The sequence below is a fragment of the Mesocricetus auratus genome, unplaced genomic scaffold (genome assembly GCF_017639785.1).
Source record: "Mesocricetus auratus isolate SY011 unplaced genomic scaffold, BCM_Maur_2.0 Super-Scaffold_15014, whole genome shotgun sequence".
Taxonomy (NCBI): Eukaryota; Metazoa; Chordata; class Mammalia; order Rodentia; family Cricetidae; genus Mesocricetus; species Mesocricetus auratus.
The window spans coordinates 26190602-26254123 of NW_024429186.1; the positions used below are offsets into that span (position 1 = coordinate 26190602).

Genomic DNA, 63522 nt, shown 5'->3' on the forward strand with positions numbered 1-63522 from the left:
TTTGCAAAGTCATTTTATTTGCAATTTTTATTTGATATTTTCACTCATCTCATGTGCGTATGTGCACTGGTGCATGCACACTTGCACTTGTACACAGGTGCCACGTTCTTTGTGGAGGTCAGAGAATAACTGTGTACATTCTTCTACCAAGAATGTCTTAAGATCAAACACGGGCTGTTAGGCTTGGCAGCAAGCCCCTTTACATCTTGAACCATCTTGCTGGCCCAAGGTTATTTTTAATTCTTTAAGATGCACTTGCATTTGTGCTTAAATTCTTAATTTAATTTAAATACTTAATGTAATTATATCTTACTTTAATTAAAATAACTGAAAATTGGACTTAATTTGAAATAAAGATTTAATTTCCTTTCAAATTGAAACTCAATTTAATTTAAATTTAAAATTTAATTTAATTTAAAATTGTGATTATTTCACTGCTTTCTAATGTGATTTAAATTTTAAATGGCTACACATACAAACTAAGAGCTGATATATCATTTGAGATGTTGGCAACAGAATATTAAAAGTGTTTGAAGTTAAAATAAAAAAATGCAAAGTGACATTCAAAGACTTCCAACTCCATATCCAAAAGAAGCAAGTGAAACAAACCTAATATGTGCAGAAAGTCTAAGTGTTGGCTGGGAGATATTCTTATTAACACTGATTATTTTCTAAATTATTTTTTAATAAACTTTATTTTGTATACATTGATGTGAAGATGTCAGATCCCCTGGAACTGAAGTTAAAGACAGCCGTGAACTTCCATGTGGGTGCTCGGAATTGAGCTCGGGTCCTCTGGAAGAGCTGACAGTGCTCTTAACCTCTGAGCCATCTCTCCAACCCCCACTTTCTAGATTCTTTAACCATTTTTCAGCTACCATAACAACCTTAGTAGAATTCATACCTTCATTAAAATCACGAATCCTTTTACTGATATCACAGATAAATTTGCATCCCCAAAGTTACGGGATTGGTTAATGGAGTATCAAGAGAATTCATCCACTTCTTAGGCAATTTTCCTGCATACTGACAGCCAGCATGAGACAAAATCTGCATGAAATGCTGATGATTGTTTCCAGCTACTGTTTCTGAGAATGTGGGCAAAAGGATTTCAAATGGAAATGCCAGTACAGTGTCCTATACGAAGTTTATTTACATGCTTATTATATATCACCACATGCTGAAATAAATGAAAACTTTTTTTGAGTGCATAGATCAGAAAGAGACGAAGCAGTTATGCTTTGCTCCCAGACATCTCATGTTCTAGAACAAAAGCTCCCTTTTACTGACCTCCTTTCTCTCTGCAAGGTATTGTCTTCCAAGCATCCTTTTGATCCTGGCAAACAGGAAGTGTCCGCTTCTGCTTTCTCGGTATCTTAAGGGTTAACCTACTCACATATCCATTCTTTGAAATATGCTACACTGTAGTTTCTCTTACTGTTGAAAGGAATAGGTAAAACTGTCTCTTTTCGAAAAGCAAGGTGATGCACTAAAGAGAAATATATATATGAATAGGTACTTGAGAGAAAGGCCAGCAAAACAAACAATATCTGCCTCTTTTCAACCAAATTTAACAGTTTTGTCTCATTATTTTGAAGCTATGCTTACTGTTTAAAGAACTACTGCCACAAATGTTTGTGAGAAAACATTACTAAAATACGTATTTACACTATCTCATTTCAAGGGTTATATAAATCCCTAATTGTTTACTGAAAAGCAATGTCATCCTTCTCAACAATTACATTCCCATTCTGTAATAGAAAACACTTTTTTAAAAGCCAAGAAAATTTGGAAAGAGCAAGGAATGTCACCACAGATTGTGCGTAGGTGGTCAATGAGGGGGATTTTGTGTTGGGAGAAAAGAGAGAAAATGGAGAGGGAAGCATAGTCCTAAGTACATTCATTTTCTTAATTTATGCCACAAGACAGAATTATTTAGTCACACCTCTGTATTTAATGCAGAATCAGTGATGAGGCAATCACCAAGATGTAAATCAAGCTGCCAAGGGGAAGGAAGGTCTCCAAAACCATCTTTCTGGGTAAGCCAGAACTTAAAAGCTGTTTCCCATCCGATGATGGGTGTGAGTTTGAGATGTAAGCACAGAGGATTTATTTTGAGCATCAGGCCGTTCAGTTACCCACTGTCAAGGGACACTTGCCTGTGAATCCTGTGGCTTTACCACTGATTGCTTCCGATGAACATCAGCAAGCTGGTTTTTTCTAAAACTAACTCATCATCTGCAAAGTGAGTTATCTTGATGACTTGATGGCAGTATATATGTATGGCAATCAAACAAGTCTCTTTCAACTACCATACAGTAAATAATTATGTTGTTGTTAATCCTTGCCCAGGATTATTCACTGCCATTCTTAAAAATAATAGCTCAATTTTCCTTTGGGAAATAATATCTTATGGCATGGGAAGGGAGTTGGATGACTTAATTGCACCCTAAATTCAGACATGTATATGCTGGAAACCTGTTCAGTGTGAACTGTGACTTCCGCTATGGCCTGAATTCATATATGGGAAACATGATCCTCAGGACAACTGTATCAGGAAGTGGAAGCTAATGGGAGGCATCAGAGTCATAGGATCATGTTCTCATGAATGAGTTCAGGTCATTATCCAAGGAAGCTTCCTCAAGTGCTGAAGCTTCTGGCCACACCAGCCATTCCTGGCTCAACCTAGCTTTGAGGGACAAAATTAATCCATGAATGTTGGAGATAAATGAGCTAATGTTAATTTTTTCATAAGTCAGTTTGAGTTGGATCTCAGTAACTTTGTAATTTATTGGATTGTGTGTGACATATATGTGGTGTGAGAATGTGTATGTGTGTCTGTGTCTATGTGTGTCTGTTTGTCTCTCTGTGTGTGTCTCTCTGTCTCTGTGTGTGTGTGTGTGTGTGTGTGTGTGTGTGTGTGTATTTATGGGGGTGGGGTGCTCATGTATATATGGGCATCTGTGAAGGTCAGGGGTTGGTATCAGCTTTCTTCCTCTATTGCTCTCAACATTATTTTTGAGACTAAACCTCAAATTCACTCATCAGCTAGACCAGTCAGCAAGCAAGCCTTTGGGATCACCCTTGCTTCATCTTCTAGTGCTGTAATTGAGAAGGATGCTGCCACTGCGGCATTGGGCTGTATACATGGATGCTGGGGATCTGAACTCACATCTTCATGATCGCATGCTTTCTTTGTTTTGTTTCTTTTGTTGTCATAAAATATGATGGCAAAAGCAACTTCAGGAGATCTTGTCTCTTTCCCCTTCCCCAGGGGACCATGTATGTCTCTCTTAGGGTCCTCCTTGTTTCCTAGTTTCTCTTGTCGTGTGGATTGTAGGTTGGTAATCCTTTGCTCTATATCTAAAATCCGTATACGAGTGAGTACATACCACATTTGTCTTTTTGTGACTGGATTACTTCACTCAGGATGGTTTCTTCTAGTTCTGTCCATTTGCCTGTGCATTTCAAGATTCCATTGCTTTTTTCTGCTGAGTAGTACCCCATTGTGTAAATGTACCACACTTTCTCCATCCATTCTTCATTTGAAAGGTATCTAGGTTGCTTCCAGGTTCTGGCTATTACAGATAATGCTACTATGGCACTCCCGCCAGCAGTGGAGGAGTGTTCCCCTTTCTCCACATCTTCTCCAGCATAAACTGTCCTTAGTGTTTTTGATTTTAGCCATTCTGACAGGAGTAAGATGGTATCTCAGAGTTGTTGTGATTTGCATTTCCCTAATGGTTAAGGATGTTGAGAACTTTAAGTGTCTTTCAGCCATTTTAGTTTCTCTATTGAGAATTCTCTATTTAGTTCTATACCCCACTTTTTTATTGGATTAATTGCTGTTTTGGTGATTAGCTTCTTGAGATCTTTGTATATTTTGGAAATCAGCCTTCTGTCAGATGTGGGGTTGATGAATATATATTTCCCATTCTGTGGACTGCTTGCTGTTTTGTCTTGTTGATTGTGTCCATTGCCTTACAGAAGCTTCTCAGCTTCAGGAGGTTCCATTTATTAATTACCAATCTCAGCGACTGTGTTACTGGTGTTATATTCAGGAAGCAGTCTCCTGTACCAATTCATTTCAGGGTAGCACCTACTTTCTCTTCTAAGAGGTTCAGTGTGACGGGATTTATGTGAGGTCTTTGATCCATTTGGACTTAAGTTTTGTGCATTGCGATAGATATCGATCTATCCGCCAACTTTTACATGTCAGCATCCAGTTATGCCAGCACCATTTGTTGAAGATGCTTTCTTTTTTCCACTGTATGATTTTTAGCTTCTTTGTAAAAAATCAGGTGTTCATGGGGTGTGTGGGTCCATATCAGGGTTTTCAATTCTATTCCATTGGTTTACCTGTCTATGCTTGTGCCAATATCAAGCTGTTTTCAGGACTATGGCTCTATAACAGAGCTTGAAGTCAGGGATAGAGATGCCTCCAGAAGTTCCTTTATTGTACAGATTGTTTTGGCTATCCTGTGTCTTTTGTTTTTCCACACAAAAATTGATAATTATTCTTTTGAGGTCTGTGAAGAATTGTGCTGGGATTTTGATGGGGATTTCATTGAATCTGAAGATTGCTTTTGTCAAGATTGCCATTTTTACTAAGATGGGAGGAGAGGAAAGGGAGTTAGGAGACAGAGGAGGGGAGAGGAGAACATAAATGAGCAGGAAGATCAAGTCAGAGGAAGAATAGAGGAAAGCAAGAAAAGAAATTCCATAACAGAGGTAGCCATTGTAGGTTTGAGGAGAGATGCACTATCAAGATTTCAAGATATCTAACAAGGATGATCCCAACTAACAATCTAAGCAACAGTAGAGAGGTTACCTTAAACGCCCTTCCCCGATAATGAGATTAATGACTACCTTATATGCCACCTAGAACAGAAGCAGACACACACAGCTAAACATTGAACTGAATCCAGTTGCAGAGAGGGAGGAGTGATGAGCAAAGGGGTCAAAACCAGGCTGGAGAAACCCACAGAAACAGCTGCCTTGAACAAGGGAGAGCTCATGGACCCCAGACTGATAGCTGGGAAACCAGCATAGGACTATTCCAGAACCCCTGAATGTGGATGTCAGTTTGAAGTTCTGGTTAATCTATGGGGCCTGTAGTAGTGGATTAATATTTATCCCTAGTACACAAATGGACTTTGGGAGCCCACTCCACATAGAAGGATATTCTCTCAGACTAGACACACGAGGGAGGGCCTAGGCCCTGTTCCAAATGACATGACAGACTTTGAAGATCCCCCATAGAAGGCCTCACCCTCCCTGGGGAGCAGAAATGGATGGGATAGGGGGTTGGTGGGGCCAGGGGAGGAGGGCAGGGAGAGGAAACTGGGATTGACATGTAAGACAAGCTTGTTTCTAATTTAAATTTTCAAAAGGGGGAAGAAGCAACTTCATGGAGAAATAACTTGTTTTAACTCATAGTTCCAGGTGACAAGTCCATCATGGGAAAGTCATGGTGGGAGAAACCCAAGAAAACTGGCTTCATCCATGGTCAAGAAACGGAAATGAATAGATTACTGTATCCACGCCTGTGGTCAGCTCATTCTCTCCACTCTAACACAGCTCAGAATCCCCTTCATAGAAAATGGTACCACCTACAGTGGGTGGGTCTTCCCATTTCAATTATGGTAATCATGACATTCTCTCATAGACATCCCCAGAAACCTTTCTTCCAGGTGAGTCTTCATTGTGTCAAGTTGACAAATTAAAACTGTCACACATGACAAGTACTTTAGCATTGATCTATCTCCCTAGCTCCAATCACAATAACTCAATAATAATCAAAGAAAAAGAGATCATCAATTTGGGAGGGACACAAAGAATGAACATGGGAGGAATTGAAGGGGTGAACCACAGGAGGAGTCGTAGAGGGATAATGATGTAATCACATTTTAATTAAATATAATATTTAAACATGCAGATATTTTATGTGGTTCTTGCTACTTGCCTTCCCAAAATAAATTGGACAAAAATCATAAGCTGTGATTACAGTCTATACATTATTAAAGTAAACCAATTTTTCTATGTTCACACATGTTGTTTTATTTTTAAAAGTTGGGTCAGCATGTAGAGGTACTTGCCACCAAGCCTAAAGACCTTTGTTTGAGCCCCAGGTCCCACACTGAGAGTTGTCTTCTGACTCCCCATACATGTCACATAAAGTATGAAAGATTGTACAAAGTATCCTACACACACACACACTATATATATATATATATACAAATGTATAAAGAAATTTATCTGAAGAGGCTTATCCAAATAGAAATAAGAATAGAAATAAGAAAAGTCTCCTGGATCCTATTTGAATCTGAAAATGAACACATTCATGATACTCTAAAAAAGAAGGAGGAGAAGGAAGGAAAATAACACCACAATAAAGAAGAGGAGGAAGAGGAAGAAGAGACAAGAAAACAGTAATATACTCAAGCATCAAATATCATAATAAAATTCAATGTATCTTTTATTCACATTTTCCTGTCTTGCATCCAGTAGCATGTTGCCATGAAGATGTGACTTCCCTCTTCCTATGATGTATCCATTCAATGAAAGCAGATCATTTGGCACAGAGAAATACATAGCCAGGGAGAAGACACTCACACGGCATTTGGCCTTTATACCTAACCTCTCTGGCTCCACAGACATGAGGCTTCCGCAAGGATAATCTCAAGTTTCACTAGAAGTCCAAAAGTTATGGAAACAAAAATTTACTTTCACTATTATTATTTCTTCTTATTACTAGGTGTAATAAATGCACAATGGACACGACTTCAAGCTGATACCTGTGATACCATTTAATTTCTTAGCATCTTCAACTAGCATGCCCATATATCAGCATCAGTCATAAGAGCACTGGGAAGGAAACAGCACGGGAAAGATGTGTGATAAACTAAGAGCGATAAGAAGACGATTAATAGCTAGAATATTACATTTGCTTGGTAAAAAGCATGGTGCTGGCCATTACATAATTGCCCCTGATTGATTGACATGACAAATGTTAACAATAGCGGGTGATATAGGGCAGAGCAGTGCATCATATACTTCAAAGCACAGAAGTAAACACTCTTTGTTATTTTAATTTTCATTTAATCATTGACTGAACATGTGATTTTTCTTCACTAGAGATTTAAGTTTAGCTTGAGCTATGGGAATTGTGTTTTTCCCCTCCCAATTGTTCTTACAAGGATATATTTTATGTTGAACATACACCCTTTTCCTAGGTACCTTCCCCCCACATGTTAATCTCCTCTGTTCTCCCAGACAATTTCACTTCAATTTTCATTTAATATACACATACATGATTTAATTTCAGTACATAAAATCTAGACACCACCAATGAGAGAACACATGTTAATTGTCTTTCTAGTCTGGCTTAAATTGCTTAATATGATTGCCCCAAGTTGCAACAATGTTCTTGCAAATGATGCAATTTCATTTTTCTTTATGACTTAATGTCTGTAATATACTTTTTCTTTTCTTTACCCATTCATCTGTTGACTGACACCTAGGTTGTTCCATAATGTAGCTATTGTGAATAGTGTTGCAATAAGCATTGATGTTCAAGTATTTATGCAATATACTGACTTGGTCTCCCTTAGGTAAATACCCAGTAGTGGTATAGCTGTATCAAATGTTAAAGCTTTTTCTAGAATTTTGTGGTTGTTTGGATTTTGCTTGTTTGTTTCTTTGTTGGTTGGCTTTTTAAGTGTGTGTGTGTGTGTGTGTGTGTGTGTGTGTGTGTGTGTGTGTGTGTGCTTGCCATGTGTGGAGGCCAAAGGACAGCTTGTGGAATTGTTTTCTCTCCTTCTACCATGTGGATGCCAATAAGTAAACTCAAGTTATTAAGCATGGTCTAGATTTTTTAGTAACTTCCATACCAATTTACACCAATATTAGACTAGCTTTTACTCCCACCTGCAGTGTATAAAAGCTCTCTTTTGTCCTATCTGAGTTAGCATTTGTTGTTTGTTTTATTAATGATTGACATTTGGACTGGAGCAAAATGGAATCTAATTTAGTTTCTGAATTTCATTTCTCTGATGGCTTAATGAGATTTTTAAAAAATTGACATGTATTGTCTATTTATATTTCTTCTTTTATAAACTGTCTACTTTATTAATCTACTTATTGACTGAGTTTTGTTTTCTTTTGCTCTATTTTTGAGTCCTTGATATATTCTAGTTATTAATTCCCTGCTAGATGTATAGCCAGCAAATATTTTCCTCAAATCTGTAGGCTGTCTAAAAGAGAATCTCTTGTCCAGAACACTACATATAATCAAATCAAATACAAAACAGAAAACAAAAGATGATAAACTGGGGTAAAGAACTGTATCCACTAGTTTTCCATCACTATAATGAAACACACAAGGCAATTAACTTATAAACAGAAAAGTTTGGTCGTCTCTCAGGGTTCTAGATGTTACACTCCAAGGTCAAAGGGTCCTATTTCTTTGGCCATCTGGTGAAGTCAGCACAACATGCTGGGAGCTACAACAGAATATATATTTTATCTGTATTCCTGTTTGCACGTATTCTGTGAAATTTTTTTTCACAGAATATATATATTTGCAAGAAAGCAAAGCAAGGTAAGAAAGACCAGGGTCCCACATTCCCTACCTTAAACACATGACCACGGTGACATAACATCCTGATAAAACCCTACTGACTTCAGGTTCTACCACCTCTGCAATGTCTCCTACAGACCAATACCTTTAACACATGACCCTTAGGGGTATAAAAACAAAAACAAAAGCAAAAACAGGTGAGGCAGTGTCTCCACAGCAAATCTGAGGCAACTGAATCTTGAAAGCATAGAATGTGGAGCAGAAGGACCAGGGTGATGACAGACAGGAGTCTTAGACAAGAGTGAACCAAAAAGCCAGAGTGAGAGTTATGTTCAAACAGAAGCTTAAGCCACTATCATCTCAAAGTCCAAAAGCCATCAAAACAAGGCAGTCAGAGTCAGAGGATGCACATTGGAATTAGTTATTTTCCATAATCCCCACACCAACGTATGGCCAGTGCTATGTCTTTCATGAGAGATAAATTCTAAAATAATCACTGAAATTACATTTTTAGTGATGCACTCCTAGAGTATAAAATGACTTCAGAAGCTTTGGACCTGTTAAGTTTGTTTACTTTCTCTCATTGAGTATCATTTATTTCTTATCAATTCAGAAGAAATACATAACAATTGCCCAACTGTTACAAAAGTAGTTCAAAATCCTTTTGTTTTAATTATTTCAAATGAAAGAGGAAATTTGGTCCACATCTTGTTCATCTTGGTCAGTAGCCTGCTACAGTATTGTAAATATATGCACAACCCCACTTATACTGAAACCTTTCGTTGTTAAGTTATTCAAATTTATTTGCCAGTAATTTCACACACAGTCCATAATAAGCCACTAGAAGTGCCTATGTTTAGGTATGTCTATATTTATATTTTTAAACTTACACAGATCTTAGAGAATCTCAAAGCAACTGCTCCAAACTGTCTCCTTATTTTTTAAAGCTGTATATTGCATGTATTAAGTCTACATATATATGGAGTACATCATCAAGCTAATCTTGCTAAGTTAAAAAAGAAAATTCACACATCATATGAGAATAGGACGTATGGTGTGTTGAATTGGTGCAGAAGATGGCTTTGTTCATATTGTACTTTCTCTTTGTCAATCATCTTTTCATAGTGTTCCAGTTTCTAGGACACATATAATTTTGGTGGAATTAAGCATGGATGGCTCAAAATTATATAATTAAATATATTCAGCTTCAATTAGCAAATATAATTGACTCAAAGCTGTTAACATGACACCTGGTAACAGTAACACAGGAGCATAAGCAGCCTAGCCATTGATGTGTGCCAGATAATTAATGAAAAATGGAAGAAAAGAGATAGGCAAAAAATTCACAGAATACATGCAAACAGGAATACATATAGCAGACAGCCTGTATTTAGTGCAATGTCACAAAAACCAAGCTTAAATAACATCCATTGTCAGATGGGGCTACTAAATATGGAAATGAGCCAAAACTTCTTTGTTCTCTCAATATTGCTCATTTTGATTTACTTTTCTCAGAATGCAAATGTCCTTTTCAGTGTGGAATCATTTCCCCATATGAGAATATATGATCCAAAGAAAAGTCGGTATTGCATAATAACTCACCAATTATTTGTGCCATCACATGATGTTTCATTTTTATTACATGTTTTTATTACATGTTGTTTGGGTAATGTGAAATAAATTCATAGTTTGCTCAGTAATTCAATTCATTTGTATGTAATTCATAAGTTGTACAGAAATTTAACTTCATGTACTTTTTATTTCTTGTCAACTCTCCTGCAAAGCAGTTTTCAGATTAGGTCTACCCTTGATAGCCTTGTACCCACAGAACAGGTATTTCATATTTTTTAATAATGTTGGTTTTGTTATTATTATTATTATGATACATGTATTAACATAATATTCTGACCACAGTTTCCCTCTTCTCCTCCCAGGCCCCCCCCATCATGTCCCCTCTGCTCCTCCATCCACTCCTCTATCTCTGTTAAGGAAAGAGTAGGACTTCCATGGATATCAACTAAACCATGGCAGATCAAGTTGCAATAAGACTAGGCACCTCCCCTTGCTGGACAAGGAAACCCAGTATGAGGGGTCGAATCCCAAAAGCTAGCAAAGAGTCAAAGACATCTTGTGTTCCAACTGTTAGGAGTCCTACAAGAAGATCAAGTTACAAAACTGCAACATATATCCAGAGGTTCTAGTTGTCAGCTGTCTAGTTATTGGTTTAATCTCTATGAACTCCTATGAGCTTTTGTTAGTTGATTCTGTGGGTTTTCTCTCTACCTAACAATGTGAGGTGCCTCTCAGAACAATCTGCTAACATTTTTATTTTCCTTTTTTATTTTTATTTTTTATTCTTCTCTTATATATTACTTTCTGACTGAAGTACCCTCTTAATCTCCTCCCAGTCATATCCCCTCATATCCTTTCACCCATAGGTCCACTACTCCCCCTTTTCCCTTCAGAAAAGAGCAGACCTCCAAGGACTATTAACCAAATGTGGCAAAACAAGTTATAATAGACAAAATAGCTTTTGTTAGTTGATTCTGTGGGTTTTCTCTCTACCTAACAATGTGAGGTGCCTCTCAGAACAATCTGCTAACATTTTTATTTTCCTTTTTTATTTTTATTTTTTATTCTTCTCTTATATATTACTTTCTGACTGAAGTACCCTCTTAATCTCCTCCCAGTCATATCCCCTCATATCCTTTCACCCATAGGTCCACTACTCCCCCTTTTCCCTTCAGAAAAGAGCAGACCTCCAAGGACTATTAACCAAATGTGGCAAAACAAGTTATAATAGACTGAAGACCAGGTACATACTCTCATACCAAGACTAGACAAGGCAACCCAGTAGGAGGAAAGGGGTCCCAAAAGCAGGTAAAAGAGTGAGAGAAAGTTCCCACTACCACTGTTAGGAGTCTCACAAGAACACCAAGCTAAGCATCCATAACATACTAGGTCAGACCCATGCAGGCTCCCTGATTGCCACTTCAGTTTCCATAAGCCCTTATAGCCCTGGTTAGTTGATTCTGTGTGCCATGATCTTGTGGTATCCTCGACCTCTTCGGCTCCTATAATCCTTACTCCCTCTATTCCCTGGGATTCCCCAAGCTCCATCTAGTGTTTGGCTATGGGTCTCTACATCTGTTTTTATCAGTTGCTGGATGAAACCTCTCTGATTATGATTATGCTAGGATCTGGTCTACTAGTATAGCAGAATATCATTAAGAATCATTTCACTGACTTTATTTGCCAGTCACGTTTGATTCTATCCTAGGTCTCTGGGCTATGGCAGCCTCTGGTTCCTGGCCCCCCCCTGGCAGTGTCAGACATGGGCTTTCGCTCATGATGTGGATGTCAAGTTGGAGCAGTCATTGGTTGGCCACTGCCACAAGCTCTGAACCACCTTTACCCCAGCACATCTTGTAGGCAAGACAAGTTGTAGGTTGAAGGTTTTGTGACTAGGTTGGTGTCCCAGTCCCTACTCCTCAAATTATTCCACAAAAAATAGAAACAGAAGGAACACTGCCAAATTCATTTTATGAGGCCACAGTCACCCTGACACCCAAACCACACAAAGATGGGACAAAGAAAGAATTACAGACCAATTTTCCTCATAAACACTGATACAAGAATACTCAATAAAATACTTGCAAACCAAATCCAAGAACACTGAAAAACATGACCATTATCAAGCAGGCTTAATCCCAAAGATTCAGGAATGGATCAATAGATGAAAAAAATCTGTCAGTGTAATCTACCATATAAACAAACTGGAAAAAGTAAAACTTCATGATCATCTCATTATTTGCTGAAAAACACTTTTGATAAAATTTTTCAATACAGATGCAATTACAATACAGGTTGTGATGTGATCCATCTGAGATAAGCCCAGGAGTGAGCATTTCTTTTTTTTCATTTAACTTTTATTGAGTCTTTGTGGATTCATCAACCATTCTGATCCCACTCATCTCCCTGTGCCCTCAAATTAGCCCTGTCCTTGCAACCCCTCTCCCCAAATCAAAACCAAATTTCAAACAACACGAAAAGAAGAATCTTGTCATGGAAGCTATAGTGTGCCCTATTGAGTCACCCTTTAGTCCATTCATCTTTACTTGCAAGAGGTCATTGCCATAAGTCATTGGTCTGGCTCGAGGTCTCTGGTCTCTGCTGTAACACTGAAAATGGGCTGTCACTGTGGCTACCTTTGAATATCCTGTATCATGAAGATGCTGCTGTTTTGGATATATAGATTTGATCCCTTCATGTGCTCCAACAGTTCATAGATTCAGTAAATATTGGGGTGAGTCAACTCATATCTCTGGTTCTGGGTCTGAGTGATAGCTGGGTTGATCAACTTGCCAGCTTTCCTTAGTCACCACTACCCAGGCAAGCTCTCCAGCACTGCCTCAGCTAGCTCATCCAATGCAGTCTATAGCAAGGAGCAGGATCAGTTCTCATACTCCCAGACACTCAGATCTAGGTCTCCCTCAATCACATCACCAGGGGCAGCTCTACTGTTTTTCCAAGCAAGGTTCAGAGTCCTCTCTCCCGATTGCTGTAGGAGAAGCAGGGGACAGGGATGAGCTACCGGCTCTCCTGCTCTCATTCCCTCAGGGCTGGCTCACTTGCTCTCCTCACAACAGGGTGAGCTCTAGTATGCTGCCCAGGCCTGGTGAAGGGCCTGTTCTCCTGTGTGCTGCAACTGGTATAATGCAGGGTTAGCTCTCTCATTCTTGTGATCCAAGGTCTCAGATCTCTTGCCTGCCATGGGTAGCAAGGGGCAGAGGTAGGAGGGTATCTTTCCCTCACCCATGCCACCGTAGGATAGACTAAGGGAGGCAGAGTTAACTCTATTGCTCTCATGTCCTCATGGATGGTTCAATAGTGTCCTATCACAAGATCAGCTATAGTGTGAGATGCATGCCTATGGTGAGGGTAGGTTCATCTTTCCCCAGTGCAGGGGCAAGCTCTCCACTGAGGGATAGGACTAGCTTGCCTACAGTAATACCTACAGAAGGGTGGGGCCAGCCATCTCAGGGACAATGAAAAGCAGGCTGGCTCAGTGCAGCATGATTCTAATGACCCCCGTGGTAAAGCAGAACATGGACATCACCACAAACCCTAGCTGCAGCAGAACCAGGGACCCACACATGGCCCTTGGCAGCAGCTCAGGCCTGAATGCCACTGTGAAACCTGCAGCAGCACAGACCACCCAGATCAGCACAGCCCTGGTTGGCAACATAGCTCCCAGGCACCAATATGGTCCCAGGTGGCTGACCACACCCAGGGCATCTGCAGAGCCCTCAGTGACAATGGAAGCCACATGCCACCTCAGACCCTAAGCCACTGCAGGTCATGAACAGCAGCCCTGGCCCAGACATGGCCCTAGGTGACAGCACAGGCCACTCAAATCAAGATGTCCCTGGTGACAACACAGTCCTTGGATGTTCTCATGACCTTGGTGGACATCTATGTGGCCTTTGGTGGTAACTTGGGCCATGGACATCAATATAGGCCCTGGCTGTGGTAGGGCACAGACCCAGACATGGTCCTAGGTAGCAACCTGGGTCAGATGTCACCACGGCCTGGTATGGCCCTGCAGTAGCATGGCCCTCTGACTCCAATTTGGCCTCCAAGTGGCAGACCCCCATCCCCACCCTGCAGACTGAGCATTTATGATGACAGTCTAGAAAGTTATGACATTGGTACTCAAGCCACATTTTGAGTTTCAAGTTCTTAAGTTAACCAACCAAGTGGAATTCAACTCCCACAGTGGTGTGGACCGTGTAGAAATCTAAAGGATTGAGTTATGACATTTGGCAGTGTCAGATTTAATCCTTGAGGGAAGGCTGCAAGGAAAACAGAATTAGTAAAACAGGATTTAGAACAGAATTTGTGAGAAGATAACATTTCATTGCTATAGACAGAGATTAGAAATATGAATAACTGCAAAAGTAAGTGATACAAACTAGGGTTTGTGTTGCGTATTGTACCATAGGACTCCTAGGCATGTAAGAGCCCCCCAACACACACACAGACACAGACACACACACATACACACACACACACACACACACACACACACACACACACACAGGGGTTTGGGGGGAAACTCCCAATGACTTTCTTTTTTTATCATTTTTTATTTTAATTTTAAATAGCTTGTTTTACATGCCAATCCCAGTTCCCTCTCCCTCCCCTCCTCCCGCACTCCCCTTCCCCCCCACCCTCCCACCCTATTGCCAAATCCTTCCACATAGGGGATATCTAGAGTCTGTCATTTTACTCTGGGTAGGGTCCAGACACTCCCCTAAGAGTCCAGGCTGAGAGAGCATCCCTCTTTGTGCTATAGGCACATGAAGACTGTTTGTATACCAGGGATAGACACTGATCCACAGCTCAGGGCCCCATAGGTTGCCCAGGCCTTCTCGCTGACACTCACATTTGGGGGATCCAGATCAGTCCCATGCTGGCCTCCCCACTGTCAGTCTGGGGTCCAAGAGCTCTCCCCTGTTCAGATCAGCTGTCTCTGCTGGTTTTGCCAGCCCATTCTTTGCCAATTTGCTCATCACTCCTCTCTCTCTGTCACTGGGTTCCTTGGGTTCAGTTCAGTGATTAATTGTGTGTTTGCCTCTGCTTCCATCAGTCACAGGATAAAGGCTCCCGGATGGTTATAGACATCGAGTTCATTATCAGGAATGGGCATTCGAGGTGGTCTCTCCACTATTGATTAGCTTGCCAATTGGTGTTATCCCTTTAGATCACTCGAGGTCGCTCTGGTGCCTGATCTGTATTCGATCCTATGACGCGCCCGATCTCGTCCCAATGACTCTCTTCTGGCTAACACTATCCTGAACCATACTGTATAATCATTGAGAAATTTAAAGCTTTTTTTTTTTAGATGAGTTCTCACTATGTGGTCCTGGTTGATTTAGAATTCTCTGTATAGACCAGGATGGCTCTGAATTCCCGGAAATCTGCCTGCCTCCACTTCTAAGTGCTGAGTTCTGGAGAACACCAGCCTGGAGTTCTCTCTGAAAGTGTGGAAGTTGGAGTCAAGGCAAAACCAATGGGTCTCTGCAATCTTCACTAGTGAAATTTAAATGAATAGATCAAAATTAATCCTTAGACCAATGACTAATTTGGCCTTTTCTGGGAATGATGGAGAAAAATGAACACATGTAGAGAGTGAAAAAGTTGAAAGTATTGCTGAATTTTGACAAACCCAGGAGTTTTCAAGGCAAAAGGAAGGCGATCCCCTCAAGGGCTATTTAAATTTGAGCTCACCAAAGCATATACTAATGTTTTAACAGCTGGAGTGGTTAAGCATCCTTCTGTTTTAACAGTTTTAATAGCCTATGACAAGAGGGCAAGGTTAGACACCCAAAGAGCTCAGCAGCCTCCAGGGCAACACCTGAAGTGAGTAAGAGTCTGTTCTGATGGAATGCAGCAGCAGTTCCTGTAGAACAAGGGTGTTTAATAGACTGTTCTCTGTATTTAAATCAAAGTGGCTTTGCCCTTCACTTAAACTTGACCATCAGTCTGCACACAGCTAGCTCGAAGGGATGGTGCTACAGTGCCGGGACACAGGAAGGAAAGCAGACCGCTGCCTCCTGCCATGCACAGAGCTCCCGACTAGTATGTGGAAGCATCGGGATGCTGTGCTCACACACAAACCACAGGAAGCACACTGGGGATCTGACCACAAAGTGTGATAGAGCTTGGTGGATCATTGTGTCCATTAAGCAGAAGGAGATCTGTAAAAGTGAAAAATTGGATCTGAGTCCTGCTCCCCAATCTGTCCTCTGTGAACTCTGAGGCCTGCCATCCTTGTTTGTCTACAGACTTTCAAGTCTCACTGTGGCTTTTTATTTTTTTATGCAGATCTTAAAAGAAGACAGGATATGAAGACCCTCTTGGGAGCATATCTGTTAGGACAGGGGTAATATGTTCCCCATGTAAGTATGGCATGGAATGCTTAGCCTCAGAGATATGTGTTAAAACTTTAGTTTACCCCACAATCACCTGCACGAATTGTTGATCCACAGATTTCTGACCATGCCTGTCTGATGTCTGTGACCTAGAAGGCCCAGAGAAGGACCCGAGAAGTTGCATCACAAACAAATACATAGACATTGCCTGTGCTGCTCATACTATTAGAGCAACTGTTGTAGAAACTGTGTTCTCAGCCAAGGATGTCCAAATCACCTTTGTTGAGAGAGTTATTCACAAGCTGGTTCTTAAAGGGCTGAAGATTGCAACATGAGAATAGAGAAAGAGATACTAAAAGAGCAATAAATTATTATTAAATGAATTAATAAATTGAATTTATAAGAACAGTTTTCTACCTCCATGTTTATGCAGTCCTTAAAACTCCAAAAACAACAAACATGGCATGTACTCACTCATATGGATTTTAGACATGGAGCAGGGGAGTGCCAGCCTACAATCCACACTGCCAGAGAGTCTGGGAAACAGGGAGGACCCTAAGAGAAACATACATGGTACCCCAGAGAAGGGGAAGGGGACAGGATCTCCTGAGCAAATTGGGAGCATGGCGGGAGGGGAGAGGGAGCTGGGAGAAGGAGAGGGGGAGAAGAGGAGGAGAGAGGAGGAAATGGTGGAGCAGGAAGTTTGAGTCAGGTAAGAATAGAGGAGAGCAGGATGAGAGATACCATAATAGAGGGGGCCATTATAAATTTGAGGAGAGATCCACTAGGGAAATTTCCAGAGATCTACAATGTTGACCCCAACTAACAATCTAAGAAATAGTAGAGAGGCTACCTTAAATGCCCTTACCCTATAATGAGATTGATAACTACCTTATATGCCATCCTAGAACCTTCATCCAGTGGCTGATTGAAGCAGAGGTACACACCCACAGCTAAACACTGAACTGAATCCCAGAACCCAGTTGCAGAGAGGGAGGAGTGATAGGCATGTGGGTCAAGACCATGCTGGTAAAGCCCACAGAAGCCACTGACCTGAACAAGGGGGGAGCTCATGGACCCCAGACAGATGGCTAAGAGGCCAGCATGGGACAGATTCAGACCCCCTGAGTGTGGATGTCAGTGAGGAGGCCTTGGCAATCTATGGGGCCTCTGGTAGTGAATCAGTATTTATCCCTGGTGCATGAATGGACTTTGGGAGGCCATTCCACTTGGAGGGATGTGCACTTGTCCTGAACATGGGGGAGGGCCTGGGCCCTGCCCAGGATCCCACAGAGTGCCTCACCCTCCCTGGGGAACCAAGGGAAGATGGGATGGGGGGGTTGGCTGGAGGGGGGTGGGAGAGGAGGGGAGGGAGAGGGAACTGGGATTGACATCAGAAGCAGGCTTGTTTTTTATTTAAAAAAATAAAAAAAAAACAAAAACTGAGGAGATAAACACATTCCTCACATGAAGAAAAAACAAACAAACAAACAAACTTTTAGAGGAATTCCACCAGGTTCAAAAATTGAAGTAACCATAATTTGCTTTTTTTCCTCTCTTCTGGTTTATACCACAATGGCAGTTTCTGCCAGACAGAAAGTTTTCTCTGAGAGGCTAGTCAGTACACACACACACACACACACACACACACACACACACACACACACACACCAGGAAAGCCATGGCACAGACAGCAATAGTAGTAGGTGGCTATCTTCAGCTGAAACAGCTCAGGACTTTAAAAAGAGTAGAGAAAGAACAATTCGTAGTGGTTAAATCAGCTCAAATCTGTTTCAGGAGCTCCCTCAACAGGTAACCATGCCCAAGGTGCCATTGCCATTTCCCCTAGTAAATGTTTCAACTTTACAGATCCTTAAACTGCTATAAACATTTTTGCATCTTCTATATCTACTTAGAACAGACCAAATTGTGGGTAAACTGGGCTTCTGAGAAGAACGAGTCCCTTTCCTACAAGTATCCACAGTGGGGGAAGCCACAAGGGAAGAAAGAGGTACAGAGAGCTGAGGAATATGAGCCCCATGTCTATCAGGATCAGGCCATTGATGCTTGATTCAATTCACTCATATTCCAGAGAATACGTTCTTGCTTCTTTGCGTCCTAAAATTCCACTCTGCCTGCTTGGCTTATAACTGTGTCCCATTTGAATGCTTCCTTTTCAGAAACACAAGAACAAAAACTGCTGCTGGAGTCAAGGCTGGAGGAAACTTGAGACCTCCCTGACATCTCCATGCAACAAAATGCCACTGGCTTCTTGAGCCAACACCATAGAAGACATGTAGGAAGGGTTCTTCTTGTAAAATGTCTGATGTTGTCTTGAGATCCCAAGGTAACAGAAGGAGGAGTCCTAGCCCAGTCTTCTCTAATGACACAATAGAATAAGCATTTCTACCTGTTTGCTATTACTTAGAATACTTACATCAAAAAAAGACACGGAAACTTTTTAAAAAGAAATTAATTGGAAGTTTATCATTACTTACTACAGACAAGGACAGTGCCAAACATCACTAATTTTTTGAAACAGCAACAGCAAAAGTAATCTGAAAAAAAAATGGCTTATGCAAATGCTATTCAGGGTGCTCTATCTTTTATGTTCACTTTTTCCATCATGTTGAGTGTGAAATCCAGGGTCTTGCAAGTCGTTAACATTAAACAATATGCAGAGTCCATTCTGTTCATTTGCTTGCTTATCAGTGCATGCATCAAGCAGAAAGGGTGATACATCATTGGTATCACATTGAACACAGAGTGGACTCATTCACAAATTACACCTATCAGAAGGGTCTTCGTTAATAGTAGAGAGGTATAAACGTCTATCCTCACACCATTCTGAGACAGGCCGCACATCAATTACAGTTTAGATTAACTTCTCTTTCAACATCTCTTCTGATTCCCTTCCAAGTCCAGTAAACACCAAAACTCCTCAGTCACAAAATACATCAGCAAGAGTGTGGCTCCATCGAGCCCTGATAACCTTTCTCACAGCAAGAATAATAGAACATGACTTTCTTGGGCCGCCTCCATCCATTTCTATTAAATTTATCCTCCAGAGCTGTCAAGGCGCTCATATTTCCTTCTTCCTGTAGAGAGTGCCCGTGGATTGGGGGCAGTGGGGAAGAGTGAAAAACATGGGATAAGCATAGAATGTAAGAACAATGGGCTCTCCAGTCTGAGAGGGACTGGGGTGGGGGATGGGCAGGGAAAGCAAGGGCAACAAATCCTCTATGACCTGCTTGGACCAGTCCACAATCACAGACACTTCACTTAATCTCACCAAGGCTATTAGGAGCTGCATTTCCAGGTTGCATCTAGCCGCTGGGAAAGATAACTGCCTTGCAGACTGCAATATACCTTGAGAGAATTAGATTTCTCTAAGCCAAAGATTGAATTCCTCCAGTTTCCCACTTCTTCACGGTAACCAGGGCCTTGTGCACGCAATTTCATTTTCCTTGTGCACAGGGCAGATGACGTCCTGCTAAATCGGCCAGAAGTAGCTAAAGACAGAAACACTGGGTTTTGTGATGCTGTTTGCCGGGCTGCTTGCTTTGTTTACCTACTTCTCCTACAAGACCTGCTTGGAGAAGAAAAAAAAAAGCCTTCATCAGAAAAACTGTGAAACAAAAACACCCTCTTCAGCTTCCAATTCAGGAAAGGGCAGCTTTTACTTTTAACCCTCAACAATTTACCGTGAGACGTTTCCGCTGATTGGCACGGTTTACTGGGTAGAAAGAGCATAGAGAAGGGGAGACATTTGTTATTAGGCCTATAAGCCACCAAATGTCATCTCAAGGTTAAAAAAACCGTATGCAAATCAGGTTTTGCACCTCTATCTGCCGATGGTATGTATGCCCTCTATGAAACTTCAGTTTATTTTCAAGACAGAGTCCTGTTCGCCCTGCTCTGTGCTCCTATAACATTTCTGGCACCTGCACTGCATCATCTGTGACTTTGTATTACAATTACCTGTTTGCGTATCTGTCTCGTCTCCCCTACACTAGGACTTCCTTGGGAGCATGGACTGTATTTTTGCTTTTATCTCCAACCTCTATACAATATTTACATGTGGCTGATGCTCCACCTGGCTGGGCTGAACAAATGGGAAGACCTAAATCAATTTCTCATATATTCCTTCCAGGAATCCCATCAATTTGTTAACAAAAAAAATGCCCTCTCTAAAACTAAATCAAATGTGTTCATGCAGAGAGTGGTAGGGGAAATGAATGTGATAAGGAAAGGTTCCTAATGTATTAACCTTTGTGAGACAAAATAATAAAACAGAGGGTGACATTTGACAGATCAGTAGTGTCAGCTCAGAGGTAGGAAAGTACCCTCTAGCAAATCCTACCACGCTGCTTGAAGCTGAGTATACCTGTCCTCTCCTCTAAACAGGACCAAGATATAGTAGAAGCATATGGGACATGCTGTCTTTGAAGGTCTGGGGATTAGCTTATGAAAAGGAGGTCTTGGGGGTACTGAAGTTGTTCCCTGAATTTAAGAGGTCAAAAAAGAAGAGCACCAACCAAGTCAAGCTCTGCCCCCCTCATCCATATCTCTGTGGGAATCCCTAGATACAATCTGATCTTTACCTCTACTCAGATCACCTATTGCAAGCCTCCAAAACAAAAGGGACCTAAGGGTCCCTCACGTATCACTTCACATATTAGTAAATAAGAACTAGGAGGGAATGCAGCCCTTGTCTTGCATGGCATTCATACAAGGTAACACCTACAAAGTAAAGGTTGACCTTTTGGAGTTTGCCCATCCTATACTAACTGGTTCCTTGTACTTAGTCCCTGTCAGAGCCAACTTTGCTGACATGACTTTCCAATTGGTTATCATCTGCATTTTCTCATTCCTCAACCCTCCTAACCCCCAGCCATTTGAGACACTGTATTCTTCTTACCCTCCAGAGGCTGGTTCATGATCTGTCACTGACTTAAATAGACAAACATCTAAAATATAATACTGTAACACAAATCCCAATTCTCTAGCTCCAAAACTTCCAGAAAAACCAAGAGTTAATGGAACTGTTTCAGATTCCCAAGATCTCCAAGATTTGGTAATGCTCCTATGTGTATATTACTGGTTAAAATAATGGGGCAAAAGCAAAACCTGGAAATCCAGTGTACTGTCAAACAACTGTAGTAATATATAGATCATAGGTCAAAGACATTCAAAAGAAAATAGAGGATTAACAGTGCAGAATAATAATGATATCACTTTTTAAAGCTCTTGTGAATGTGTGCACAGGTTTTTACTGGGGAGTTTCAGGTGTTTTCATTCATTCCTACATTCATTCAGTAAATATTTCTCAAGTGCTCATGTACAATGTTAATTTTCACTTTTAATGTCTCTTTAAGAAACTTAGTTCATAATATGTATTAATATATTGGAGAAAGTAAATCTGAACATTGAATTGCAGAGGCAAATGTATCTTGTGGTTAATCTTCACATTATAGAATGAACTAAGCCTGGATCACATTTGCATTCTGACATATTATAACTGCCCTTTGAGTGCTCCCAGCTTCAATTCCCTCTTCTGGAAATGGAAACTTTGGACACTGAAACCTATATTATTGTGTGGCTTAAATGAAGTAACAAATATAAAGGACTTACACTGATTACTTTCCCTGCTCCTATGATAAAATTCCCTGGCAAAAGCAAGTAAAGAGAGAAAGGATTCAAGGAAATGGGAGTCATGCTGCTCACATTGCATCTGCTCTCAGCAATGGAGACAAGATTGCTGGTGGTTGTTCGAGGCCAGGCTGGACCGATAGCCTCCAAAACAATACAGAGAAATCCTGTCTCGTAAAAACCAAAAAATAAAAAATAAAAAAAAGGTGCTGGTGGTCATCGGATTTTCTTCTTTGTACACGACCCAGCCATCCACTTTTAGAGTGGGCCTAACCACCTTAGTTAAGGTAATCAAAATTATCCCACATAAGCAGGACTAAAGGCTAGTCTCCTCCATGGTTCTAGATTTGGTCAGGCCAAAAGTCACAGCCTTGACCTTTATCAACTTGACAACTCACTGGGCCATAACCTGCCACTCTTGTCTCCATAGATTACTGGAAATCTCAATACAAAACTCATTCAATCCAAATTCAAATGTCCCCACAGTTTTGTTTTGTTTTGTTTTTATTCTAACATTGCTTAAGTTCAAAGACCAAGGCTCATGATAGACTAAGGCAATCTCTTAACTTTGAGCCCCTACTACATCAAAAAAAAATGTTACTATAATGGTGCTTAATAAGCATTCCCATTCCAATATGGAAGACTTAGGACAGCACAAAGAATAATGAATCCAAAGCAAGACCATACAAAACAGGCAAAACAAGAAATTCACAGATCCATGAATAGTGACTAATGATGGAATGATCTAAGTTCCCAAGGAACCCCATCCCTCCAGCTCTGCTACCTGTAACACACACTCTCTCTCTCCCTGCCTCCCTCCATCCACCCATCCCTCCCTCCCTCCTTCTCCTCCCCTCCTCTTTTCCCTCCCCTCTCTCTTTTGTAACACTGCTATCTTCGGCACACATTCATGGTTCTTGTATCTCCAATACACTGAGGTCTCCATTGAAATACACTTTGTCTTAGCTTCACACAACAGCCTGCCTCCCAAAACCCCCTTGCAAGGATACTGAATTTGTCACACATTATACTCAACCTTAATCAACTTCTCACGACAGTAGGGATGCAGCCAGATTATTTGCCAGAACACTGCATAAATGACCCATAACCCAGTTCCTGATAGAGTCCTTGCTATCTTCTGAAACCTCAAGAACTGAACTTCAACTGTCCATATTCCTCTCAGCACTTTTCTCATCCAAGTTCCCTCCAAAATGACCTGTTAAGTTCTGGTTATAGCATTCAAGGACCTTTTTAACCCCAAAGTTCCAAATGCTTATACATTCTACTATAAGCCAGTTCCAGAGACTTGAGAACTATATGGTCAGGCTGATTATGTCAGTGACCACACTTTGGTAGCAATTTTCTATTTCAGCTACTTTTACTGTTACGTTGAGAAAATATCTTAATTAAAGTAACTTACAGGAAAATAGGTTTATTTAGACTCACTGTTAAAGCATACAGTCTGCCATGGCAAGGGGGTCCTAGAAACAGAATCTAGAAGCAATTAGTCACATTACATCTCTAGAAAAATGCAGAGAAATGTGTAAATGCATGTGCTTTTCTTGCTTTCTCATTTTTTATGTAATCCAGGATCTGTGCCATGTGAATGGGGTCACACACTTTTAGTATGTGTCTTCTTACCTACCTAGCTAATCTAACTAATATCTCATAGACATGGCCAAAGGCTAACCTAATCAAATAATCCTTTACAAGCATGGTCAGGAGCTTATCTCTTAGACCATTCTACATTCAGTTGACTACTGATATTAACTATCATAGTATCATATTCTGAGAGTAAAATAAACACATCTACATAGTTGTTATTTGGATAGGAGGATTCTAAAGTAACCTTTTCTACTAAAAGGCATGAGGGGAATAAAATGGTACATTATAATATCTTTTTCATTCCATAGCAACAAAAAATATCTGTAAGTTTGGTGAAGGAAAGAGAAAAAGCAATTGAGAAATTAACACACATAATCAGTTTTTTTTATTATCTTTGTCCCCTCTGAGACCTTATCCCCTCTGAGACCTATACATAATACAGAAAAACCTGGGAAATGGTTAGAATCAGACTTATCAAATGCTCATCATCTAAGTTGTCTACAGATGCTATTTGGATGAAAGTTCATTCAGTAGGCCTCTGATTCAGAATCTCTCCCAATTTCCAATTAATGGCGATGCTACAGGTTCCCAGATTAGTTTTGCAATAGAAAAGGGATATAACTATATATATTTAACACATTGCTAACATGTTCAAACATATATGCAAATGGCTACAAGTATATGAACATATATACTGCATGTTTTATATGCACAATACCCCCCCCAGCAATAAAATAAACTGCTTTCTAAAATTATAAAAATTCTGGTTTTGTAGATCACTATCCTCTGGGGAAAACAGGTAACGTTTTCATGAGATCATCTGTAACTACTTACAAAAGACTGTTAAAACTAGGCCAGCTGACTGTTGATGTTTCTTCATATAAGCAGAATCATTCCCTTCTGTACCTCCCGGTGAGCTTATGTGATTCTGCCCTGATTGCACACAGCTTTTTGTTCTTGGAAAGTGTTTGAGCTCATAGAACAGGAAAGGTTAAGTGAAGAGGAGTCTCCATCTATGCAGCTATGAGGAAGTCACCATCTATGCCAGGATATGCTCTCCGATGATATATGTTCCTATAAAGAAGTCCTCAGCCACACTGTATAAGTAAGCCCAATAAACTCTCTGGTTCTCCAAGCTGGAACAAAGACCAATTTTATTTTTTGCTGATGGACATCTGTTAGAAGGGGATATTTGTTCACACCATGCCAGGGAAAAGAATCCCCACAACAGAAGAGTGGGAGTTTCTTCTTTTGCTTTAGTTTCTTTACCTTAGAAAATGGCTGCCTCAAATTGGTATGCAAGACTTTGTTGACTCCCCAAGGAAGGCCTGACCCACTCTGAGGAATGGATGGGGGATGGGAAGGGGGGATTTGGGAGTAGAAGAAGAAGAGGGGGGAAGAACTGGGGTTGGTATGTAAAATGAAGAATAATTTTTTTAAATAAAAAGAGAAAATGGAAGTATTAAACAAGGTTCCTATACTTCCCTTCAGCATTCGCTTCCTATGTGATATTTTCCACTTGAAGAAATAGAAAAAAAATACAGTTACTATTGCATGGAATTTGAAAGATATAAAGCAAGTTATTTTTGATCCTCAGGTACTTTGTTTACTCCGCCCTCAGCAAAATGCTCATGGAGACCAATGCTCTGGAGTCATTTGAAATGGAGGAGATGTAACAAATTTATTTTTCACCACCAAAATACAAATGTCAATGAAGACATTGTACACAAACACTATTTAGAAAAAATGACGTGGGAGACCTTCTAATTTGGAAGAATACTGTTCATGTCAGTGTCATAAACAAAAATAAAAACAACTAATTTCATAGCTTTAGTAAGTCCAAGGAAATATTGGGTGCTGAGGAGAAGGCGAGGGCTACAGCGAGAAATTTTAAAGGCATGCAGGAGAGAAAAGTCACCTTGGTAAATATTCAGTCTCCTAACAGCTCTCTAGCCAGCAAAGGCCCTTGGATATGCATAATTCTGCAACGTGAGCTGTGTATGCAAACTGTTTGCATCTTCTTCTGACAAGTTGATATTATTTATGAGTTTACCAACTTTACAGCTAACCTTTACCCTGTCATATTTCTGGGCACAAGCAGGACCAATCCAGCCTGCTTAGCATCTTCCCTGCAATGTGTAACATGAAGCTGGAGCTATGAAATCATCATCTGTGAAAGAAAAGCAATCACTAAGCCAAGGGGTTATGCTAACGATGGAGGAGCCAACTTACCAAACATATGCACCATTCTTATTTTATTTGTCTCAATCTCTTTTTTTCTTTTTTAGACACTGCTTATAGTAATTAAGTGCATCTATAAAATGAACAATGGCTTGAATATTTTGAGCAGTATTTTTAAAGGGAGAGATAAGAAACACATGGGAGACCCAGGCCAGACTGTCTGTACAATTCTTTTCCTAGTAATGATATTACTGACCTAGGCTTTGGACAATCCAATGAGTAGTGCTGGACAATGCTGTGGAGAGACAACCTACACATCTATTTCAGAGCTTATGTTAAGATCAACATTCCTGTTGTTGTATGGATCAATCATTATGAAAGCAAAGAATTCTTTCTTTTTTCTCTGCCATGTCACTGATGGTAGATATTTATTTCAAGATTTAGATGAGTGCTTCTCTGAACACCTTGAATTATACTCATGCTTGAGAACTAAGTCATTTAAAAAACCTAATGATAAATGGTACTAAATGAGACATGTGGCTAAATTAAGCACATCTATACATGTGCACATAATTACACAGAATGTGCATGTATAATTTGCCTGCAACAGTATTTCCAGCTATACCTGAAATCCCAGGTGTCTTCAAAGAAGGACAGCTTTGTGACGTCATCCCATTAATAGAGAGCTTTGTTACCATGGGGACATCTAATTCTTTCTCTGAATAACATTTAGCTCTGACAATTGAAGCCACAAAATTTCAATTAAGCTGCGGACTCAGTTCCTTCCAGTCCTCACAAATTTAACAGTTATCAAGTTCCAAGAATCACCATTTTGTCTGAAAAGGCATTTAATTTTAGACACACTGCAATCAAATATATATATGTGCAAATATTTTTCAGTTCTTTTATTTCCTATACCCTATATCATAAAATTATATAATGCTGAATCCTCTCTATTCAATATCAACTAAGAAAATAATCCATCATTTATTCAGTGGCTCATTTATTCAGCATACACACACACACACCACACACTTTACCTATGTCTAGTATTCAACATTCATGTATTTTCTTATTCTGAGTGACTCTGATAATTATTATGTGTATTGTGTGTTTAAAACAGAAGGGTCTATTGTGATGATAAATAGGAACTAGAGAACTGAATGGATACAGACAAGAGACCTTTAAGGACAAGAATGTCTCTGGCAAGACTTCAAAAAATATAGGATAACCCACCAAGGAAACTAAAATTCCTTTCTATCTGGTCCCACTAAGAATAAGCACACATAATATTATCTGGCCAAGAGTATATTAAACAATCAGTAGGCCCTTTTGGCTGTAGCTGAAGCACACAGAGAATCAAAGCTAAAGCCAGCAAAAGAGGAAGTGCAGAAGAGCAAAGCAGATAATCTACCGGAAATAAAGAAGGGAAGGAAAGCATTTCTGGGTTGTGTCCAATATAGTGCTTACCACACAGGCTGAAATGCTTGAACAAAGCAAGCATCTTTCTTTTCAGTGCCTTCAGAAATTGCCCAAGTCTTGTTGCCTAAGAGGATGAGGAAGAATGGATTTGCCAGACTTGGATCACCTCGAATTCTCAGTACTATTGTAATCTTGGTCATGTGGCATTTGAGAATGAAGTTCCCCTGAGTTCTTCGTGGTCAGAGTACACCCATGTTTTGATCACCCCTACAACTTTCAAGAGAAAGCAAGGCAAGACTGTGTTCAAGAAGAGAACCAATTTTTAAAAATCTCTTCCCTGCTGAATAAGCTGTTATTATTTTAGCAAGGCAAAGGGGGATCAAAAGCAGTCCTACCAGAGTTCTGGCCCCATCATGTTAATAAACAAATTTCATGAAATAGAGCATCTGTCATTAGCCTACGTTTTAAAAGTTTTAACAGCAGTTCTGCCCAGAAGTCAATGAAGTATTAATGTTAAGGTCTTAGTTTCTGCCAATGACAAATTTCCCTCTAATAATGGAATTTCCCAGGCTCTATATTTATCAGCTAGGTGGCCTTGATCTCTCATCTCCTATACACCCAGTTTCTTCATCTAAAAATTGTGCTAATAAAAGTTCTTATTCACCAGGTGATTTCTATACAACCAATGTGACACTTTTAAGTATTAACTCCTCGTATAATCTTCACAATGAGGCAGAAACCATCATAGCTTCCACTGTGCAGAAGGGACAACGTAATGCACAGGGGGACAGAGAACTTGCCTAGCATTACATAAGCAGTATGTGGCTGGGCTTGTGATTTGAAGTCTGGTAGTTGGAATTAAAACCCTTACTGTTGGTCACTAAACAGAATTCCTGAAATAGTAACACTTCCCATGTAAGTAGCTAATTTGAACTCTCTCTCTCTCTCTCTCTCTCTCTCTCTCTCTCTCTCTCTCTCTCTCTTCTTCTTCTTCTTCTTCTTCTTCTTCTTCTTCTCTCCCTCTCTCTCTGTGTGTGTGTGTGTGTGTGAGTGTGTGTGTGTGTGTGACTCGACTATTGTTTTACTCCAAGGTAGCCTTCAAGAGCATCAAATGGATAAATGAAACTGAATTCAATCAAGTTTTTTCTCACCAATCTATCCTCTGTGACTTTAGACCATGCCTCCTGAAGAAAAGCACTTTTTTAAATTTGTACAGATGCTGTGGGAGCGAAGGAGACCCTGCTCCAATCCTATGTGCTTGTAAATTGAGATTTTGCTCACCATCCTTTTCAATTTGTTACAACAACCATCTAATTATACAATCACTTAATGAGTGTCATTATGTACTCTAGTCAATGTCCCCTATTCGTCCTGATATATGTGCAGTCATTAGTGCTATTGAAGAACTCTGATTCTGGGGCACCATTCCAAACCAAATACAGAATAATGATCTCTGTGCCTGTGGCTTACAGGAGTGAGAACAGTCCACAGCGTTAAATGCTGTCGAGTCATCAAAAGCACAATTTTAAACCTGTGAGCTAAACAGCATTTAGAGAGCTGAACTTTGACATGTTGTGACATTCTATACCAAAATTCAGTTCTCCCAGTTATATTTCTTTGCTAAGTACTACATCTTAAAGCAGCCACTAGATGAAGTTGGGACACCTGAGTTCAAACACCAGCTTCACAGACTGACTCTCTTCTCTGACCTTGAATGCTAGTCAGTTGAGTTCTCAGGGCACTGCTTTTGGTCCGAGCAGTATGGACAGTGAAAGAAAGGCTAGCCTCTGGCTCCATGGGGATGTTGTGAAAACAAATGAGATGTGGGGCTATAGCATCACTTTAAGCTCTTAGGAGTAAAAGAGCTTAAAGAGGCATAAGGTTTCAGTAGTTACTCTTTCATTTTTTTTCAGCCTTGCAAGTGAGAGAGCAAGGTTCCCACCGTGGTAAGTTTTGAAGAATATGATCCCACAGCTTCATTTCCCTCACCTGAAGCTCTGCCTCTTGTACATTCACAAAGTGTATTGTAATTCCCAGTATTGACTCAGGAAAATTAATAAGGATCTGCCATATCCTCAGGCAACAATGAAGAATGGCCCTGCCCTGCGTGGGGTGAATTACCTGCCACCAGTTAGGCATCACACAATGCATGCCCTACAGTGGTTGTGAAAGATAACTCTAATGAAACAAAGAAAGTGTTACATTGCATAAAAGAGGAAGTTTCTGGGATAGAAACTCCAGCTAGACTATTGATCTAACAGAGTCTAAAAGTTCAGAAATAGAAAACTTGCAGCATTTTCTTTTAGGAGAACTAAAAAACTGAATTTTGCCAGTATCAGAGATGTTCTCTCATACAGTCAAAGCAGTCCTGAAAAAGAATTACATGTAACCACCCTGATTCTCTCCCCTGCTTCCAAATGAAGAGTCCCTGACAGGTGATACAGATAAGTACTGTGTGGCTTGTCACTTCATCTTCCTTAAGAAGGCACCATAATCATTGGAGCTCACAGAAACCCTTCCGTAGCTTCGATCCCATGCTGACATTCAGGAGAAAAGTTGACAGCCATAGATTTAAAGAAAACACCCCATTGTAGAGATACTTACAATAAATAGGTAGCTCTGACTAAAGATGTATTTTGGCAAGAGTTAAGTGGAAAGACACATTGGCACACTGACGTGTATTTCTAAGCTAGGGGATAAAGACCTTTGTCTTAGTCTCACTGGAACCCACATTTACGTATAGGCTTTGGTTTGCTTCATCTTCTCATTCAATAAATATTCAGTGAGCTGTGCAGTGGAAACTCCAGGTGATCCCCTATCTGTTGTGCTCTCCTTCCTGAGCAAGTAGCTATCCAAATATAACCTAAGTTTTCCTTCTCATACTACAAGAAGGTAGGATGACCTAAGTCCTCGGGAATGGAAATGTATGGAAGTGATAGAGGACAAGTCCAGTATTACTTGTTCCAAATGAAACTCTAAATCTAGAATCATCTGTATTCAAACTGTGTACTGAAAATAGCAAAGTTGATGTGATCTACCCATTAAGGACTTTCATGTGAGACAGAAATAAACATCTGTGTTTTGCAGTTTGTTACTTCAGTTTAGCCTGAACCCTCATGAATGGATGTGCCTTTAGATAACAGCTCTGTGCAATGTATTACTGATGACTGTGCTTAGCAAAATCCACTAGGTATATGAACCCACAGAACATATATCCTGATGACTACTGTCTTCTTTAGGACTTCTATAGCTATGAAGAGATACTGTAACCACAGCAACTCTTATAAAGGAAAAACATATAATTGGAGTAGCTTACAATTTCAGAGATTTAGTCCATTATCATCAGAGTGCAACATGGCAGAGTGCAGGTAGACATGGTACTGGCTACATCTTGATCGGAAGACCACACAAAGTAAGCTGAGATACTGTGCAGCATCGTGAGTATAAAACACCTCAAAGCCTTCCCCCACAGTGTCACTCTTCCTCCAACAAAGCCATACCTCCTAATAGTACCACTCCCTTTGGGGACCATTTCCTTTCAAACAATCACATTCCACTCCCTGGCACCCAAATGCTTGTAGCCATATCAAAATGCCAAAATGAATTCAGTCCAACTTCAAAAGTCCCTAAAGTCTGTAACAGTCCCAGATTTATTTAAAAGCCTAAAGTTCAAAGTCTCTTCTGATATTCAGTCTCTTAACTGTAACCCACTATAAAATCAAGATCAAAAAGCATGTCACATACTTCCAACATATAATGGCACAGGATATATATTACCGTTCCAGAATTTAGGGAAGGGGGCATAGTGAGGAAATACTGGACCAAAGCAAGACTGAAAACCAACTAAGCAAACTCCGAACTCTGCATCCCCATGCCTAATGTCAATGTGCTCTTCAGATCTCCAACTCCTTCCAGCTTTACTGACTGCAACACACTTCTTTCTCTTGGGCTGGTTCCATTCCCTGTTAGCAGCTTTCCTCAATAGGTATCCCACAGCTCTGGCATCTCCAACATCTTGGAATCTTCAAAGCAATCCAGATTTCTTCACAGCTTCACGAAATGGCCTCACTGGACCTCTATTCAGAGATACCTCTGACACATTCATGGCTTCAGAAGCATTTCTTGGTCACAAACGAAGGTTCTATAACACCTTTCTTCTATCCTTTATTCTGAAGCCAAAACCATGTGGCTGAAGCTGCCAAGTTCTACAGCTTGCAGGGGATGAAACATGTTCCCCTAATTTGATTACAACTCCAACAACTTTCTGTTTTCCATGATTTCCTTCACTTCCTAAGACTGGCTGTCCAGGAACTTGCTCTGTAGACCAGGCTGGCATCAAACTCAGAGATCTTCTAGCCTCTGCCTTCAGAGTGCTGGGACTACAGGCATGCACCACCACTCCCAGCTCTAAGTTTTTCTTGAATTCCTTTTTACAAGTTGGAAACTTAGCTGGGTGGGATCTTTGCCTGATGTCACCACTCCCTTTATTCTCCTTAATCTGACTATTTCCTTAAACACAGGACTTAGCTCTGTTGTACTTCTTGGTCTTCCTTTTCTCCTCAAATTTTACATTTTGTATTTTTTCCGTTCTCCTTTTTGTTATAAATCTTCATTAGCATTAGCACTAATAACCATAGGACAGAGTCTATACTAGGCTATTTTGAGATTTCCTCTGCCAATAGAATTAATTGACATCTCTTCACTTTAGCCTCAGGCAGATTTTTCAGACAATGACAAAAAAGCAACCACATTCTTCACAAAAAAAAAATATCATAAGACTGGTCTCTAGGCCACATACTAACATTCTTCTTCTCTGAAGCATCTTGATCCAAGAACCCATAGTTCAAATCACACTCAGCAACATTGTCTCCCATGTTCCAGTTAGGAAGACCTATTAAGCTACACTTAAAGCATCAACTGCTTTTCTAATCCACAGTTCCAAGGTCCATATTCCTTCAAACAAAAGCATGGTCAGGCCTATCACAGCAATACCCCTGTCTCTGGTACCAACTTCTGTCTTAGTTATGCTGTGAAGAGACACCATGACCACACAACCCTTATAAAGAAGAAACATCTAATTAGGGTAGCTTACATTTTCAGAAGTTTAGTCCATTATCATCATTGTTAGGAATACAGCCTGAGGTGAGATCATGGCAGATCCCATGCCAGGTGAGGGACAAACACCCCAGGCAGACAGAGCTGAAGTGGAAAGTCTTAATGGGGAAAAGGGAAGGGAGTGGAGAAAGGGAATGGAGAGAAGAGAAAGACAGGGAGAGAGACAGAGAGAAAGAGAAGACAAGAGACGGGAAAAGTCCCATCTGCCCCTTCAGAGGAACAGCAAGAAAGAGAGTGCAAAAGTGGGCAGAGTTTGCTTCTTAAAGGGACGTTTGCACCTGCATGCAGACAACATAGTAACATAGCAGCCATAGGACCCTGAGCTAGCCAGGGTACCTCCTGAGTGCCAGGTGACAAGGGGAAGGCTAGCATAATGCCTGAATCTTTACAATCATGGTGCACAACGGTGGAGTGCAGGCAGACATGTTGCTGACTACATCTTGATCTGAAGGCAACAAGAAGTAAACTGAGACAGTGAGCTTTATCTCAAGCATATGAAACAGCAAAGCCCACCCCCATAGCGACTCACTTCCTCCAACAAAGCTATCTATTCCAAAAAGACCATACCTCCTAATAGTACCTTTCCATTTGAAGGCCATTCTCTTTCAAACCACCACATATACTCTACTCCTTTATCTGGGAACCACAACTGGTATGGAAATTGTATACTATATTCAATGAAAATAAAATAGGACATTAAATAGCATACAGTAGTGAACTAAGACCTGGACTTCTGTGATGTGAATCTAAAGAGATTCTTGTTCTTTCCTTCATAACCATATCCTTAAATAAGTTATATGAGTCATATAAAATTAATTTACTTCTGTAATAATGAGAAATAATATAAATAATAAGTATCCATTAAGATTGTGGTTAAAATTAGAAGACGTAGGCAGCATGTAAATGGTAGCAAAAAGGCCTAGGGGGAAGCAAGCATGATCAATGTTCTGAGTCATTCTACTGTCATTCTTTCATTGAAGTTCCATGGAGAGAAACTAAAAGAAAATATGCAAACATCATCTTATCCAAACCATGTGACAGAAGGCAGGTATCACCACCATTCCCATTTATTTTAGTTTTCTCATTCCTTAAGAATTTTGTACAATGTGTTAGATAAGAAAAGAAAATCAGATCTCAGAAAGAACACTGTTTAGTAAGCAGCTGAATCAGAATATGTTCCAAGATGTCTGATTCCAAAGCATATTCTACTATAACAGATATTTCATAATCATTTCCAATAATCATCATTCAGCTGCTATTCTATTGGGAACAGTTCACTGAGGTCTTTCTACCAACTACTAATAGGTAAACACTAATAGGTAAACTCTTGTGTGAGAACTTTCAGCTCTGAACTCCAACAGATAAGCTGTTAACCTTTCTCAACTTCTCATGGGCATTTTGCATTTGTTCTGTTTTGCACTCCATCAGAATTCTTTCATTTCCAGTAGTATCAGAAACTAAAATTTGAACACTTGAAATAGGAAATGTCTCTGTCCAGGACTTAATAAGCTCCCTGTTAATACCTACCTAGGTATTCTATCATAATTGCTCTGAATAATTTTGGTGTGAATAAATGAATGTATATTGAAATTTAAGTATAGAAAAACCTACCAAGGTGGTTATTTGCTACACTGAGGCTTTCTGTTTTGAAAATGAATGAATGGCAATGAAATATTTAATAAAAAATCCATCAAGCATAAGAACTTAATATACAATAACCCCACATGGGAAATAACCATTTTCCAAAAGTTATATGTCAATTGCTTTGACCTCAAAGACATAATGAAATGTTATACATTATTCGTAAGGGTCCAGTTCACAGAAGCTATTTTCAACCTCAGTTGAAACTGAAATATTGGACAATTATGTTAGAAAAATAACATAAAAAATATGGTTAGAACAGCAAAAAGAGAAACAAAATAAAAACATCAAGATTTTGTTCTTTGGTAAAAGTAGGTTTAATTAGCAGAAGATAAGGAAGTAAGTACTGGCTTCTAAAGACCCCAGATTTGTTTGTGAACATTTTCAGTGAGGTCAGAAGTTCAAGGCACCTAGTCCTTATTCTTTCTAATTCCACAACAAAGCTACCAACTTTCACTTCTTCAAGACAGAAATATTGCCAGCAATGCTTTGCACAGAATAGTTGGGATTAGCCCCTTTTCCTCACAAGTAGAATAAAGAAAGAGTGAAAAATCTTTTGAAGATAAATGGGAAAGATATGCAAAAAACAAAAAAAGGTGCAAAAAGGTTAAGGGGGAAGAAAAGTAATGTCTGGTGTGAAATTTACTGGCCTATATTTAAGAAAATAGTGATGGTGGAAAAAAACACTTCATAAAATTTTGTATTAACAAGAAAAAGCAGCAGGAAGCTAGTGACTCAGTATTCTTCCATATTGTCTTAGTTGGGGTTTCTATTGAAAAACAAAAACAAAAAAACACCACCATGACCAAAAAGCAAGTTGGGGAGGAAAGGGTTTATTCAGCTTAAACTTCCACATTGCTGGTCATCAGCAAAGGAAGTCAGGACAGGATTCAAACAGAGCAGAAACCTGGAGGCAGGAGCTGACACAGAGGCAATGGAGGCGTGTGGTATTACTTACTGGCTTGTTCCACAAGGCTTGCTCAACCTGCTTAATTATAGAACCCAGGACCACCAGCCAAAGGATGGCACCATTGACAATAGGCTGTGTCCTCCTCCATTGATCACTATTTGAGAAAATGTCTTACAGCTGGATCTCTTGGAGGCATTTTCTCAGCTAAGGATCCTTCCTCTCTGATGACTCTAGCCTGTGTCAAGTTGACACACAAAACCAGCCAGTACACACATTAAACAAGAAAAAAATTTCAACCAAAGAAAAATTTGATCAATATGAAAAACAATCAACAGGAACAGACAGCAAAGGAGAGGTGGTGGAGAATACTCAATTTATATAAATAGGCTAATTGCAGCCTGATTTACATTTAGATTCAAAGACAATAAGCTGATGTGCTCCATGTTTATGAAAAGCAGAACAAAAAGAAATAGTGAAAGGTTGTTTTGTCTTTGTTTGTTTTAATTTCCTGGAATTATAAAATAAAATATAAATTCCCTGGGATGATGTCCATCCAAAAGCTATCATGGTAAACATGAAAAGGGCAAAACTAAGAAGAAAATTCAGTGACTATTAGATAGGCATAAATTTGGATAATAAATGAAGAGTCCCAGAAGAAGCTTGTAAACTGCCTGCATGGATTTAGCATAGTTAAAGTGATGTTTACTGGCAAAAATGAGCGAGAAGGAAAATTTTTTCTGCATCATAGACAATCCACAAAGTCTACTGAAACCTCCCTTTTCACTGCATACCCCTCTTACCCTCCTCTCAATCCCTCCATCCCTTCCATCAAAAAAGACCATCAGAACCTAGGACAGCTGCCCTCTAGGTCACAAGAGTTTCTTAACACTTAGAACAACTGGTTCAGAGGCTCGTTTGAACTCAGACCACAAAGCCCTCAGAGAATAACTCACAGCTACACGACCTACTCTTCCTATTCATAGTATTCTCATTTCAGTAGACTGACAGGTTGCTGTTCTCCAAGTAAACAATTGGCAAAACCTGAGGATAGGAAATGACAAGAACTACAGAACACTGTTTCAATTTTCAACCCAAACCCCTCTTTGTAAAGATGAGAAGAATGGGGTCCATAAGTCACACAGACTACTCCTAAACAGACCAGACGCTGGACCTAGTGAAGCTGAGTCGATATCTTATGGAAATTATAGTGATTGTATCCTTAAAAATGTTCAATTATCCTTCTTTGCCTAGGTTGTATTAACCAGTTCTTGGAGCTTATCTGTGCAGGTGCAATTTTAAAATAAAACCACAACAATAAATCCCAGAACCAAGATAAGAAATTTTTGAACCCCTGACTCTAATATGCTGTCTTAGCCACTGTTCTATTGCTGTGAAGAGACGCTATACCAAGGAAACTCCTTTAAAGTAAAATATTTAATTGGGGGCTTGCTTACAGTTTCAGAGGGTTAGACCATGGTCATCATGGTGAGAAACAGACAGATATAACACTGTAGCAGTGGCTAAGAGAGAGAGAAAGACACGATGTCTGGCTTAAGCCACACCTAATTCTTCCCAAACAGTTCCACTAACTAGAGACAGAGCATTCAAGAATATGAGTCTGCGGAGGAGGGGGGCATTCTCATTTAAACCACCATACATGCTCCCATTTCTTAACAATCTGACAGCAAGAACGTGTTATTAAAGAAACATGATCAACAGTTTCACATCATCTCTGATAGTTTTCAAAAGTATAATGGAAATTCATCCTTGTTTCTCATGAAAAGCATATACTACCTGAAATGTCCCTAAATTCAAATCTACTGGAAATGCATCTAATGAGAGAATGTTTGTATCCCACTGAGGAATCACTGCTCTTCAGAAGCCTGACTCTTGGACTCTGACATATGTGTTCCTCCTTTTCACTTTCAGAAGAGCCCATGCGTTTATCACAGTAGCTGTCCTTTCAGGCTGAATATCCTGGTTTTCAAGCTTGCTTGCAATCCCAGCTATTCAAGAGGCTGAGGCAGGAGTGAAAGGTTGGCTTGCTTGACCATCTCATTATTTTTAAATTTTATTACATGGATTTATTGTGTATGTTCTTTCAAGTACCATGGTGGATGTGTGGCAGTCAGAGGACAGCTAGTAGGGGTTAGTTCTCTCCCTCCACCTCATGAGTCCTAGCGACTGAACTCAGGGTGTCAGGCTTGTCAACAAGTAACTTTATCTGTTAAGCCATTTAAGTATCCACCCTTCGATTCTATAAACTTGAGGGTGGGTACAAAGTCTTCCAAGCTCATTTGTTCTGAATGCTTACAAAATGTTCTAAAAGAAAACTACAGTATTATACTCTAAGGCTATCCCTGTAGTGAAATTAATGTCAGTGGGGTGTTCAGTCACATCGGAGACATTTCTATCATTCCCAACCAAGGCTGAGGGTCCATAGCAGAAAAGGCAGATGAAAGATGATAAAACCCAGAGGATAGAGAACTAGACTGAAACAATGTCTTCCTGGTTTCACAAATTCAGTATAAGCTTGTTGTCTACACAAGATCAAGCCAGTCAACACTCTAGTATGGGTATGGCAGTGGCACCCTCACAAAATTCCACTTCTAAATGAGGAACTATGGTCATCTGATAGCTTCTGGAGTTAGGAATGCCAGTCTTCTTTAAGGATACAGCTCCTAGTAAATTGACCATGGTCCACTGGATAGCCCTACATCAGGAATGTATCAGCAGCATATTGGACTTGTGATGGAAGGAGGAGGAAGCAGAGGAGGAAGATGAAGGAGGGAAAGGAAGAAGAGGAAGGCAGCATGATGGTGAGATGTAATGAGTGGTAAGCAATGGATCTGGATGGAGTTAGGAGAGGGATGAGATGAACATGACCACAATCTAAAAAATTCCCACAAAAGTTTTATTAAAAATATTATTATTTATCTTTAAAAAGTTTGAAGTTGAGTAAGAGAAGGGACTTATAATACTATATGATAAGAGAGCAAACAATCTGTAAGCCTTAAAGTTCAAGTTTTAATTCTTAGTTCTGTCATTCATAGAAGACCCAGAGGAAAATTAAGTAAGTGTAGCTGAAAACGCACATGGTGTAGGCAATAATATATACTTCCAAGAATGGTTTTAATGGTAAGTGCTAACAGGGGGCATGGAGATGGTTCAGTCTGTATAGGGCTTTCATTCAAGCATGGGAACCTGAGCTTGTATCTCTAGCACCCATGTTAAAACCCATGTATGGTGGAACATGCAGGTAATCACAACACTAGGGAGAGGGGCCAGAGATGAGAGGATCTCTGGAGCCTGCTGGCCTTTTAGCCTAGCCAAGTAGTTGAGCAATAGTTTCAGCCAATATTCTCAAAAAAAAGATAGAGACCCAATTGAGGAAGATGCCCTGGCAGTAAGTTAGCCCCTGAATGCTAAGAGCAATTGACAGTCCCTAATGAGCAGAATTCATAGGAGTACTACCATAGAGCTGTCTCAAACTGCAATGGAAAGAAAAAATGGGGGGAACATGAAATGGTGGAATGAAAAGATCAGAAGTAACATGCTTGCCTGAAACACGGAAGCAGTCTTCTGACAAAACGCTCAGAGCCACTTAAATATTCTGTACCCAGGATGCTTAGCAGTGTCTGACACCAAATTGGTGCCTAACAAGCATGTGTCTAATTGATAGAAAAGAGAATTAACACACCATAGTGGGGAAAATTCATAATTTCTGGCATGTACATGACACATTCATATCTATGCTTCAGTTTGCATCTTGTGTGGTCCTCCAGAATTAAAAGGCTGGAGAGCCAATTTTGAGAGGGATGTAGGGAGATAAAAATAAGAAAAATTTAATCACAACGTGCAATCGTTTTATGTTACTTGCATTTGACAGGATTAACATGCTCTTGTATGCTAATTGTAGTGTCTTCTGTTTCATATGTGCATATAATTTATGTTTCTAGAGACATGATTTGACTAGCAATATGTTCAAATCCATGAAATAAAGCATATAACAGTATATATAAATCTTTTCTTTTACACTGAAGCAACCACTTACACACAAAACACACTCTCATACTTCTATCTCCATCTTTGTATATCAAACCTCATTTTAAAAAGAAATGTCTGCAATACCTTATAAAAATGCATTGACTGATAAGATCCTCTATGACTTTTGTGATTTTTTTCCAACTTATGGTTTCAAAACTGTTTTTGTTTCATGTCACATTTAAACTGATGCTTGACTTAGGATTCTCAATGTTCCTGTCCACAGCCAAGTATACACACAGTTCATCTCTTCCTTGTCCAATCTATTGTAATTGTGATGGACCTTCAAAGGGCTCTGCATCTTCCCAAGGGGTCGGTGCATCTAATTTCCTCTTGACCCCTCATTTCTTGGCATCCATGTTAGAACAGGTGTGAACAGATTCAGCCAGGTCCATGGAGTCCATGGTTCATTGCTGGCATGAGATAAGGGGTTATCTTCCTACAGCAGATAACTCCAAAGGCATATTCCAGGATGCCAACTTCCAATTAGTGTCATCTTTTACTCCATGTCCTAGGGCAAAAGTTCAGCTTACAGAGAGTACACATCTGAGAATCAAAAGAACACTAATGCCAGAAACAGAAGCACGGCAGCTTCCTTCCCACCGTCAAGGAACGCAAGCCTGTCAGTTGAAGACACGGTCACTGCTGTTCAGTACAAGTTCAGTCCCTTGTTTGTAAATAGAGATGCTAATTTACTTTCAAACAATGAAACCAAATGTGGCTCCAGATGTTGAGTTTGGAAGCAACTGTGGTTGTTGCAAGCACGTGGCAGGTGAGGGGTGCTGGAGAAAATCCCACAGTTAAGATTCACAAATTGTCCTTGAGCAAGGATTATCAGCATAAACAGACAAAATATTTTCTCATTTGGGGTCACAGTGGTCCTTTAATAACCAAGAGATTGTGACAAATAAATTGGTACATAATAAATTTCCTACAAATAGTGAGCTACATTTTCTATAGATAATATGTAAGGGAAAGGTGAGGGCCAAAGGGGAGTGAATTTTCATAAGCTATGCTATGATAATGTAATGCCATTAACACCATTGGCTTGCTCAATCTAAACACAAACATGTTTTTTAGAAACTGTTGTATCAAAGTCAATTTGTGTAGGGCAGGGGAGGTATTATGGGTGTGTGGTATGTTACTCTGGTTTGTTTGGTACTTTCCCCGAATGAATGTTGCAAACAGGTTACCTTGTGTGCATGGACAGCCTGCCTCTCTTTAAAATACCAATTTTGACACCATGAGTAAAACAACTAACTTTAATCCAGGGACAGGAAGCACACTCCAAGTCCTTTGTTTCCTTCCACAGGCCTGGCCTTGCACACAGCAGCCCACCATATGCAACAGCCCGCCATATGCAACAGCTTCAGGAGTTTGTTAGTTTTTTCAGTGAGAATTCTGGCCAACTTTGGTTTACTCCTTCGAGCCCTCATATGTAACTCTATAAATTTCTGTTGATTTGCTGTTAACCCTTGAAACCATTTTCATATACAATTTTGAGATTAAATAACCCTGCAGACCACATCTATAAGTCAGAAATACATTGCTTCATTCTCCCCAATGTTTCCATGTTAGAACAAGGCCAGGCCACTGTCTTGATTTATGTTCCCTTGTACAAGGGGGAAAAAAAGAATGGATGTTAACAGCCTACTGTCACACAGAGACTAATTCTAGACTCAGACTCATGTTAGATGCTACATTTTTGGTGATTCTCCTCTTTCTTAAGGCCATCTAACTTCTCTGAATTCTATGCATAAAAGGTGAGACCAAGCACGAGTCTCTTTTGTGTGGAAACCAAAGCACCAGAAGCAGCCAGGGCTTTGGCACTAGGTACATCCACCTCCCTACTGTGCACACTCTTGCAGTGAGGGCTTATGCCAGTCTCCTGCCTCCATTTCTTAACATATAAAAACTGAAAATTATATAAGGTGAATTATGACATTAAGGGAAAACTTCGAGATGCAGAATCCCTCAATGTTAGTTCTAGTCAAATAGAAGTATTTGATGTGGCCTGAATGTTACAGATTGTCTTTTCTGAAAATTACCATATCAATACCTCTGCTCATCCTCACTTTCCTAGGACTTTACTACTATTGGGAAGAGGTAGGCTCTGTTTTCTTTCCTTCTGATCTTGACAGATTTCTGTGTGCTCCTGGAGATTGTAGACTACAGGAAGAACTCTTTGTCATTTCCAAGGCCAGACAAAAGCAAGTGCCAGTCTCCCTGGCTCTGACAATAGTGCTTTTGGAACTGAGACATTCCATTTTACAGCATTGTGGGATACATGGTACTGTCACACTTAAATGACACCTCCTCAAACACCAAGCCTCAAGGCATGAATCAACAAGCCTTCACATGACTGCAACCCATAGCCACCTTTGAGCTACCTGATCTAGTACTGACACTAATCTTACATACCAAATCACCCAGGTTCAGTCTGGAGCTGTCTGTAGAGCAGGCAAGAAAATATAAGCAGGGAAAGCAGGGGAAAATTGCCCTGAATTCTAGTAGGTTGAAGACTAGTTGAATTAACTGTTCCTACTTCCATCTTGTACCAACGGACTTGGGTGGTACTTACAGACACTTTGAGATAAAAGATGAACATCCTTAAAGATTCCTGTATGACTAAAATATCTCTAAACAAAATATATACCCCCCATTGTTTCAAGTTACAATGCTTAGGGGTAATTTGTTGTGCAGTTGGTAATCAGAACACCAAATTTCAGTGAATTGAATGTAGTGTTAAGGTTAGAATTTTAAAAATCAATTTATGTTATATGAGAAATTTGAAATATAAAACTTAAATGTGGTCTCAGAAACCTCCCAGTTTTTCTTCTTTTGTAACTTCTTTCTTGAAGTCATCCAGGGGTATAGCTTGAAGACTGGCCAGCTCAATGCTGCAGTTTCTATAGTATCACTGTTAATAACATTCAAGTGTACTGGGTTTAGAGTGCCAAAGGTACAGGTTAGTGCTTTTATTTTTCAACTCTGAGAGTTCAGTACCATGCCCCCAAGCCCTTTTCTCCTTATGTGTTCCTTTCTTCTTTATAGAGAGTATGGTGTGAATCTGGCTAATGTAGTGTACAAGGATAAAAAGCCAGATGAAAACCAATGGACTCAACGAAACTAACAAGGATTTTTTGAAGTGTGTAAACTATGAATCCACAGATGTGACTCTAAGTAAGAGGGCAGATATCTTGAGCACAAAGATGCCGTTTCCCCCCCTCCCATCACTTCTCTAAGTAGAAGTGCCTGGAAATTCCATAACATTGATCAACACTGGCGAAGTCTATACTGGGCAGGCCAAGTTCCATATGATCATTTTGTCTTGTTAGAAGCTAATCTATTTTTGCTAGATTTTACACAGATAGCCCATGAGTTAAAAAATGTTCTATCACATAACTAATCTCAAATTACCAGTTATTGATGTGGCAATAGAAGTTTTGGCATGGCTATCTGTCTTTTTTTGTTTCTGCTAGATACACAAGATGTTTAAATTGGACCCAAAAAATAAAAGCCTCCATTTTTGACACTATAGTATTTTTTCAGCCTCTTTGTAGATTTTTATCAAATCAGAACTCAACGTTGACTATCAAAATGGGCCAAGCAGTCACACAACATATATAAAATGCAACACACAAACACATATCAAAAGTGTTTAAAACAATAAAGGGGAAAATTGGATTAAGAAAAAAAAGGACAAACCATAAGGAAATAACTGAGAAGTAGGCTGCCAGTTCATCACTATGATGGCTGAATATATTTATCCTATTATAAAGCATACTTAAATTTCTCAAGTAAAGAGTAAGTTACAGGTTCTGCTAATATGTTAATTGTTCATCCTGGCATTTTAATTAAAGCCTCATAGCAGCTGGAAGATCTCTGTTCTCTCCAGATGCTTGACAAGACAGTCTAAATCAGAAGGTAGTGAAATATAACCTGGGGTTATAATTGTCTCATAAGTAAGTTCTCTTGGATGAGGACCAAGTCAATGGCTTCTTCTAATCTACAGTCTTCTGTTGAGCTGCACTCCTGGGCAGCTCCTGTGGCCACAAAGTTGAAAACATTTACTTTCTGGCTCTAAATTTCTTTTGCAGACCCCGGACTTAAATGCTACTATGTACTACTAAATTAGTGATGCCATCTTGCACTTCTGGGATCTTTATTAGATATTTTCTTTTCAAAGCGGTTTTTCTTTCCCAGCTTGCTGAGAATGGGTAGGGAAGGCTGATTTTAAAGACACAACTAAGCCACTTGCTGGCTTTAATATTCCAATGAAGTTGAAAATTTGTTTCCTTTCACAAAGACACACTATAGAATCTACTTGTCCTTGGGGAAACAGTTAAGGTTTTTCCATTACTTTACTCTTGTTTAAACCCATGCTGTGTTTGAAATTGATTTTATTAAATAGAAAGTGGATAAATTTTGTGAATTTGAGTATCTATATAGCCATTCACTACAGACAATGGGATGACTTCTACTTAATAAAAGTCTGCCCTCAGACAAATGGAGGGAACTAGAAGAAACCATCCTGAGCGAGGTAACCCAGTCACAAAAAGACAAGCATGGTATGTATTCACTCATATACGGATTTTAGACATAAAGCAAAGGATCACCAGCTTACAATCCACATTGACAGAGAAGCTAGGAAACAAGGAGAATCCTAAGAAAGACATACATGGTCCCCTGGAGAAGGGGAAAGAGACAAGATCTCCTGAGCACATTGGGAGCATGGGGGAGGGGAGAGGGAGTTAGGAGAAAGAGAAGGGGAGAAGAGGAGGGGAGAGAAGGACATGGGGGAGCAGGAAATTTGAGTCGGGGGAAGAATAGAGAAGAGGAGAATGAGAGATAACATAATAGAGGGAGCCATTATAGGTTTAATGAGAAATCTGGCACTAGAAATGTCCAAAGATCTACAAGGATGACCCCAACTAACAATCTAAGCAATAGCGGAGAGGCTACCTTAAATGCCCTTCCCCAATAATGAGATTATATGCCATCCTAGAGCCTTCATCCGGAAGCAAACACCCACAGCTAAACACTGAAGTAAACTCCTGGAATCCAGTTGCAGAGATGGAGGAGTGATGAGCAAAGGGGTCAAGACCAGGCTGGCGAAACCCACAGAAACAGCTGATTTGAACAAGGGGAGTTCATTGGCCCCAGACTGATAGCTGAGAAATCAGCATAAGACTGATCCAGACTCCCTGAACGTGGGTGTCAGTGAAGAGGCCTTAGCAAGCTATGTGGCCTCTGGTAGTAGAGCAGTATTTATCCCTAGCATACAAATGGACTTTGGGAGCCCATTTCCCATGAAGGGATGCTCTCTCAGCCTAGATACACAGGGAAGGGCCTAGGCCCTGATCCTAATGATATGACAGACTTTGAAGGTCCTCCATGCAAGGCCTCACCATCCCTGGGGAGCAGAAAGGAGATGGGATAGGGGGTTGGTATGGGGCATGGGAGGAGGTGAAGGAGAGGGAACTGGAATTGACATGTAAAGCAAGCTTGTTTCTAATTTAAATAAAAATATAGAAAAAAATAAATAAAAAGTCTGCCCTCATTTCAAAGATAGGTTTGTTCTACTTCTTCCATAAACCATCGATTGTCTTGTTCGTGGAAGAGAAGGTTGAGAAAAACATGAAATGTGTGTCTCCTGTGTGGTTTTGTACTAGATCTTTCTTGATACAGAAATACTGATGATGACGTTAGTAAAGAGGGAAACTGGGGTGATGAGCAAAATAGTGGTGATGTAAAACTAGCCAAAGAGGTGCTGCCCAGCACATTTATAGTCCCTGTCTGGGCTCCTTTGAAGAACTAAATTAAATGGTTGTCTAAGGAAAAGGAATTATTTTCTAGTTTAACAGAGTGAAGTGTTGGTCTTGGCTAATGTAGTAGGGTATCTGAAATTGTTCTTTAGAATGATAAAGTTCATCTGGGCAAAAGCCAAGGAGAAGTAGCAGCTATGTCAGCATTTGACACTCAGACAACAAAGGAAAAAATGGCTTTAGAAGGTGTATGAAGCCAGAAATTAAATTGGCAGAGTTTAAACATGAAGGAAAAGCATGAGGAATATGACTTTTGTTTTGTTTTCTTTGGATTTACTGTGTGGTTTGAGATGCTTCTCTGAAATAAAAGCATATTGGAAGGGTTTTGAAAACAGCTCCACACATGCCTCAGTGTACTGACAACTTTCCAACTCACATGAGCTGGGAGTTAATGGTTTGTTATAGCGAGTAAGATGCATGTGTGTTCTCATAACTCACAGGCAGACACTTTGCTCTTGCCTATGGATGTGAACTTCCATAGCATTTAATCACCAGTTCTGTCAACCCTGGGTGGTTGCAATCCCAGATGCTGGCTTACTGTGAGAATTGATAGTCTTCCAGGTGTGTTGGGGTTTTGCACATCCCTGTTGATTCCAAGAGACGATGCAAAAGCTTCTCTGTGTACCACGGAGCACTCCCACATTCTCTTTGACAAAACATTTCCTTTTCTGGAGGGATGAAATGAAGCAGCAGCACCCATAAACACTAAAGTGCATCAAACACCACTATTCCCAACAGCATCACCAGCTGATTTTAATATTCATGGTTTATTTTGTAATATTTTATTATGTAGGGAAGGCCCTTGTGGGTATCAGCACATTCAGGAGAAAGCTAGATCTCTTTGCTCCCCCCGTGTAGCTGGAGTTATAGGTAGCTGTTAGGTTTGAGTGTTAGGAATCTAACGTGTGTCCTCTGGAAGAGCAGTGTGCATGCTTACGCTCTGAGCCATCTCTCTAACCCTCTCCTATAGGTGTTTAGAAAATAGAAAGGTGGTGGCATACTAGAAAATTAGCCAGTGTTTGTTACCTTGAGTAAATAATAACTCGGTGACATTATAAGTGAAAATGATCAGACCTCAAACTTGTATTCAAATAGGAAAGAATACATTAATTAGTCACACAATATCAAATGCTTAGTCATCAAAACATTTATACAAGTAACTGTATACTGGCAGAGATGCTGTGAAAGTTGTACTTATGTACTTAGGAGAAAAAGATAAAGAAACAATTAATGAGAAAATAAGCCATGGATTTGAAAGAAAGCAAACAGGTTTAGAAAGGTATGGGATAAGAAGAGGAAAGGGAAGGAATAATGTAATTATGTTATTATCTCAAAACTAAAATAAAAAAATTTTAAAAGATAAACCAGAGAAGTGAACAAAATAAGCTTCTCAAACCTGTGAGACAAAGTCATGGTACCACATTCTTACAGTCCCAGATTTTTGAGAGACTAAGGCAGGAGGTTCACTTGAACTCCTGAGTTCAAGACCAGCCTAGGCAACATTGCCAGACCCTACCTCATAAATAAGTAACTGTAAGTAATTGGACATAAGTATTTCACATTACTGTGACCATATTTCATTTAATATTCATTTTTAAATTCCTGTTCGCCTTTGAATCTCTTGATTCCATGTAAAAGTTCCACATGCCTTAATAGAAAAGGCATATAAATGAACAAAACAGACAAGAAGTTTGGACAGGTTTCAGCCAAACATCCAAGCTCCTGAGAACTTATTAAAATTCAGCTAGAACTCAGGGTTTTTGAAAATCCCCCATTGTTTTATTAACATGATACTATCACTACTAAGAGGGTATAAATCATCTAAGCATAGAGCTGAGCCTAAGAGCATCCTGAAGTATAACGAAGAGTTTTTCTTTTCTAATTTGGGAAGGCATTTGTCTTTTCTTCCCCTAATATGGAGTTTTTTACATCAACAAGGATTAAAATGAAGAAGTGGGAGTTTATTTGGTGATTGCTGCTACAGATCATTTACCCAGACACAAAACTATACAGCATCCAGATTTCCACTTCAACCTATGAGCTAGGTCTCCTCTGATAAATATCTGGGTGGCCATGGGCACTTTGGTCAATTGTTATCCTCTCCTTAGCATACAGGTATTTGGATAACTGACCGGTTTCCCCATTTTCATGCAGACATTAGGCATTCAACAGACAAGAATTTGCTGTGAACTAATATGATGCACACCTCAAAGACAGAGCTTTCAAGTCATGCTGTTTTTGACCCAAAGCATTTTCTCTCTCAGGCATTTCCTGGTACAAAGTTCCAACAGTCTTTGTAATATCGTAACGGGGCTAAGGAACCTGTCAATGCTGAATATAAATGCCATAATTCAACTGAATCAGAGATAGAAAAGTGAAGTTTTAGAAGAAAGTGTCCAAAGCACATGTACTTATATTTTTTTAAAATATGATACAGCTCAGAGTTAAAGCACTTTCTTATCCTGATGTAGGCCTGGGGTTCAATCCTCAATACAAAACAAAAATAAAACCTAAACCCAAATCCATATGTTTTGCTCAAATCCATACAACTTTTGATTTCTAAACTATGGGGTGTTTCTAAAACCATGTGACTATCTTCTTTATCAAACAACTTGATTCAGTTCACAGGGGGCAGGATGGTATAAGGACTGGGTTGGAAGTATAAAATATCATAAAATTGAGAATTTAGATTTTGTTCTAGTTTATGACTGCTATAAATGTACCTCAGAGTTCTCCCACCCCCATGGAAGAGTATGGGTCAGACTGAGCTTAAAATACAAAGGCTCTATATGTTTGCACATGTCTTTACTTTTACTATTTTGCATATGTGCATTTCCATAGAAGAGTCATATTAAAGCTAGACATGGTCTGGGAACTTAAAACCACACTTAGAAATTCATTTCACAATTACACATCAGAAACAACAGCTAAGACTTTGCAAGGCTGAGGCAGGATGTCTGCCATGGTTGAAGTTAACCTGAGCTACACAGAAAGTTCCAAGCCAGCCTAGACTACAGAGTGTGAGTCTTCCTCAAAACGAGGGAAGAGTAAGAGGAGATGGGTATGGGAGGAAGAGAAGGAAGAGAAATTACCCAAGGTCTTCCAAGTACCATCATCCCTAAGCCAACAGCACAGCATGACCTGGGAACTTAAAAACCACACTTAGAAATTCATTTCACAATTACACATCAGAAACAACAGCGAAGACTAGCAGTTTCTGTCCTAACAAATGTGTGTACTACATTTTGAGAACCGCCGTGCTACTGGATTCACGGGTACCACCTCTTCCTAGAAGCCTCTGTACCAAAAAATGTTTTCTTCAAAACCCTATTTCTCACCACATTTACACATGTGTGAGATCCCTGCCCTTATGCTTCAGTCACCAGACCGTGTCCACATCGTGTTACTGTTCCATTGTATGTCCACATTTTATGAGTCCTAAAAACTCATCAAACACAGGATCATAGAAAGCTGCAGAGCCCCAAATTTTAGCATTCAGTATAGTGACAGGGGAAAAAATGTTATTTATATTTTTATAATATTTTATAAACTATTTATAAATATTTCATATTTATTTTATTTATGTATATCTTATAATCTTCAGATAAATTAAGTTCAAATACACACACATCCATTTAAATGAAACCAAGAAATCAGGACAAATGTGAAAGGCTTGCTCAATCATCCTAGTAGCTGTGTGCTGTCCCTGAAGTTGGAGCACCTACCGATCACTGCTCGTGACTGTCTAGCTCCCCACAGGAAATTTACTTTAGCTTTGGATATAGATTTTCACTTGAGGCAACTGAGCCACATCACACATGGAAATGGCAGTTTCATTGATGGGGGAATCATCAAAAAGTAAGGGGTCAGGTAGTCCTTTCGCAAAACAGTAAATGAAGGCTGACATTGCTAAATCCCCTGTGTGCTTTTCATATTCTTTCATTATAATTCACAATAAAATAACTATCTTTCCTTTTGCCCCAGTGCCCAATAGGCATATCATATGTTTTTTTTAAAAACCAGTTATCCTTACACCACCTTTATGTGTCTTCCCTTTGCTTTTATGTTATTTGAGTTCACTAAGATTAAACTATTTAAAATACTCCATACAAATTCCATGGCCCACCACTGAGTTGCAAACTGTACTTGCTTGTAAAGTATTTTTATTTTATTAGTTGTATGTATGAGTTGTCCCTGTGTATATTATGTACAGTGTCTGTTTGCTTGTATGCACATGTGTGTGGAAGTGAGTGTGTGCTCACCTGTGTAAGTGTATGTGGGGCCCAGACGCTGATACTGAGATATCCTTTCTCAGCCAGTCTTCGTGTTATTTTTTAAGACAGTCTTTCACTGAACCTGGAGCTCACTGTTTCTGCGAGGGTAGCTGGCTAGTGAGGCCCCAGGCTCTACCCATCTCTGCTTCTTTACATGGGGTTTGTAGATGTGATATGCACCACCACACCCAACTTTTCATGTGGGTGCTGGGATCCAAATTCATCTCCTCACGCTTGTGGAACACACACTTTACTCACTGAGCCAACTCCCCAGCTCGGCAAACTATACTTTGAAGAGAGTTTTGCTACAGACTGTATCAGAAAGATTTGCACGTAATTAAATGGGGTTTGACTTTGTTTCCATTTGTTTTTAATTCAGTGTTGGTCTTCAAATAACCTTTTTAAAAACTTAACCCTTTTCATGATATGACTGACTTTGAAGATCCCCCATGGAAGGCCTCTCCCTCCCTGGGGAGTGTAGAGGGAATGCTATGGGGGATTGGAGGGCTTGGTGTGGTATGGGGGAGGAGGGGAGGGAGAGGCTACTGGGATTGACATGTGAAACAAGCTTGTTTCTAATTTAAATTTTTTTTGGTTTTACGAGACAGGGTTTCTCTGTATTGTTTTGGAGGCTGTCGGTCCAGCCTGGCCTCAAACTCACAGAGATCCGCCTGCCTCTGCCTCCTGAGTGCTGGGATTAAAGGCATGCGCCACCACCGCCGGCTCTAATTTAAATTTAAAAAAAGAAAAAATTAACCCTTTTTTCTTCAAACATAGAGAACAATAACACAGTTCACTACTGGCACACTCTACAGTTTAGTTTTACAGAAATATCAGTTCCAGAGCTTAGCAGGTATATGACTAAGTAAGTTGCTTTTCCTGTTCCTGATACTGCTTTCCTAGGTTGTAAACTAAGACCCTAAGACTGTTAAATAACCTGTTGTGAGATTAAGCTGAGGAACCCAGTGAGGTGTCACAAGCCTTTAATTCTAGCACTCAGGAGGCAGAGATCAAGGCAGGCAGATCTCTGTGATTTCGAAGCCAGCCTATTCTACATAGCAAGTCCCAGACCAGTCAGAACTACACAGTGAGACATTGTCTCAAATAAATAAATAAATATTTCTGTCTGTGCTATGCCTCACAATTTATGACCACAAAAATTCCTACATAAGTAAGATTACAACTCGCAAAACAATGACTGTTAACCCCAAAGTAAGCCTCACCTGCTGAGTCCTGGCAAGTGTCTCTTGTGATGAGTTGGATCTGGTGCTCTTTTTGCCCATATCATCAATAAGACGCATCGTCTCCCACCACCTGGGAGATCATTTGTATTTTAAATGTCCATGTGCTGCTTAATAATTTGCTGCAACCAGCAGTGCAAATTCTATTTCCTTATTTGGCTGATCAAAACTGAAGCCTGAAGATTACTGTTATATTTCATTTACAGAAAGATAGTTCTACGGGAAAATTAATAAAAAAAATTGAAGTTATGTCTGTTTATGTGACCCTGAGATATTGGCGATGTAATAACTAACCAGAATTTAAGACGCCTCTTGTTAAAGCAGAATAAAATACATAGGAAACAAACGGCCACAGAGGCAAGTCCTAGCCTTAAAAACTCAACACCCACTCCCACTTCAGCCCAGGGACTGAATACTCCATCCCTCCTCAGCCTCTTCATGACATTGCAGTTACTTGACAGAGATAATGTATGCTTCCAAAATTGGAGGAATAGAAGATGAAAGCAAAAGCAATTCAAAACAGACCATTGCTGAGGCTGCACCCTTAACCCAAAGCATAACTAATAATCCAGCAAATACATTGCCCAAATATATTTCCCTGTATTCCCAGTCATATCCTCTTCTTAAAACTTGGCCATGCAGAGGCTTCATTAGTTTAGTGAGCCATTTTCGTAAAAAGAGAGAGGATTGATGAGCTATCTGATGAACACATTAGACGGAATTAATTAAATAAGACCCTTGTCCTCATAATATCAGGATAAAATCTGAAGACGAATTTGGAAATTTATTAAATATGGTGCTCCTCTAAAGTGTCTGCATGAACATCCCACAACACTGAAAGTCATAAGCGGCTCTTTCTTTCCTAAGTTCCCAAAGTTGTGTGTGAAGTAAAGCGATGGGGTGGCAAAGGATTCAACAAGTCAATTCTCCAGGGGAACGACCATGAGGAAATTAGTCAGTGGGAACTGGCTACATGTAAATCAACAACTCTCCAAACTAACACGATGACAAAACTGAGTTCAGTTAACACTCAGATTTTAAAGACCCTCTGCTTCTCTGTCTATGCCACTTTAGTTACACTACACACCTGCCTGTCCTAAGAAAAGGCCATTGAGAGCATCAATTTCTCTTCCTATGGGGGATCCCTATAAAAATACAGATTTCTCTCCTACAATGGAAGAAATTGAAGCTTTGAGGGGCTAAGTAACTTTCCCACTTTTACACGAGTAGCTGAGTCCATGATCCACTGATCTGCTCCACTCCAATCACATCCCATTGAAGAGAAAAGCTGGAGCAGTAAAGGGATATGAGGGAAGAAAGGAAGCAGCACTGTCAGCTCTCAGGAAAACACATCTTGAGATGCGGATATCCCCCTGTATCATCACTGTGCCCTCAAAGATCCATATCTGAAAACACATCTTGAGATGCGGATATCCACCTGTATCATCACTGTGACCTCAAAGATCCATATCTGAAGGATTCAGGAGAGCTGGAGTCCAACAGGAACTGGACAGTGCAATACCACTGATTCTGTAGACAGATGGAGAGTCAGAGGCGTGCAAGAACTAGAGGATGCTCCACTGCAGACTCTGGAGGCGGATGAAAAGAGTCACAAGCCAGGAAAAGCAAGCAGCCTACTTCATTAGAACAGTCAAGCCAATAGATTCTTCCCACACCCTCCAACAAGAGCCCATATTTTATAAAACCTTCATCTTGGGACTTCTGACCTCCATAATAGTGAGGCACTATACTCTTGCTGGTGTTTACTTTTAGTGTATGGTGCGGTTGCACAAGGGTACGCAGTCCTGCACAAACATGGAGCCCAGAGGGAAAAGTTGGCTGTCCTATTATTCTCCATATTCTCTTGAGACAAGGAATAGGAGCAGAGCCTAGGGCGTCAACAATTAAGCCTCCTTGATCCTCCTATCTCTAGTCCCACAGCTCTGAGGTTACAGGAACTGGTACAGCCAGGTCCAGGTACAGCCCTGGGTATTGGGGCTTTGAACTCAGGTCCTTATAGTTTGCAGAGCAAGCATTATTGCCCACTGAGCCATTGCTTTGGCCTCAATTTTGCTGTTTTAAGCCACTACATTCATAGTACTTTCCTTTTTTAAATTTTTTATTTAAATTAGAAATAAGCTTGTTTCACATGTCAATTCCAGCTCCCTCTCCCTCCCCTACTGTCCCACTCCCCCACCCACCCTCCAGCCCCCCACTCAATCCCCACTCCATTCCCCAGGGAGAGTGAGGCTTTCTTATACCAATGAGATAGGAAACAATCAATGCATCTACCTTTACAAAGAAAATGCACATACATTTTCCCGTACTTGCTTGTCCTGTAGTGCCCAGAAGAGGCATCTCAGAGCAGTTTGCTTGCAGATTTTTAGATGTAGTGTGTGCTGGTTAGTTTCAATTGTCAACTCAATGCAACCTAGAACCAGCTGAGAAGAAACTATCTACATCAGGTTGGCCTCTGGGCAGGTCTATAAGAAATTGTATTGCTTGCTAGTTGGACTGTAGAAACAACAGAGAATAAGATGGCTGCTGAGCAAGCACAGATGTGCTTATTACTCCTCTCGATTGTGGATGTGATGTGACACAAGTTACTGCCTTGACTTCCTCAAGATGATGGAGTATAACTTGGAGTTGTGGGTTAAATAAACCCTTTCTACCCTTATGTTGCTTTTCTGTGCAGATGTTTCCTCATCGCTACAGAAAGGAACCCAGAACCGGAAGGCATCCAGGCTGGCTGCAGGCAGTTGCACATCTGTATGTCTCCACCAAGCTTATCCCCACATTAACACCAAAAATCTTTCATTTGCTGAGGCTTTTAAAGTTCCACCAATCCCATCAAACAGATAGTGGCAACATTTCTGATTTCATGTCCCTGTTTTCCACTGATCCAGACTGCACGCACACACACACACACACCTTTATTTTTCACTTCGTATCTCTCCAGCATCTACTACAGTGCTTGGTATACAGAAATTTCTAAGAAAGAAGATGGGAGAAGGGGGAGTGGGGGCAGTGGGAGGAGAGAAGGGATGGGGAATTGGGATTGGAATGTAAAAAATAAATTAATAAAAAATGCAAAAAAAGAAAGAAGGAGAGATTGGGAAGATGGCTCAAATTTAATATCTACTTGATGAATAACTAACTGCAAAGCTACATACATACATACATCTCACATAATCTGCCAAACAAAATACAAATTATCTTGCCCTTAGTGGGGGCATGTCTCAATAAGCCCAGAATAGGTTGAAAATACTGCCAGGCAGTTTTGTGTGACTGTGACAAGATATCTGAGATAACAAAAAGGAAAGATTTCTTTTTATTTCTGGTTTCAGGATGTTTGGTCTGGGGTTGCTCAGTCTCATCACTTTGGGATGAAGATGAGCATCATGACAGGGAACATGTAATGGAGAGAAAGGGCTCATGTTGTACTACCTGAAGAAGAGAAAGATAGTTCACTTTTGTAACAAAGTCAAACCTCTTAAGCTCTGAATCCATAAATGCATTAGTCATTAGTCATTCATGAGATCTGGAACCCTCATACTCCAATCACCTCTCAAAAGTGCCTCCTCTGTATATGTCCTTAACTGGGTACCAAGCCTTCCACACATGGGCTTCTAGGAGGACATTTTAGATCCCTAGAATCTATAACCTACAACAACTTTATACATCTAGTCTTTAGGACACCATAAGTTGAAATATATTTGTATACTAAAGAATATAGTTGTGTACTATAGAATATGATTATTCCCACATGAATATATGGTTGATAGCGAAACATAGCTAAAGAGTGTCTATCATAAGGAACGTTGCTAGCCCAGGAAAATGTTACTATTCAAAGTATGGTTTCTACTGGATGTGTATTGCTTTTACACCAAAGTTGAAAAGTCATAAATCAAACCACCATAAGTCATGAGCAGTCTATAAATTTGTCTGTTCTTTGGTGTGGAAAATATTTGCTGCTTTCCCCCAACAACCCTCAAACTTCTGTCTTCAATGTCTCATTGTGATCCATTCTACAACACCAACTGCAAAGCCCTGAATTATGACACTTGTGGTGGGTAGAGCTCAGCCAAACAAGATTTGTGCTGTCCTTTGTTTAAGCTTTGAAACAGATGGCTTTCTACCTCCAGCATCCAAAAGGAAATGGCCTGGTGTCCAGCCACATAAAGCAAATTCCCTTTTGCCTGCAAAAGACTTCCATACATTGTTGCCCAAAGAAAGTCAACTCACTGGAAGTCCTATAGCATGTTTTATACCTCTTGGTAGTTCCTTTACTCTAACGAGATACAAAATAATTTCCCTTTATCACCTGGCAGCAATTATTGTGAGACTTCTGCATGCCATGTGCTTTGCTAGATTCATGGGACATGAGTCTCAGAAAGTTTCACAATTTGTCTCAGAGGGACTTAATGCTAAACAAGAACCAAGGTTTTACTTCTTTATATCCCCACCACAGTACATGAAGAATGTGCATAGCAAATGTGTTTTGATTGCTTGGCTTATTAAACAAATGCTAAAAATTCTAATTATAGATAGATCTGCATTACAGTTTAGCTAGACCTTGACAGATTACACAGCATTAGCTGAAATCCTTACTTTTATTTATAAGGACAATGAGGTAGTAATAAACTGATAAGATAAATTAAATGGGAACAGATAGAATTCAGTTTATGTCTCCCTCTCCTGCCTCCTAACACAGTGTTCCCTTTAATTGGACCCAGATATGACAGCTAAACTAAATCCTAGGGACAGCTCCATTTGACTCAGTCTGAACTTACTCAGATATCCAGGCTCCCCAGTTTTCACCTGTGCCTCTCTCTCTCTCTCTCTCTCTCTCTCTCTCTCTCTCTCTCTCTCTCTCTCTCTCTCTCTCTCTCTCTCTCTCTCTCTCTGCAGCTGGTACCAGTGACCTTCAGGATTGCCAGAAAGCAACTTATTTCATTTTCTGAGAAATAAAGGAAATGTTAATATCACAGATCTATGTCTAAAATGTCCCTGGGCAAGTTTCTTCTCTAAATTTGTTCTTTTATTTTCAAATTTCTTTTGCTTTTTTCCTTTCTCTGTGTTAAGATTTCACAGTGACTTTGATCTCAGAAGCATGCGGCTTCTCCTTGCCTGATTCTCACCCCCACACCCTGAGATAATTCCACAGAAGTCCTTTCAAGTCTAAGGCCAGTTCCTGGGCTCTGTCCACAGGGGTAGCAGGGTCCCTAACACCGAAGACAGATGTAGCTCAATAGGAAAATATAAGTGCTATCAGTGGGTCCATGAAACCTAGAGCTATGTGTCTTTGTTGAATGCACACATCCCAGTTTCTCAGGCCACCTCTATTAGCACAATCTCTGGGAACTAACTCCTGGATCCAACTGAAAACAGTAACAGGACTCTGTGACAATGAAGCAGAGACTGCAGCCCTGAACTGTGGCTCAGTCTCTTCCAATTAGTGAGAAAGACACTTCAAGGGAGGGAGATACTCCAGTCAGAGCAAAAGAGAATATGGCACAGAGAAGTTTCTCTTTCCACTTTCTGTTTTCATAAACATTATAGTTCATTCTTGGTCATAAAAATGCGAAGTTTAAACAATGACAAACATTTGGCAGGCAACTACAAGTGAGTTACTCGTGAGAAATAAACAAAAGAGCATCGTGTGTTTAACAAACCTGTGCTGTTTTTCTTTGCACCTTAATGTTTATCTCTCTCCCACCCCGTGTGACTGTTCAGAAGGCAAGGGAGGACAGGAGGATAAAAGAGAGAGATGCAAATTTGGAGAGAGAACTAACACAAATGTGGATGATTGCCTTGTGAATAATAAACCTCCACTTGTAAATTACCTGCCTTTCCAGAAAATTCAACTCATTTAAAATGCCTAATGGAGGAGAAGAGCTCTGAATCAAATACAATAAAAGCAACTAAGTCAAAACATCTTTGAAAACAAACAAGAGGGGGAAGACAGTCAACCCACCCTCACCCTTTCTATCTTCCGAAAAGCAGCAATCCCGAGCCCTGGGAGGGGATCCATAATTTTGATTTGAAAACCTCTTAGGGAGGTCCTTTGTATTTTCCCTTTCTTTCTTCGAAGATCACAGCAGCAATTTTCTTTTATCGTCAGCTATTTATAGTTTTCTTTTCTCAAAAACTCTTGGCCAGAAAGAAGCTGTGCAAAAAAAGTGTTCCGACAGCCACATTATTTTGTAGCACTCTTCAAAACTATTAAATACAATCAAGTAGGGGAGGGACAAAAAAACAGTCCCCCCAAACTTGTTCATTATCTTTTCTACTTGGTTTGTTCTCCTTAAAGCAGTAGAAGCCAAATAAATAATCTTCTCCTGGTCCCAGTGTGGTAAGATGCAGAGAAGAGCCACTTGGATGATCCCCTTTCTAGGCAGAAGAGGAAATATACCAGGGGAGGATGATGCTCGGTATAATAGCTTAACAATTAGCACAACCCCCAGACTTGTTGTTCCTGTCTCAGACAACTAGAACCTTCCACATATGCTAGAGAGACTGGAGTGAACTTAGCCAAGGTGTTGAGACTTGCCAGAAACCAACAGTCCCCAACAGTCATTTCTTTTGTGCTCCTCGTAGAGTTATTTAAAAACATGATTTGTAGACAAACATGCATTATCCAAATTCTGGCTTGACTCTTTGCTAATCTCTTGACCCTGGGGGAATTCTACTCTCAGCCTCAGCATCCCATCCTTCAAACAGGGTGACTTAGTACTTAACAGGGAGAGCTAACACATGGTGACCACTTGAGGCCAAGAAGATGCTTGCTCTCTGCAGTATGATATCCAGGGTATGTGAGAATATGGCACTTATATATATGCTAGAGTGAACTCTGACTATGTTTGTATGCTCCAAAATACCTCAGGCTACACAGACAGGAGGCTGTGAAGATGGCTTCCATTCTTCTCACTCTGGAATTACCACATCTCTAGGAGTCTGAGACTGGCTGCTTTGCATGAGGGGAAGTAGGATAACATCACGGAGACAATAAGAGGGAAGGAAATGCAAGAGAGCCAACCAGAAAAAAAGAGACGCATGGGATGCTCCAAGAGCAATGTCTGGCATGCAGGTAAGCCGTGGATGGGACTTTGGGGAAATCTCACCCCAACACTATTAGTTTGAATAATTGTGTGACCCAGGTAAGTCATTTGTCATCTCTGCTACTAAGAAGCACCATCTATGAAGGTGAATATCCCAACTTCTTTGTCTCTTCTGTGTTCCCAGTACCCAAGACATTTCTAGGGATATGGCTGCATATATCTCTGTGAAATTTTTAAAGAAAACAGTAGTCAAAGCTGTAAGTCCTCCATTAGATCATGCTGTTTGGAATTGAGTTTCTTTCAGTGATAGCTATGAAAATTTATGAATTTGAATTACATTCTAGATTTGAACCCTGATTTCCCATTTGCTAACTATGAGATCTTGGATTTGCCTAAAGTAATTCTGCTCAGATTCTTGACCCAAAGTTGGTCATAAATAGCAATTACCCCCAGCCCCATTTCCCTAAGATTCAACCCAAGTCTCACCTGTGTCTAATTCTTCCTCAAGTTCCTTGCACAAAATTGTCTTAGCCCTTCCTTGAGCATGGAGCGTGCATCTGGATCTGTCTGTAACAAGTAGTTGAAAAAGCTAAGGGTCAAGCCAGCATGCCTTGACTCAGGATAAACCCCACCCTCTTCATTCTGTTCACCTATCAGCCTCCACTTCACTCGACCATCAGAATGTCCCTTTCTTGGAGTCCTGGTACAGGAGCTGTTGGATCTCAATAGTTCTTTTTTCTCAAAGCAGGGTGGGCAAAAAGACTCAGCAAACAGTGTTCTCCTTGGTTTAGGTCCTTGAATTACTCTCTTCTGCTTCCAGTTTTATAGATTCTTGAACCAAACTGCCTTCTGAATGTCTTCCTCCATCAGGCCTCTGCATAGAGCTGAAGCATTTTTTGTAACTCGGTTCCCTTTGAAGACCATTATACACACTGATGTTGCATTCCTACTCTAGTCTGTCTCTCTAACCTCGGGACCTTCTCTCAAAGTTTAGGAACACCAAAGTCAAAGCAATCCCAGCAATAAGAGTGCACATCATGCATTTCTCACTGCAGAGGCTGTGATGGACAGACAGCCCAGGCAGTGCAGAGCTTCTGCTGCAGATGAGTGTGTCCTTCATGCTTAGCGGATACCTGCAAAAGACAGTGAAGCCTATGTGAGATGGTTATCGCACATAAATCACTGGCACTGAAGATGGCAAGACATCAATACTATCAACCCTACCAACTGCAAGCACTGTAGCCCAGGAACCGTGGTATCAAATGTCTAGCATATGTAAACCATCCAAACAGAAGCATACCCATGCCGAGATCTAGCTCATAGGAAAAGATACAGGCAATGGGCTCTTTTATTATCCTATCTTATTTTCCAAGACCTATGTATGGAAGAAGCATTTAGAGCAGTGGTTCTCAACCTGTGCGTCGCAACCCCTTTGGGGGTCAAATGACCCTTTCACAGGGGTCACATATCAGATATCCTGAATATCAGATGTTTACATTATAATTCATAATAGTAGCAAAATTATAGTTATGAAGTAGCAATGAAAATAATTTTATGGTTGGGGGTCACCACAACCTGAAGAACTGTATTAAAGGGTCCCAGCATTAGGATGGTTGAGAACCATTTATGTAGACAATAACAGACAGATTTTGCCCCTTTTTCTAATACAAAACCAAAAGTGATCAGGAAATCAAGACTAGCAAGGGACACTGCCTACTGATGCTCACAAAGGAGGGGGAATGGGGAACTATACCCATATCCATCCATTTCAAAAGTGCCTAAAGTGGAGAGAATAAAATGGACCAAAGAAGTGGCACAGAACCCATCCTACTGAATCACTTAGGAAAGAGGGGGAGAGAATGTGAACTGTTCAAAGAAGGAAAGAACCTTACACCACGACTCTCCTTTCACTTTACCTGTTTTGGGTTGGCTTTTTTCATTAGTAACTAAGATTATTTCTCCGTCATAAACCAGCAAGTTCTGTTTTTTCATCCATAGAGTATAACACTAATAGTACTATCCTCCCTACACTTTGTAGGCAGTAAACAAAACCTCTCTCCTCCAAGACTCTTATAAGTTACATTTACACATTTACACACACTACCTCTACTCCATCTTCCAGTTACCCAATAGCTGTCTCTAATTAACCCACTATTTACTTTGCTTCATGTACAGACAGAGCACCTTCTATAGAGGATACTCGAGCCTTGTTAATACATCGGCATCATCAACCCTTTCCTTCCCAGAAGCTTCAACAAGTTACATTCTGAAATACTCTACTTTCTATTTGCCACCAAAATGATTGTGTCCTTTTCATGACTTAAAGTATCACAAATATAACAATAAAAAATGATAGTTATTGGGAGCTAAAGAGATGGGTCCCATTGATAGTGTCTGCCATTCAAGCATGGGCCTGAATTCCAATCCCCAGCACCCACATAAAAAGCCAGGCATGGTGGAACATATACACATTCATATATATGCATGCAAACCTACATACATACATTTGTGTATATGCATTTATGTATATACATATAACCTACTTCTTGTGATAAAGTCACAGATGCATAAATATGTATATATGTGTATATATTATCATCTATATATTTATCTATCTGTGACTCTAATACTGGAAGTGCTAGAAAGAGGAAGACCTACAGTCAGTCTCACAAACTGTCAATCACCAGGTTCAGGGAGAGACCTGTCTCAAAGAATGAAGATAGACAACTATAGAAGAGAATGGCCCAGCATTGACTTCTGGCCTTCACACTCACAGACACATACACATAATGAAAGTCAGTCTTGACTTTCTCCTAAGCTGAGACCTATTATCCCCTTTTCTGCTGCCTTAAAAGAAAAAAATCATATCTCTCATGGATCTTTGTCTTCAAGGAGCGACATGGTCTTTGCCAGGTTGAAATCTAAACACCCATGAGAGAGCATCATGAGATTCTGCCCATTAAGATATCCTGTCAGAAAGGGGAGGGTTCATGAGACATATCATAAGGTGTCCCTCATCCCCAGGGATATATAAGTAACTAACAATTTCTGGAGATGAAAAGTTCTTCTTCAGCGGTGTAACTGCCCATAAGTTACCCCATGCTCCTGTGAGTAATCCTGTAAGTGCTCCTATACATAATCCCAGTTGAACTCACTGGCTCACAAAGTGAGACTTTGATGGGTCATTTCTTTGTCCTGTCTTTAGAGCAAGCAAATGTTTATTCACTTCATGCCAGGAAAGTCATGAAAACAATGTCTTTCTCAATGAGCCATACGCCACATTCATGATCTTCAGACTACACACACACACACACACACACACACACACACAAAACTCTTCATATATTTTCTATTCACCTGCTTGTGCAACTAGCATCATTACACACAAACATATTCACGTATGTTGGTTTAGTCAGTGTTCTTTTCTGCCATCATATCCACGACAGTATGGACTATAAGTCTTGTATGAGAGGCCTTGTTGTTACACTGCCAGAGTTTCAGGCTCATACTAGGTTCCCAATCAGTATGCACTGAATAATATAAGCAATGGGGAGCTAGATTTCAAAAAAAATGCTCAGTACCCATATGCCACTGCCCAATAGTTCTCTGTCTCCTCCAGGTTCACTAAGAAGAGGCAGGGGTCATGCATGATTAGTATAGTCTTATATTCCCAGCATTCAGGAAGGCCATTGTGGAAGAGTCTTAAGTTCAAGGCCAATAGGTGCTACACACAGTAAAAAAAAATACAAGAAAAGGAGCTGGAGAGATGCTTGACAGTTAAAAATGTTACTATTCTTGCAGAAGACCTGAGTTTAGATCCCAGAACCCACATGATGGCTCAAAGCTATCTGTAACTCCAGACTCAGGGAATATCTCATTCTCCTGGCCTCTGCATGCACTACTGCATGTGGTACACACACATACATGCATGTAAATACTCATACACACAAAATATTTTTTTAATTTTTAATACAAAAAGCCAAATACATTGGCATATGAGAAGACATAACACATTATTTTGTCCACTACTTTTTTAAAAATTAAATATCAAGAAGCGGATAGGTAGAGTTAATATAAGACAGTAATTTTAAAGGTGGGGGTCTGAAGAGATGGCTCAGAAGTTAAGAGAACTGGCTGCTCTTCCAGAGGTCCTGAGTTCAATTCCTAGCAATCACATGATGGCGCACAACCATCTATAAGGAGATTTGGTGTCCTCTTCTGGCCTGCAGTCATACATGTAATAATTTTTTAATGAGAGTTTTATTAAAATGCTCATAATAATGACTTTTTTAGTTACACAACGTTTTTTCTAGAATTTAAGAATTGTTTTCTGGGGAAGCAATGGAGCCACACAATGATCCTCTGCATTTAGACTCCATCTCTTGTTTCCCACATGATCTGAAAGAATTCTTTGTTATCTCAGGCAATGTCTCTGCTGTGGTTTTGATGCAAATCTTCCCATGCTGTCTGCATTCTGCATTGTTCTCTTATCTTTAGAGCTCCCTGTGCCGGGAGCATTCAGAGTTCATAACCCTTTGCCAAGGATACAATGACTGTATGTAATTGCTCAAAAGCCAGACTTTGCATGTCATTATTTTCACCCAACAATGGATAAAAATATGTTTTTAACAAGCTATATCCACCCACTGGTGAGACAACCTTGTCTCTCTGCCCTGTGCCTGTGCTGCCTAATCAAATGCCCTCTCTCGCTGATGACACCTCGGTCTCTACAGTTTAACTGTCTCAGTCCCGTTTGTCTAGGCAGCATCTCTCAGCACACTTTAATAAGAGGTTCTGCTTCCAGCGGCACTGAAGTCACCTTGACAAGCTTGCCATGCAAATCTTGAGCCATGCGCTTACTCCAAAAAGAGAGGGGAGGGGAGTAGAATTCTCCATGTGACTCATTTTGCTTCGAAAGCAATGTGGAGAACAAAAACAGAAGTGAAGATAACTTTTTCTAATTCCCAGTTCCCTTAAGCCCAGGCACCTGACACCTCAGTGTGACTCATTTCCCATGCCCCCCACAGATCTCCAATTCTCGGGGCCCTGCCTTGCCTCTGACGATTACCCATGCATTGTATGGGAGGGAAGTGTTCTTACTCAGAGGGTGGTTCCCTTGACTCCTTATGTAGACTGTTTCTTTCCTTCACTGTGTGAAGCTAAGGACCAGCATAAGTCACTGTTCATTTTTGCAACACTTCAGCCCCCAGAGTAGGCCATTTCATGTTATTTCAGGTGGTCTGAGGACCAGCCCTCTAAAAGCACCTACATGTCCGAAATGACATGCAAGGAACAGACTCTGAAATCACAAAAAATCCTGTGCTCACCACACTAGGTATTCTGGACACAAAAGAAGCCCACAGATGTTAACCTGAATCATTTTCCTCCCACTCTCTCAGGAATACTTACTTCCTGTTTTAACCCTATATATGCATGTCTCACTCTGCCTCTTTCCTTTATCCTGAGGGTCAGAAGCAATTCTTTAGTAAATTTAGTGCTTAACTTCATGCAAGCAAATTAGGTGTTCTGTGGAAAGGCATGCTAGTGGGTAACAGACTTGAGTTGGATCTCAAGACTAGAATTTCAGGACTGCTTCTGAAAATAATTTGCTGGGACAATTAGGGGAATCCCTCATAACTTTGAGTTTGATTATTCCTACCCAAAACACAGACAAAAAAATAAAAAATAACCAAACTTTCTATCTCCCATATCTCATTGTAAGAATTAATGAGAAAACCACAATAATGTTAAAATAAAACCACTGCATTCTAAGAGTCTATGACTGGTTCATTGTCATTGTCATAGGCATAGGCATGGTCACCATCATCATCGTCATCACCCTCATCTTGAATCCATTTAGCACCTTAACTCTTTCTGTGTTGTACTACTGCCACCTACTGGCAGAGCTGAATGAATAGGAAGCGTTCTTAAACATTAGGGTTTACATTTGCTTCCATGGGTATTCACTTGGACTGAAGTCAGAAAATGTGCAAGCTAAAAAAAAAAATCAAACAGAAATGATCACACTTG

The 63522-nt window shown here is 40.1% G+C and overlaps 1 long non-coding RNA gene across 2 annotated transcripts; it reads right to left on the reverse strand.

Moving 5' to 3' along the window:
• Positions 1–18976: 18976 nt before the first annotated feature.
• On the reverse strand, positions 18977–58619 carry LOC110340624. Of its 2 annotated transcripts, XR_002382423.1 has the most exons (3): positions 58143–58619; positions 57979–58059; positions 18977–20107 (listed from the first exon to the last, which is right to left on the reverse strand). It is a non-coding gene; the product is annotated as an uncharacterized LOC110340624 (long non-coding RNA). The 2 variants fall into 2 exon arrangements; XR_002382422.1 differs by having other exon boundaries at positions 57979–58619.
• Positions 58620–63522: the final 4903 nt, after the last annotated feature.